The sequence below is a fragment of the Micromys minutus genome (genome assembly GCF_963924665.1).
Source record: "Micromys minutus genome assembly, chromosome: 33".
Lineage (NCBI taxonomy): Eukaryota > Metazoa > Chordata > Mammalia > Rodentia > Muridae > Micromys > Micromys minutus.
This window is the reverse complement of record NC_137968.1, coordinates 21,343,130-21,415,218: the sequence shown is the minus strand read 5'-3', so window position 1 is coordinate 21,415,218 and position 72,089 is coordinate 21,343,130. Positions and strand designations below refer to the sequence as shown.

Here is a 72,089-nt window from a genome sequence, read left to right as displayed (position 1 = left end):
GGTTTTCTAGACTGAGATCACCCAGGAATTCTAAGCATGGAGAACACTTAATTTCTGACCTATGAGTAAGAAGTACTTCCTGTTAACTAACATTCTAGATGTGAAGGGGGAAGAGAGTATTTAAACTAATTAGCTCCCTCTACTTTCTGAGGAGGGGGAGCCCAAAGGGGATTTGTCTCCATCCCTTGAGAATCTGCCACTGGAGTGGGGAGGCCAGGGGTGACATAGGAGGCTGTTAAGTGTTGAAAGAGGAATTTTGGGAAAAGTAGTTGGCAGTCTCTCCTGCTCCCTGCCCCTCCCCCCCTAGTGTGTGTGTGTGTGTGTGTGTGTGTGTGTGTGTGTGTGTGTTTTCGCACTCGAGCTTGCATGTGTAGCATGTGTGTTCAGGTTCTGATGCAAACATGTGCATTAGCACGTGTAGAGTCCAGTGATTAACATTAGGTGTTTTTCTCTCTTCTCACCATCTTATTGATTGAAACAGTCTCTGGCTAAACCTAGAGCTCATCAATTTGACAAGACTAGTTATTTAGCAAACTCCAGGGACCCTCCTGGGGCTAGAAATGCAAGTAGCATGCTGCTGTGCCTGGCTTTTTACACATACTAAAGATCTGGTCCCTTACTGACTGGGCCATCTCCCCAAACCCTGGATCCCCTTCTGTTCGGACAGGGAGAGCACATGTCAGATCCCCTGGGCGGGCTTTCCTGTGCTTTTGGAGTTTACCTGGCTTTAAAGAGGATACAGCAAAGCTCTGAACGTAGTCTCTAGAGAGAACTGTAGAATAGTAGAGACTGTAACAGTGAGTTGCAAATGTGACTGAATCACAATCCAGCCAGGCTGGTAGCAGAAGCCAAATTTGATTGATGATATATGTTTTGGCTTCCCTGTGCCAAGATTGTATAGAACCTAGAACATGGTTTATCTCTTTAGGTAAGAAACCTATCTCCCACTCTGTCCCCTTTGTGGTTAAAACTCTAGATATTCCATGGGAGAGCTGGGCACCTCAAAGCCCTCTGGAAAACCAACCACAGACAGGTTTATGTCAGAGGACTGGTGTTTTCATTATGGGACTCTGAGTCACTACATAATGCATTGTGTGCCTGCTGTGTGCCATCCGATTCTGCAATTAGTGTGCACCGTGTGAGGGGTGCACTGATAACGAAGGCAAGCTTTAATATCTCCCTAGGCAAAGAGGTTAGAACCAGAACAAAATGAAAGTGCAAACAGCACTTGAGTTCTGGGCAGGGAGAGCAAGCCATCAAACAAACAAATTAATAAAAGCATGGGAGACGCCATGGGCTAAGAAACGTGGCTCAGCCTGCAGAACTGATTGCGCTCCACACAGGATACGCATAGCACAGGCAGCAGTAACGTGGAACAGAATAGACTTGGGAGAAAGAGCAGAGAAATCTGAAGCAAGCTTCCATATTGCCTTATGCGTAAAATTATAACATGATTAAAGTAAACTTGACCTGCCAATAAGACTACTTTTATTTTGACAAAATTAAAGATACCGTGAAGTTTAAGTAAAAGTAACCTATACTTCCAGGCTGGGGAGATAGCCCAGTATATAGGAATGCTTGCTATGCAAACATGAGGACCTGATTTTCTGATTTTAAATCCCTAGTACCCATCACAAACGGCCAGGCACAGCCAGCATGTCTGTAACAGCTTCATGGAGAGGCATAAGACAGGTGGAACTTGCTGGCCAGCCAGTGTAGCCAAAACAGTGATCTTGAGCTCAGTGAGAGATGCTGCTTCATGACAATAGAGCAGAGAGTGATAGAGGAAGATATCTGAAAAGTCCTCCCTCTGTGTGGTCACTGGTGAGAGGCTACATATGCACAGGCATTCATACATCTCCCCCCCTCCCCACACACACATACACACACACACACACACACACACACACACACACTGTTTTTCATTAATACTAACTAATAGTAATGAGCTTGCTAAGGCAGAGCAGCTCCTCTGTGCAGACCTATGATGAAATCATGGTGTTTTATTAAGGCACTCCACCCTTTGTTCCCACTTCCCTGTCTCAATTTTTCCATCTTGCCTCCCCCCCCAACCTTGGCTGAGTTCTTGTGGTCCCTTTCATATGCCTTCACACTGTGTTCCACCCCAGGACATCCTTTCAAGATAGTTCCTAATGGTGTATTTCCAACCCCCAAATGACCTCTTCTGGGTCCCTGATCCTCCACTCTAAGATAAAGTATACTGAAACTCAGAGGTTAACAATGGTTAACTATGTTTTGCTGGGCACATACAAGCATCAAACTAAGAGTTCAGGTAGGAAATTTTCCTGCAAATATGAAAGAAGAAAGGTCTTTGGCTTCCCTCAAATCAAATCCAGTAGATCCTCATTCTATCTGCAAGGCTGGCACTGAGTGAATAAAACCCAGGGAAAACACAAGCCAAATTTAAGGTTGGCAGCAAGAGGAGAGAGCATCCCTTGCACAGCCTCTGTGCCTCCTGTACCCTGTCCTTGTTTTTCCTTCCTTTGCTGACACATAAATGCAGATATGGTTTTGGAAGGTGATTCCAGATAACTCAGGCTGTCAGGCTGCATTTGGCCTGACACATCACCAGACTGGGTGAGCCAACTAAGGAGCCTAGAGGGGGATTGGGTAAAGGAAGGCGATGACAACTGGAGCTTCTGGAGACAAAGACTTGGAAATCTAGACCCAGCAGGCTCAGAGTCCATCTGAAGGCCAAAGACACTGCTGACTGCCCTGTGGGAATCCCCAGCCTTTCCAAGTTGTCTTGGCAAGGTCCCATCATGACACTTATCTACAGGCATTCCATTGTTTATGGTACTCTTCCCAGCCAGGGTGCCTCACAGCTGCCCTGGGACAATGACTGCTACTGCCAATATTCCCATCACACAGATGAGTAAGCTAAGGCCCTAAAGTCTAGGTTGCTCAATGGTTAAAAGAGAACAGAGACTTCACTCTAAGTCAACTTGTTCAAGCCTCCTTTCATTCCTCTTCACCCCATGGCCAAATGACTGCCCAGGGTTCTCTAATTCCACTTAATTGATGTCCGCTCATGTTGACTACAACCATGCACCTGGTGTAGGGTTATGTCAAGGAAAATAGAGGACACTGCCTTACCCTGAAGTTACAAGCAGAGGAGATTCCAGAAGCAAGGTGGATAGCCTCTGGCCTCTGTGCTTTCACTCAGGACCATGAACCCCACCCTCCTCTACTCAACAAGCAGGTACCAAACACCTGCTAGGCCCTGTGTGCTGAGGTTTCGGGGGCAGCAACCTAGTTAAGGACCTTTGCCTTCACAAAGATGATGCTTTAAAGCAAGATGGATGTGAAAGAGTAAAATGAACGGGGGTGTGCTGAAACTAAGGCAGATGCAGATTAATCTCAGGTACCAGATCCTGGTCCTATAGATGTCAGGCTGGCCTCCGAAAGTCAGCCCACAACTTCCAAATCAATCCCAGGGGCCATCTCTTTCCTTATCAGATCATAAGTAAACAAGCCCCTTATCACAAAACCAAGAGAGACAACTCATGAGAAATCAGGCAAAGGGAGAACTGATTTGAGGCCTGAGGACAGTTATCACTAATAAGCCAGAGACCCATCTCTGAGCCTGAGAAAGGGCAGGTTCCAGTCATGCTGAAATGATGTGGGAAGGCAGCGTTATCGTCATGACTTCAGGGTCGAACTAGAGACTCTTGTAACTCGAAATTAAATTACACTCATTATCATGAGCAAGAATTCCAGCTTCCAGGACATCAATATGTTTGTTCACATGTGGCTTTTATATTTCAAAAGATGATACAGTCTGAAGCCAGCCCAGCCCTGCCCACAGAGATTGTTCTCTCTTTGAACCTGATGCTTTTGACATCTTCAGACAGTGCTTGTTTGGCAGTTAACCATGCACTGCCTGTGAACTGGAGTTGTTTCCCTGTGCTGTTTCTTATCTCTTCCAATGTGAACTTCTCAGGCTGTGATGATTCATCCAGCAGCTGGCTTACAGGAATCTCATCTTACCTTTGTACTGTCTTAACCTTGGACAGTAAGCTAGCATTCAGTTAGTCCACACTGAGTTGGGCATCTGTTATATTCTGGTCACTCCACAGACAGTGGAGAGGTGGCAGTCTTAGAGAGTGTACTCTTAAGGAATAAGTAGATATTGCCATCACCAAGATGAATCTATTTTGATAAATTAAGAGTAAAGGGAGAGAAAAACTCAATTCTGTAAGAATGTATCACTAGAAAACCCAGATTGGGTTGTAAAGAACCAAAGACGTCCCTAAGAACATGGTATCATAACCCAGATGAGAAGCTACAACAGTAAGAAATACAAAATCCATGGGCAGGAACAAACATGGATTGTTACTGATGTGCACTGTGCACTGTTTATTGACCTGCAACAATTGCCAAAGCAGAGAAAGCAAGGTGGACAGTGGTCCTTCAGAACTCTCCTTAAAGGCAGTGAGTGTGTGCAACCCAGGGCTACAAGATCAGCTCTGAACATTGGATGTGCTTTTCACCTGCAGGGTGGAGCATCCTTCCACAAACCCTAGGACTGGAGGTCACTGTACACCTGTGCGGTGTATGTGGTATATTAGATACCCTGGATCACTCACTCTTCATAGTTATGACCAAAATACCCAACAGAAATAACTAAAGGGGAGAAAAGTGTATTTTGCTCAGTATTGGAGCAGCAGGTCATGGTAACAGAAATGGTGTAATAAAGCAGAGCAGTTCAAGTTCCACTGTTCAGGAAGCAGAGAGAGAAGGTTCCAGCCCCCATGGCTAGCCTTCTCATTCCTTAGCTTTTGTGCGTGAAATGCCTCCCCCCAGGCCATTGGATGGTGTCACCCATGTTCAAGGTGGGTCTGCCCCCAATCCACGGTCTAATTAGATAAATCTTCAGAAAAGCTGGACAACAACACAAAAGGTTCCTCGGTGTCCTAGGTGGTTCTAAATTCAACCAACAGAAAAGATCAACCATTGTACTCAAGCACGTTATAAAGTGCACAAGTACGGAGAAAACCTCAAAGAGTTAAAGTAACAGTTAAACTGAAGATTTTCAAAGTCTTGCCTTGACAGATGCTGATAACACGTGAAGCTAAAGAACAGGTAAATGGTTTGTGGTTATACAATATTTTCTATTTTGTATATATTTGAAAATATCTCCAATAATAACACTTAAAAGTTATAATCATACAGTCATTAGCTAAGAACTCAAAGTATAAAATATTTAGGAATGCACTCAACCCTGAGCCAACACTGAAGCAAAAAGGAAGAAATACATGGGATGCTTCTGAGTTTCCCTCTTGCACAAAGAGCTGTACATTATATGAAGCAAGATGTACAGTCCAATATTCACTAAGAAATGCACTAACGTAAGATGGAAACCTCAAACCAAAGCAAGTTTTGTTAGGCAAGGCAAAGTCTTTTCTGTTAAAATTCCATGATGCAAGGTAGACATACCCAGAGGCACTGTAGTCAGCATTGTTAACCTTGTAAGCACTGGTCTGTGTCCTTCCCAAGTGTCTATTTTCCTTCCCTCTTTTAGCTAAGGCCTTGAATGAACAGACCAAGAATATACTTTCTAGCTGAGCATGCCCACGAATGTGCCCACCCCTAATGTGACTTCCTATATGAATATATATGGGCCTTTCCACAAAATCCCCATGTCTCCTCTGTTGGGAGAGGGTGTTGTCTTGAAACTGAGTCTAGGTTTTGCTTACATCTTGCAGGTGTTAAATCTTTCTCCACACCCTTGTATCTTGGTCATGCTTGCTTTGGCTTTGCACTCATCAAGATGCAAACTCAGTGTGTTGGGTTACAGTTTTCACTAATCTCACCGTGGGAAGCTTTCAATTTTGATCCCTGAGCCCCAGCAGAATCTAGAAGACAATAGTGTTCAACCAACCTGTCTAGCACCCACGATGCAGCCCACATCCAGGTGCTTTGGCCCTTTCCTCTACCAATAGCCCACACACTCACTAAGATAGGAGGTGCACCATGTGAGGGTGGACCACATACTGGGTTGGGGAGCTGCTGGCAAGGGGAATCTGGCTAGGGCCCAGACATACAATCATTTCCTGTTCCATCTCCAAGAAGATCCAGACCAGGATCCAAGCTCTCTCCTACCCAGCAGCCATTGTTAGCTGAGGTTCCCCACCTGCTGTTGGAAGGAGTAGCATTGTGCAAGCCTCACCCTAGCATTTTTGAAGGATGTAAACTATCACTGTTACCTTGGCCTAAAGACATTTAGCAGATTACTTTTCTCAGAGTTAGAAAAAACCTAGAGTCCCACAGAACACGATATTGAACAAATACTGGTTAACTCCCAGCACCAACATCACACAGGATGCTTTTCCCTGCCCCTAGCCCAACTAGGAAGAATGTGCTTCTAGAATGTAAAGTGATCTTGACCAATTATTAGAAATTTTTTTAATATAGGACTGGGGATGTAACTTACTAGTCAAAGACTTGCCTAACATGCATAAGGCCCTAGGCTCAGCCCCTAGCATCATAAAACACTAGTTAAAACTCTGATTTCTGGACAATTAATTATGTGTGTCTGACATTAAAAAAAGCATTGAATTTGCTGTCTAAGGTTAAGTTCTCAGTAAACATTAACTATAAAGTCATCTAAAAATCTTACTGAATGATAGGGTCTTCCATGCTACTAAGTACTGATGTCATGTACCTTTAATCTCACTCAGCACTGGGGAGGTGAAGGCAGAAAAAATGGAGGACTCAAAGCCTGCCTGGAACACACATATCTGATCCTCCCTCAAATAAGAACAAAAAGAAAAGGTTCTTATTGCTCTTTCTCTGAGTAAGATGCATAGGGAAGCCAGTCAATGTCTGGGATGAGGAGTTTCAAATGGCTAGAACTAGTCAAGGCTATCTCTCTAGGCTATGTAGAGTCCAGAGAGCCACAAGGTCAAGCCAGTTCAGAATGGCTATAGACCTGCAGCCTAAAAACAGACACCAGTGATAAGGGCAAGAGACGAGAGAGGTAAGGTTATACCACCAAGACCGTGGCATCCAGTGGGAAAGCTACTGTGGGCAGTAGAGAAGACAAGCAGATTCAGGACCATCATTGCACATAATAGAAATGCTCCCTCCTTCAAGGTAGAAAGGACTCAGCTGAGACTCTTCAAACTTCAGTGCCAGTCCTTTACTTTCTATAACCATCAGGATTGCTGCAGCTAAGAGATTGGCACAGAGCCAAATGATGGTGCCTGGAAGAAGATAGAAGTTGATTTCTTGCTCAAAATGTAGAGCTAGAAATTGCAAAGCTGGTCTTGGGCCTCTGTTCCTCCCAGTTCACACCTCTATCTCTAGCAGCATGTGCCTTCATTCTTGGTGGCCCAAGTGACATTCAGGTCCAGCAGCAGAATAGAAAAGATTCCCAGGAGCTTCCACGTGCCTGCTCCACTTACACTAAGGACACCTGAGCAGTGACATTTTAATGTCAGCCTCCTGTTACTGCTGAATGAATATCTACTACTTAGTAGCTTTAAACAGTGCTTAGGCTCATAGGCCCAGAGTTTCAGAGTGAAGGCTGCATCTCACTAGGTTAAAATCCAGGTGCAGCTCCTGTCTTGTCTATTCTAGCTTCCTAACTAAACTAAATCATCCACATGGTCTAGAATCACCTCTTTATTTTAAGGATAGCTGATTAACATCATTCATTTACTCTGAAACCTTTATTCCCTCTTGCCATGGGACCTAACATATCCACAAGTTCTTGGGGAGAGCTGAAAACCTGGGGGTATGGGAGCACTAACCTACCAACAACAAGCAACTAGAGTAGAAATTCCACTACTCTAGAAGAAGGGCAAAGGTCACAAGTCCATCCCAGAAATAGTGCCAACCAGGATTCTCCTGGATGGAGCTGCTGTTTCAGGTAACAGACATATGCCCCAAGCCAGACCAATCCTGTCATTTGTGCTACTTGGGTTAAAATTGTTATAGCCTCCCATTGTGGTTTGAATGTAAAATGTCCCCTGTGGGCTCACGTGTTCAAATACTTGGTCCCTACCTGGTGATGCTGTACTGGGAAGTGGTAGAATCTTTTGGCGACGGAGCCTTATTAGAGGGAGTGACTTACTAAAGGTAAGCTTCAAACTGGTGTGTAGCCTGGTTCTCCTTCTATACACTTTCTGCTTCCTGAATGTAGATAAAATGCCACCAACCATCTTATGTTTCTGTGACCATGACCTCTGCACAGTGGCTGACTGTGTCCCTTCAGACTATGAGCAGAATAAATTCTTCCTTCCCAAGTTGCTTTTTGTCAGATATTTGGCCACTGAAATCCTTTTTGGTTTTTTGGTTTTTTTTTGTTTTTTTTTTTTTTCTTTTCTAGGATCACCAGCTCTGAGGACAGAAATAATTGGGAAGCACCAGTGACTATCTTTGTCACATGGTAGTCTCCAGAATTGAAGCTAAAATGGAAAGAGTGACACAGGACCCAACTGAGCCTGTCACCCAGGTCCACCCTGGTCTTCACAAGGACTTGGGCTAATGAACTCTCTGCTCATTTGTTTCTCCTAAACCTGACTTTGATGAGCAGCCATGTGCCCCCACTGGCACCTTGAAGATGAACACAGGGGAAAGCCACTGCTCTGAGAGCCCTGGGGTATCTATGAAACCCCTTATCTAGAATACTGTGGTTCTAAATGAGTGGCTATGAAACCCCTTATCTAGAATACTGTGGTTCTAAATGAGTGGCTTGGACCTTTGAGCCCTTCCAGGTTTATAATCCCTGACAGACACTCACATGCCATCGGTTTTGCCTTCTTTGACCAGGATGGCCCAAAGGCATCCACAATGTCTTCAGGTCTATAACTTTCTATGAGAAATGCCTCAGTAACCAGAGAACACTTGCAACTGTCCCCTCCTCTTGTCTTTTTGCATCTGCTTGGGTCACTAACCAATTCCCTCCCAATCCCCTCACCTCTCCAGGTAACCACATGCTGCCAAATCTCTTGTAGGACATTAATAAGGTAGCAAAGGGAAAACAGACTTTGAGAGAGTAGTTTGCTTACTTTGAGCCTGCTAGAGCAAAGAGAAGCTATTTTCCTTCTCCCTAGCTCCATCCTAAAACATTGTTTCCTGGCCCAGCTCCCTCTTGTAATCCAGCAGAATCCTACCCTCAGTGAAATCAGTGTTGTAGAGTTTCCATTGTTTTGAAGAGTCACAATGACAAGGCAACTCTTGTGAAGGACAATTGGAGCTAGCTTACTGGTTGAGAGGTTCGGTCCATTATCATCAAGGCAGGAAAATGGCAGCATCCAGGCAGACATGGTGCTATAGGAGATGAGAGTTCTACATCTTGATCCAAAGACAGCCAGAAGACTGACTTCCAGGCAGTTACAAAGAGGGTCTCAAAGCCCACACACAGTGACACACTTCCTCCAAACAAGGCCACACCTCCTAATAGTGCCATTCCCTGGACCAAGCATATTCAAACCAATATATGAACCATTGAGGGAAAAAAAAGGCTAAGAAAAATAGTTATTACTTAGCCACCTGTCCAGGGTATTATGAGACTCAGTGTCCCATTTTGAAATTCCTTTTGGCAATTTATCTGGCCTAGGAAACAGCTGTGCATCTTTCTCCACAGATTTACCCATGTCCCTAAGGCCTCAGCACTCTCCTGAAGAATGGACCCTTTCTTCATGGAGAACTAGAGGACCTATAAGACTGAACTGGATCCTCGTAGCTTCAAGGAAACCAATACCTGGCTAAATATCTCATAAAATGAGAAAGTAGTCCCCATAATCTTGGCATAGTGATGGGAAGCAAATATAAAAACATGAATCACTGTCATCTCCATGATACTTCTCTGGCACTTGCTACCATGTCTCTTTTAACCCTAATTAAACTCTCATGGATGCTCTGCCTACCATACCTTTCAAAACAGCAATTGGCCAAAGTTTTGATTACAACAAGAAGGTATATACCCAAATCCAATCCGATCCCAACAAATGTAAAGAAATAGAATTCACCAGCAGCTCCTGCCAGTAGATGATTCACTGCAAGCATGTGATAGGTGTCCAGTCAAGAACTCCACCCTTGTCTATCTTTTATGTGACTTTATTCTGAACAAAAAAAAAAAAAAATCTCTTGTCACACAGAGTGTGGGATTGAATCTAGTTCTTACAGAGGGAGTGAGGTAGGGTTTAAATTCTGGCTCTGGAGATGGGCTGAGGAGGTAATTCAATCAGTAAAGTTGTTTTATAGGATGAGGAAATAAGTTAAATCCTTAGAACACTCACTAATGAATTAATTAAAGAAAGAAAGAAGAGGGAAGGAAAAAGGAAGGGGAGGAAAGGGAAGGAGGAAGAGAAGGAAAGGAAGGGAGCAGAGGGGCAGAAAAATAAAAAGGCAGGAAAAATATACTATAATCATAATCCTAGCATTAGGAAGGCAAGACAAGGCAGATCCTGGGGGTTTGCTGACCAGCCAGTCTAGCCTATATAGTGAGTTTCAGTCCAGTAAGGAACCTATCTGAAAAAAAGAAAAGATATCAACGTTGTTATCTTATATAGATTCCATAAACACAAATCCTCCCAAGCACACTTAATTTCTGGATTCCCATATAACTGGCTATGCATCTCTAGACAAGTCAAACATTACGGGTTATGTATTTGAGTTCAAAATTCATACTGAAAAGCAAAAGATAAGTAAGTATCAAGAGCTGGGGCCTTTAGGAGAAGATTACACCTTGAGGCTTCCCTCTCATGGATGGAGTTAGTACCTTTATTAGAGTGCTTCAGGGAGTAACTAACTCAGTTCCTACTTCCCCTTCCATGATGACACCACAACCTCAATCCATCATGTGAGCAGCAGAAGCATGCTCACCAGTCTCTGAAGCTGCCAGCCCTTGATCTTAGATTTCTCAGACTTTATAACTGTGAGAAATACATTACCTTTATTTATAAATTACCCATTCTAAAATATTTTGTTACAGCCATACAGACAGACTACGAATGTTAAGTAACCAAACAGAAACTTCATCTTCCCTTATGAAAAATAGGTAAGAATATCGGTAGGAGATGTAGTAGCTCATTCCTTTAATCCCACTACTCAAGGCAACAGGGACAAGTGGAATTTCTGTGAGTATGAAGCTAGTCTGGTCCACATAATGAGTTGTAGGCCAGCCAAGGCTACACAGTAAAGCTCTGTCTTTAAAAAAAAAATCTTTGTAATATAACTTGAGATCAGGGATGGTGATTCCCTTAGAAATGTCTTTATTCTTGAAAATAGATTTTGCTATTCTAGGTTTTTTTGTTATTCCAGATGAGTTTGCAAATTGCTCTTTCCAACTCCATGAAGAATTGAGTTGGAATTTTGATGGGGATTGCACTGAATCTGTAGATTGCTTTTGGCAAGATGGCCATTTTTACAATGTTGATCCTTCCAATCCATGAGCATGGGAGATCTTTCCATCTTCTGAGATCTTCTTCAATTTCCTTCTTCAGGGCCTTGAAGTTCTTGTCATACAGATCTTTCACTTGCTTGGTTTGGGTCACCCCAAGGTATTTTATAGTCATTGTGACTATTGTGAAGGGTGTCAATTCTCTAATTTCTTTCTCAGCCTGTTTATCCTTTAAGAAGAGGAAGGCAGTTGATTTGTTTGAGTTAATTTTATATCCAGAAACTTTGCTGAAGTTGTTTATTAGCTGTAAAAGTTTTCTGGTGGAATTTTTGGGGTCACTTAAGTATACTATCATATCATATGCAAATTGTGATATTTTGACTTCTTCTTTTCCAGTGTGAATCCCTTTGACTTCTTTTTGTTGTCTAATTGCAATTTAGACTTCCAGTACTATATTGAATAGGTAGAGGGAGAGTGAGCAGCCTTGTCTAGTCCCTGATTTTAATGGGATTGCTTCAAGTTCCTCTCCATTTAGTTTGATATGGACTACTGGTTTGCTGTATATTGCTTTTACTATGTTTAAGTATGAACCTTGATCTATCCAAGATTTTTATCATGAAGGGGTGTTGAATTTTGTCAAATGCTTTCTCAGCATCTAGTGAAATGATTATATGTTTTTTTTCCTTTGAGTTTGTTTATATGGTGGATTATGTTGATGGATTTCCATATATTGAACCATCCCTGCATCATTGGGATAGAGCTTACTTGATCATGGTGGATGATTGTTTTGATGTGTTCTTAAATTCAGTTTGCAAGAATTTTATTGAGTATTTTTGCATCGATGTTTCATAAAAAAATGGTCTGAAGTTCTCTTTTTTTGTAGAGTCTTTGTGTGGTTTAGGTATAAGTGTAATTGTGGTTTTGAAGAATGAGTTGGGTAGTGTTCCTTCTGTTTCTATTTTGTGGAATAGTTTGGAGAGTATAGGTATTAGGTCTTCTATAAAAGTCTGATAGAATTCTCCACTAAACCCATCTGGTCTTGGGCTCTTTTTTTTGGGGGGGGGGGGTTAGGCTTTGGTTGACTATTTTTATTGCTTTAGGGGTTGCAGGACTGTTTAGATGCTTTATCTGATTCTGATTTAACTTTGGTATCTGTCTAGAAATTTACCCATTTCCTCGAGATTTTCCAGTTTTGTTGGGTATAGGCTTTTGTAGTAGAATCTGATGATTTCTTGAATTTCCTCAGTTTCTGTTGTTATGTCTCCCCTTTCATTTCTGATCTTGTTAATCTGGGTACTCTCTCTGTGTCCTCTAGTTAGTCCAGCTAAGGGTTTATCAATCTTCATTTTCTCAAAAAAAAATAGTTCTTGGTTTTGTTGACTCTTTATATAATTCTTTTTGTCTCTATTTGTTTGATTTCTGCTCTGAGTTTGATTATTTCCTGCTGTCTACTCCTCTTGGGTGTATCTGCTTCTTTTTGTTCTAGAGCTTTAGGTCTACTGTCAAGCTGCTAGTGTATGATCTCTCCAGTTTCTTTTTGGAGGCACTCAGAGCTATGAGTTTTCCTCTTAGAACTGCTTTCATTGCATCCCATAAGTTTGGGTATGTTGTGCTGTCATTTTTGTCAAATTCTAAAAAGTCCCTAATTTTTTTCTTTATTTCTTCCTTGACCATGTTATCATTGAGCAGAGCATTGTTCAGCTTCCATGTGTTTGTGGGCTTTTTGTTGTTTTTACTGTTATTAAAGACAAGCCCTAGTCCATGGTGATCTGATAGAATGCATGGGAGTATTTCGATCTTCTTGTATCTGTTGAGGCCTGTTTTGTGACCAACTAAAGATGCTCTAACATATAACAAGGACACATGCTCCACCATGTTTATAGCAGCCTTATTTATAATAGCCAGAAGCTGGAAAGAACCCAGATGTCCTTCAACAGAGAAATGGATACAGAAAGTGTGGTACATTTACACAATGGAGTACTACTCAGCTATTAGATACAATGACTTCATGAAATTCCTAGGCAAATGGATGGACTGAGTGAGGTAACCCAGTCTCAAAAGAACACACATGGTATGCACTCACTAATAAGAGGATACTAGCCCCAGAAAGCTCTGAATACCCAAGAAACAATTCACAGACATTATGAAGCTCAAAAAGAAGGAAGTCCAAAATGGGGATGCCTTAGTCCTTCTTAGAAAGGAGAACAAAACACTCTCAGGAGTAAATGCAAGGAAGATAGAAAAAGGTCTACTTGAAGACCCTTCAGTGTCAATCACCACAACTAGGACCTCAAACAAGATACCACATGACAGGTATCTCAGGCTACATGTTCACAGGGATGACAGAGCCATAATGACCTAAAGCACTATTTCCAGAGAAAAAGAACAAGAAGCTTGGTAGGCGATATCTAGTAAAAGTTAGAAGGAAAGAAACATGATCAAAATATATTGTATTAAATTCTCAAAAAATAAATAGAAAACAAATTTTTAAAACTTCAAAATAGAACAGAACTACAGGATAAGAACATCTGGCCCAGCTGTTAGGAGCATGGGTTGCTTTATCAGAGGAGCTGAGTTCAGTTCCCAACATTCATGAGGTAGTTCACAACCATCTTAACTTCAGCTCCAGGAGATCAGATACCTTCTGGCCTCTACAGGCACTAGGCACACACACAGTAGTGCACTTATATACAGGCAAACACTCATATACATAAATTTAAAATAAATATTTTTTAAAGACAGTGAGATCTAATGTTTGGAAGAATTTCCAATAAGACCACTTGAAGTAGAAAAAAAAAGTTAATCACTTAATTAGCTTTTAATCAGTTAGATGGCAGGACTTAATTGAAGGTTCCTTTGAATGTCAGATTCAATGTAACAGCTAATATGCATGGTGCACACAATGCTCAGAGTTCTAGCCCAGGCTATTTATGAATTTTAGCTTAGTCCTCACTCAACCTGATGAAAAGAGTAAATATTATTATCCCTATTGCACAGTTGAAGAAATTTGGGAATAAAAAGACAGAGTATTTGCTCAGTTTATATTTAATATGCCTAATTATGCTACTTAATTATCCATGTGCTTGGGAGCCCAGGAGAGTGGGAACATTTGGACACTGGTCTAATCAAAGAATGCTTATCAGGATGATACCTCTCGTGTGGCACATCTCCTTTACCATGAGCACCAGGTGCATGGCAAGGGCAGGATTCCCTTAATGGCAAGATGAGGAAATGATGGAAGAGTTCACTCCTAGGACGTCCTGGACTCTGGCCAAGGCAAAATCAAGGGCTTCTCAATATGTCCCTCATTGGACCAAAGATGGTACATGGAAAGGTTGTGTCTTCATTTATTTTCCTGTTGCTGTGATAAGACACTCTGACAAAAGCAACTTAAGGGAGAAAGGGTTGATTTTTGGTTCACAGTTCCAGGATGTAGGCCATCATGCCAGGGAATTCAAGGCAGCAGGAGCCTGAAGCAGGTGGTCATACATGTTCCCTCCACGATCAGAAGACAGCAATTAATGCATGCTCCACTCTCCACTTACAAAGTCTAGGATTCCATGCTCAGGAAGTGATCCTGCCTTCCCCTATTAGTACAATAAGGACAATTTCTCACAGGCATGCTCAAGGGCCCAACTCCCAAATTATTCTAGATTTTCTCAGCTGAGAACTAACACTGGCCTCCCTAAGCCATAAAGCCATACCTGTTAACATCTGACCTATCAGGAAGACACCCTCCCTACTCCCTCTCCCCTCCACTCTTACCCCATGGCAGATCTCATAAACATAAACACACTGGTGGTAGAGACTTAGTGTTTTCTCTAGAGATTTCTGCTTTCGTTTGGCTGCTGTTTTTTAAAGCAATCAACTCTCACATTTAAAAGGGTACTGTGTTCTGGCAAAGTTCTTTAAGAAATTAATAAGCCTCGTGAGTTCATAATAACGTTTCATAGCCTTGACCCTGACTTTTGGATGTGGGAAGTAGATGGAAAGTAACAACAACTCCAGTGAACTGGACACCCAGTCAAACATCAAACAATTGTGATGCATTCAATATGGAGAGACCCTATTTCTACCACTACAGTCAATTTTTCTACCCATTCTCACTGCTCTAGAGAATTCCTCACTGTGAATCTGGGTTTTGACGTACTCACTTCAAATAGAGAAACCAACAAGAGCAGATACTCACTCTTCCTGCTTCCCTTGCAGCTAAGTCACAGCCAATCATATAGGCCCACAGTTTTCATCAGAAGCTAAGGATTCAAACTCTCAGAGTGAATGGGAGAGACAGCCTAGTAAGGACAGAAATCGAAGAAGCAGTAAAAACAAGTACATCCAAAGATAAGGACAGCCACAGTAAATGCTCTTCAAGGGATGTCAGCAATGTCATTGCTAGGCTGCTTTTCAGCATGATTTTAGCCTCGTCTAATCCACCAGTCTTCAGTTCTTCCTAGTTTATTTTCTGTTACTGTGATAAGCACGATACCAAAACCAACTCGAAAGGGAAGGCTTACAGGGTTGTGACCATTTCGAGACCCCCAGAAGACTACCAAGAAGCCAATTCCAATGCAATCAAACAAGGATTGTTTTAATTCAAACTCGAGCTCAGGCCACACCATCATCACTGATGCAACAGGACAGGAGGGTGAAGCCCTGAGCCTAGTTTCAAACAAGCATTTATATAGGCAAGCAAACAGCAAGGGGGTATCCATCTTGATACACATCTGACTGGGGGGATAGTATGGAATTTGTTGCCCTTTAAAATGATTGGCTGGTACTGGGAGCCAAACCCTAAACTTTTATAAATAAATACCTTTAGGTATAACTGTAACTTCTGCTTTCCTCTTGATTGGTGGTTGTTAGGGGGTGACCTGGAGACCAGAGCCAGGTTGTAGGCCTGGTGGTTAACTTGAATGCAACCTTAGGTCAGGTCCCCTAAGATGGACCCTGAACCCAAGACAGAGTTGGTCTGGTCTTTTAACTTTGTAGTTCATCATCCAGAAAACCTGAAACAGGAACTCAAGGGAGGAAACTAGACATGGGAACTGAACCAAAGGAACACTGCTTGCTTGCTTACTTGTTCCCTACTCTTGCTCAAATAGCTTCCTTATACAACCCAGCGCAACCTTCCAAGGGGATGGCACTGCCCATAGTCAGCTGGGCCCTCCTTTATCAATTAACAATCAGGCACTTGGCCCCAAAGACGTGCCACAGACCAATGTGATGAAGTCAATTCCTCAACTGAGATAGATTCCTTCTTCCCAGGTGTGTCAAGTTAACAACCAAAAATGTCCATCATTCCTTCTTTGTCTCAGTTCATCTTCTGAAATCTCAAGACATCCAGAGTTGACTTCCATTGTTCATATTTAGGAATCAACAGATAGGCAAATTACATGATTCACACAAGTTAATTTACTCAGATACTTTCTGTCTATACTGTGGTATCACCCCATCTTTCTTTTTTCTTTCTTTCTTTTGTTTGTTTTTTACTTAATAGACCTTCCCACTATTCTTGCCTCACTAGATCAATCCCAAAGAAGACTGATTGGCCTACTTAGGTCACACGTCTGCCTATGAACCAACCCATCATGACACTAAGAAGACTGGCTTGCTTGGCTACCTAGCAACCCCTGTGGCATGGGTGATAGGTACTGTGGGAAACAGTCCCACCAGCTCCACAGAAAGGGAGAAAATTCCCCTCAAGGAGAAAGAGGGAAGATGAGGTAGGCCTCATTTCAATCTGCCATAGTCTCTTTGATAGTGTCAGAAAGGCCTCATTAAAGATGGTTAAGGCTAGGGGGGATGGATCATCAGTTAAGACACTTGCCTCAGAGGACTAGAGTTCAGATACCCAGAACCCAGGGGAATGCCGGGTGGGCATGGTGGCTACAATCCTAACACTGGAAGGCAGAGACCTGGCAATGCTGTCTAGTGAGGTTAACCATATAGGAGGACACTACCTTGGTAAATAAAGTGGAAAGCAGTAGAGAAAGCTTCCCAACATCAATCTCAGGCCTAAGACCCAAGCATACAGAGTATATATATGCACACAGGTACACACACCTATAAACACATATACACATGCACACTACACACAGAGACTTTTTGTGAAAGAGTCAACATAAGGAACATGTAGAAATAGAAAGTACAGTACTGAGAAAGACTGCCATGATTAGTGTGAATCGAGGACAATCTCACATACAATACACACCACCACACATATATACCATCAGCTCTGAACCCCTGAGCTATGTCACTGTTATTCTAAGACCCAGAACTCCCAGGGTAGATCCTTTTTTGCTCTGGAGACCTAGGATACAGAAAACATCCTGCCCCTTGGTTTACCCTGCAGAGGCTCAGCCCTAAGAATAGTTCCTGTCCTGGGAGCAACTTCTTGAAGGCTCTCGGCTGTTGAGCATCACAAGCAGGATAAATAGCATTCCATGCCTCGTGTTTCAGCCTTGGTCTCATATAAAAAATTCCAAGCAGATATTTTAACAGCCCTTGCTTTCATCTAGGTAGAGCTGAGCCACAAGCTGATAAAATCTGCTTGGACTCATTGCTTGTATCTCGGAACACTCTGCACAGATTTGCTCTTTTCTTCATTGTTTGGGAGGGTGTTTTATTTTTTTGTTTTGTTTTGTTTTGTTTTGTTTTGTTTGTTTATTTAATGGCCAATTGGAAGAAGGGGAGGTTGCAAGTCTATGATACAGATAGATACATAGCTTTTGTGGGACTGGAAGAGAATGCAAAAAATATTCAGCTACTCATCTCAAAGATCAACCAGAAGGGCACACAGATGTTTTTGTTCCCAGAGGACCTAGTTCCTAAGGATCCATTTGAAACTAGTGAAAGTTCACAGACAGGGCTGGATCTGAGAACTCCAATAATGTTAACAGGACAAACTCTCACTTTCCAGTCTGGATGACCAGATGTCCTGGTCTGAAGACTGAGGGTGTGTGATTCAAGTTTCAGAATCAGTAGGATCCCAGGCAATGTGGGATAAACCTGTCTATGCCCCTAACTGTGCTGTTCTGCAAGCTAACTTCAGAATCCCTGGTCAACCCGACTACCAAAGACTGAACGTCATAACCATGGGCATTCCAAGTCTTGCCAGCAGGGTGCCCACACCTGGCTCTGACTGGCTGGATTTGGACCACATGCCATGAATGCTTCCCCATACCAAGACAATCAGTGGTAAGGTTATGCTCAACACCTTCACTAGCCTTCTGATTCCAATCTGGAATGTACCTCACAGGCTCACGTTGTGAGCACTTAGTCCCCAGGTTGTGGCACTATTTTAAGATGCGATGGAGCAGAATCAGGTCAGTAGGTGAAGACCTTTGATGTTTACAACCTGCCTCCTGGTTTCCAGCCTTCTCACTCTGGTCTGTGAAAATGTGAACAGCCACTGCCTCATATGCCCACCCCCACTGACTGAACCACTCCTCCATGATGGGCTGTAGTCCCCATGAAACTGTGAGCTAAACTAAATCTTTTCTCCCTCAGGCTGTTTCTGCCAGGTACTTTATCACGGTCACATGATAGTTACACCAGAGCACACACTCTTTTGCCATCTTATCGCTGTCATTTGATCCACATGTGACTCTGGGATGATATCATGATAACTTTAACATATATCTAACATTGCATATATGTAGCCATATATCAAAATGATACTACCTGCCCAGTAAGAAACTGTTCTAGAACCTAAATACAAGATCCAAATGATAGGGCTTGACAAAGGAACTTTGGGAAATACCCAGAAGGGGTGAGTTAACCAAGAAAAACTGTTGCTAAAAAAGGAGGGGGGAAATGGATGCCAGAATAGCCAGAAACAAACAACAGGTCTCTGCTTCAACACTCCATGCAGTCCTGCCCTGCTGACTGTGCATGTTACCTTGTGGGACAGTTGTGCAGGATACATGGGAAATGTGAGGAGTTGTTGCTTTCAGTGTGGCCGCATAGGAAAGGCAGGGACCATGAACCAGAACAAGTCATTTGCCTCTTTGGGCACAATGCCATTTTAGACTGTACCCTTTTGACCTCCAGTGTACCCCAGAAGGCTGACCCTGACAACATGCATGAGTGGCCTTATTGGACCTCCAACTCCTGGGTGGTTTGTTACCAGCAAAGGCACCAGCAAGAAGTCACCATGAAGAAGAATGATGGCCAGGTTACTTGCTTCCTTTCCTCTCAGTCATTAGAATATGGCTGCACCAGACCACAGCTCCTATCTGGAAACCCTCCTTATAAGAATCCCTCCTGCAGGATTTCTGAACTGCTCCCCCCCCCACTTGTCCTTTAGCCCAGATCCTAATCATTCACACGCACCCCTATCTCCTTCACACTGCCCATATTTTATCAGCATCCTGTGCCACACTGTACTCAGCTCCCATCTGAAGATGTCATCTGTTTTAGGCATTCTGATTAATATCCCAGCACGGAAACACTACACTAGAAACAAACAAAACTCTGCTTCTAAGAGCCTAAAAGGAAAGGGGATAACTACACTCAAGGCAGAGGGGTGTCCTTCATTTCAGGTGAAGCTCACTTTGTTCATCTGTGGTTCAGCCTCACCCACAGCTGCCAATGAGTGTGGTGTGCTATATGTGCTCAATAAACATGATTTCATGAACCAACAGTCTCTAGCTGCCTTTCTAAAAAGGAGAAAATAGAAGTTGATCTCCTGATATATACAAGCCCAGAAGCTAACAGATTTCTTTCCCTTAGGGCTCCTAATACAAGAATGTCCCACCCACAAGAATGGGTACATACTGGTTGCAACATGTCTCTTATGTTCTGAAGCCAAGCACCATAGAAGAGGCTTGCCTTGACCCCCAAGGGCATCCTGTCCCTGTCCGCAGCAAAGACATGATGTGACAGAAAGTCTTTGCAATGAGCCCTAACTTGTCTTCTCACTCAGCGACCCACTGTGTTCATAGTGCAGCCTCTCCCTCAGCCACACTGAAATCAGTGCCTTTCCCAAGACTCCAGAGAACAAGGCTCTTCTTCCATTGAGATGTTCCATGATTTCTATGATGGCTATTCTTGATTGTTAACTTGACCACATCTGGAATGAACTAAAACACAAATGGCTAGGCATACCTGTGAGTGACCTTTTCTTAATTAAATCACTTAAAATGGAAAGATCTACTTTAAATTTGGATCTCTGAGGTGGGAAACTACATCTTTAATCCAAATTTTCTGTGGTAAGAAGAGCTACCTTTAATCTGGTACATATCTTCTGGGGCAGCCTACATAAATGATATGGAAGAAGGAAACTTGCTCTTTCTTTGCTTGCTTGCTATGGCTAGCAAGTCCATTCCTTCACTAGCATTAGAGACTATTTCTTTAGAATTCTGGCACGTACTATAGATTGGCTAAGATATGCAACCTTGTGGACTGAAAAAAATTACTGGATTCTTGGGCCTTCCACTGGTAGACATCCATTGTTGGACTAGCTGAGCCTGTAAGCCACTCTAATAAGTCTCTAAGAAAGAAAGAAAGAAACAAACAAACAAAGAAAAAAACAAAGAAAGAAAGGTAGATAGATAGATAGACAGACAGACAGACAGACAGACAGACAGATAGACATCTGTCAGAATCACAGTTCATTCTCACTTCAACTCTATGAAGTAGCTCTTTCGATCCAAAATTGTCTAATTACAGAAGCAATGCACTGAGTATGTTAACTGAGGATCAATTTTGTTTCTGCTTTGATTATGTGGTTGAAGATTTTGGTTTAGTTTGGGTTTTTAGCTTGATCTTTGTTTTTTCCTCAACCTTACAGCTCTGGTCCCCCAACACTAACACGAAACAAACAAGCAACAAATATTTGTGAGACAAATGAATGCAAGTTAATCTTATTTTTACCCGCAAGAACCCTCAAAAGCAGAGAGTTGGTTGAGCTCACACATAATCACACTGCAAATTGGTGATGGGTTGAATTCACACATAGTTTGTTTGCACAATACCTTGGGTGTGCTTAGTAAGAGCCATGTATCATACATCTGCCACTCAGTGTTAGAGACTTTGTGTGGCCTCCATAAAAGCTTAGAGAAGTAGATAATGAATACTTGGCTTCTGTAGATCCTCCAAGATCACAATACAATGCCAGTCAACTAACTGAGAAAATGAAGGAAGCAGGTACTCTCTCCACATTGGCAGAAACCAATCTACTCATTTATAATGTAAACTTTTTATAACTGACCTGAGAGTAAAGTACATTTGGCTAAGTTTCTGAGCTAAATTAGACCTTTCAAACAGCTCCTTTCTTGTTCTATATTACTCTTAGGATGAATTTCTCCTGGAGATCTGCATGTAAACCAGATGTTTAAGTATCATAAGAACTCTTGATCTTTCAATATAGACCACTACACATCCAGTGGAGAGTGGAGACTGCTCTATTCAGTTAAAAACCAGCTGCCAAATTTAACATAACTTTACAATAATGCAAAATCAATGTTATCCTTTGATTTCCCAAGCTTGCTTTATTTAGCACAATCATTCCTCACTAGTTAGGTAAGGCAGCAGTCCCCAGTCAGCTATCCAATACAAGGTTTACTGTACTCAAGAATCAATATAAGGTGCTTATCACTTTATCATACAGTAGGATTTGTACTGGATGTCATGCCCAACTATCAGCTAATGTCATTCTGTTAAGCTTGTTTAGTTGGGATAAACAGAGCTATGGCATTAGGAAGACTAGATAGTTTACATGTAGTTTGACTTACTGAAATTTTCAACTTGGGATAATACTCTCAGAACGTAACCTCATAGAAACATCTGCAAAGTAATTCAAACAAGGCAAGCCTGCTCAGAAGCTGGCCTTGGGACCAAAACCAAAAAGTATAGCTTCCTTCTTCCCCATCCACTCCTTAGCACATCAAAAGGTTGGCGTTGTGACCTGGTAGAATAAGCCCTGTTCTAAGCCCAGTGATCTATGTATTTACTGAGTTATGGTTTTCCATAGACTTCATAACTGTATATAGAAGTTATAAGGATTAGGTCCTCCATATCTAGGATAGGTTTTATAGTCATAGTAGTAGCAGTAAACTAATTCTGATTAATGATGAAGTTCCATCACTACATTCAATACAGTAACCTCTTGGTGCGGTAGTACGAGTAGTTTAAAATAACCAGGGAACAATTTCAGCTTCAGGCTTAATAGAATGCCTGTGTTGCCTTATAAAAAGTAGGACCTAAAGTTGTGATGATGCGATCCCAAGATGCTAAAGTCAGCTTTTAGGTAGAATGGTTTGACAGAGAGGAGCTACTACACCTATCTCCAAATCCATGTGAAGTATGTAGAAGAAACACTGTATAGGACAGTAACCCATTATTTAAGGTATTTTATAGGTGCTCTTGGGAAATTCGTTATCTAGAATTCCTTAGATGATGTGTTGCATGGAAACCTAAGTTTTCTTGGTTCATTTAGAGGTGATAAAGCTCCTCTAGACTGCTCAACAGCAGGTATATGACCAATCCCAATTCTCACTTATAAAGAAGAAATTTCTTTCTAAGGCTCTATCTCCCTGCCTTGTTCTGTCTTTTTAAAGTCAATCCTTGATGGTTTTTATTTATTTATTCATTTTATTCATTTACTTATTTATTTATTTATTATCAGGTTCCCACCTCCAACTGATACATCCGCAATACAATCCTTAGGCCCAAGTTTTAGGGAACACCATAGAAGAGAGTGTGGAAAGAGAAACAAGATGTATGCTTTAAGATGGTGTCTTTTATAGGTGAAATACAGTTGCAGCCATGAAATCTCAAAAATGTGGCTGCCTAGGCAAGACATGAACAATGACAATCACATGTGACATGCCAACATGTATGGGAAAATCATCCCTGGATGAAGAGCTGCAGGCAATTAACAATTTCTGTGAGTTGAGAATTAGACTTCACCAATAATGAGCACATAGATTAGATAGATAGATAGATAGATAGATAGATAGATAGATAGATAGATAGATAGATATGAATAACACTAATTCTAAATGGACTCAGTGGGTTTTATTTATATATTAATTCACTTATATGTATAACAATAATAATTGAAGAAAAAGGAGCCATGAATTTGGGCCAGAGGGAGTGTAGGAATTGGAGGGAGGGAGGGAAGATATAAATTCAGTACATATATATAGATTGGGGAGGGAGTGGTGTCAGGGTCTCTCTACATAGCCCTAGCTGTCTTGGAGCTCATGTAGAACAGGATGGCTCCAAACTCACTAAGATCCATCTGCTTCTGCCTCCTGCTGAAAGGATTAAAAGTGTGTGTCACCACACCCAGCTATATATACAAATTTAAAAGACAGGAATGGAGAGAAGGGAGGAAAGAAAAGAAGGAGGGAAGAAGGAAGGAAGGGAGGGAAGGAGGTCCTTCAGAATGGGAGCCCAAGTAGAGTCCCCACTTCTCTAAGCAGGTCTGGGCAGTTCTCAAAGGAAATCTTTCAATAACATGTGTAAATTTCCCAAACTACAAGAAAACAAAGTTTGTCCTGTTCTTAGCCCTAACACCAAAAGTGAGTCTCACAAAGAACAGTCAAATTCTAGTCCTCAGCACAACATCCTACATCTATTTTTTCTTTCACTAAATAAACCAGAATCTTGAAATTGCTTTATATTGTTTACTTTTCAAAATATGTGACCATCCTAGCTACTTTCTGTTGCTGTGGTAAAATATCAGTTTGAGAAGAAAAGGGTTTATTTGGCCTATGTATCCAAATGAGAGCCCATCATGAAGGAAAATCAGGACAGGGGCTGATGCAGAGACCACAGAGGAGTTGCTTGCTGTTTTGCTCTCCATGGCTCACTCAGTTTGCTTTCTTATACAATCCATGACCACCTACTTGGGGGTGGCACTACCTATAGTAGACTGGATCTTTCCACATCAATCAAGAAAATACTGCCATAAACATACCCATAGGGAAGTCTGACAGAGGCAATTCCTCAGTTTAGGTTCCCTCTTCCCAGGTGGCTCTAGTGTGACATGTTGACAGAACCAATCAGCACATTTGCAAAAGTATCAGTTTGAGGATACATGTGGTGGTAGGACTCGTTCTAGATGTGTCAACAGGAACCTGAGATAGTTGGTCACAGCCAGGAAGCAAAAAAGAGATGAATATTGGTGGTCAACTCACTTTCTCCTTTCTATTCAATCCAGGACCTCTGCCCACCAGGGTGTCACCCACATTCAGGCTTAGCCTTTAGTTAAATATCTCAGGAAGCACCTCAGAGACACACCCGGATATGTCTCCTAGGTGATTCTAAATCTCGCATACACTCTCCTGGGTGCTTCCCTTTCCTCTTCCCTTCCACCTCATCGGTCCCTGCATCTCTCCATGCCTGTCTTTCAAACAGCCTCAGTGGCTACTCTGGTGCCCATCTTCCTAACTTGTCTCTTGCCTCCTACCATAAGCTGTTTCTGTCCATCCCTCCAGCCCCCAATGATCTTCCAATAGCCTACGTATTGGCTATCCCTACCCGTTGCTCTTCCAGGGCTTCACTGCTTCACATAAAACCCTGCCTTTCTGCCATGGCCCATGGAGCCTTCTGAAGTGCCCTACTAATTGTATCTCCATTGCCAGCCAAGCTCATCCCGTGTCTGACATCCTCTCCTTCACCAGGCCCATGCTTGGCTGTCCTCAATGCCTCTACCTAGAACACCTAGCCCATTCCTAATCTTGCCTCCAGTTGCTTGGCAATTGCAAGCCTGTTCTGCAGACCTAACTCAAGAGCAAATACTGCAAGTTTCCTCTGACTGTTCCAGGCTGGGTTAGTTGATTTGTCCCTAAATTAGTTACTTTTATGTCACTATGACAGAAACAACTCAAAGGAGGAAAATTTTGCAGGAGCTCATGGTTTTGGAATTCAGTCTATCACAGTGGGGACAGTTCATGGCAGTGTGAGAGTGTGACAGAATTTCCTCATGTGCCAGTAGACCGAAAAGCAGAGGGCATAGGTCAGAAATGAGGAGTGTGTATAATCCTCAAAGGCACATCCCTAAAACCCCACTTCTACCAGCCATTTCTTATCTCCAAAAGGCCCCACAGTCTTCAAACAGCACATGGTGGGGATTAAATAGAATCAGTCTATGGAGGGCATGACAAGTCCTCCTGGGTGTCTGACAACACCTAGACACTGCCCAGAGCACACTACTTTAGATACACAGACCTACACAGCCTCCGTGTGTTTGGGTTTCCTAAGAAGCTTTAGAACATTGCCAGGAACACGGCATTGCATAATGGACAATGAATGACACTCTATGACAAATTTTACTACCTGTAAAATGATGGAGACAAGAATTCAAGATTCTGCTTGGCTGGCAGAGTCTGAGGAGGAAGGGGTAGAGGATGCAAATTCTGCCCCAGCTCGTCAATAAAAACACAGTCAGAAGACAAAAAGAATCGAGCTTTCATAGAATGCCACTTTTAGCAAAGCAGGTGTTTAAAAGGCTAAATTATTTCTTAAATTACTATGGGTGGTAAAGGCTGGTTAAAAATAATATATCCCTTCAGGGACCTGATTTCTCAGGCTAAAGTCAGGGTGGAAAGGAAGATGAATGTTCCGTACTCCTTTGCAAACTGTATTTTCTTCTTTCTTAAGCAAATGCACTGTTATTTAAAAGAAACCTTGGGCTTGTTTTGTTCTTATGTTTACTGAATCACCTGAGGCAGGCAGTGAAATGGTTTCCAGTTTGCAACTGCTGAGCTTAATTTGGAGATGCAATTCTAAACACCCCAAATCGTATACCTGTGGGTCACTGGTATACAACAGGAAGCAAGGTGAGCCTATTGACTGAAAAACTATAGATACAACAGGCAGCAGATATGTACAAGATCATTACAACACATCCAGGGAAACTGGAGATAATGATGATTTGTTTCTTGGCAAAAAAAAAAAAATTGTAAAAAAAAAATCAGCCTTTTGACGGTATTGTCAAAGAGCCATACAATGTAACACATATGTATGTACAGACATGAACTGAGAACCACAAACAGGTCAAATGACTTCTCTGGGATTCCATAAACATGGAGCTGACTCACACAAGGAAACACATTTAACCTGACTCACTAAAGGCTCACCAAGGTCAGCCAGTCACAACAGATAGTGACGACAAAATTTTGTCAAAAATAAAAAGCAGGGCTGGGCATGCAGCTCAGTTGGTGGAGTGCTTGGCTGGCACTCATGAGCCCTGGGTTCAACTACTGACCCCACCCCAGGGCTGCTGTGAAATCACGTGCATCGAAATCACAGTGAGTCTGTATTCTGTGGACCTCAGCACTTCTTGGGACCAAAGCCTGTCTCTGGGCACTGCTCTGATTTTTAAGAACACTGTTAAGTCACTGTCACACCTATGACTCAGTTCTTCATCTGTAAGGTTGGGGGTAAAGTCAGAGAACTAGCAAAACTAGGTGAACATTCTGGGTATTAAGTAAACCACCTGCCACTGTCTATATAAACTTCATTGCAAGCTGTATTTGTGGTTGTGAAATCTCAGAACTACAACTTCTTGTCCAACAATTTCAAATACCATTCAGAAGATTACCACGTCTCAATTTAATCAGTACCACACACTGATTTTGTATCAGAAGCAGCGCATCTATAATAAACTTAATATCCAAAACAAACTCTACTTGAAAACATAGATGCAAGTGGGAAATGACGGTGTATACATGTAACCCAACACTTGAGTTGAAGCTGGAGGATCAGTTCTCAAAGCCAATCTTGACTACACAGAGATTTTTTTTTAAAGAATAGTCTGTACTACAAAAAACAGTGTCTCAAAAATAAGTTAAATAAATAAATAAGCAGAGGTTTTAAAGATTTATCTGATTTTTAGGTAAATGCGTATGTGTGGGTATGTACACATGAGTGCAGCCCCCCCCCCAAGCCAGAGGTATCAGATCCCTCTGCAGCTGGAGTCACAGGCAGTTGTGAGATACACAGAATGTGTGCTAGGGATGAAACTGTCCACTGCAAGAGCAGTCTTAGTCAATGTCCTATTTCTCTGCAGGGACACCATGACCATTACAACTCTTATAAAGAAACACATTTAATTGGGGCTGGCTTATAGGTTTAAACGCTTAGTCCATTTTCATCATGGTGGGAAGCATGGTGGAATGCAGGCAGACATGGTCCTACAGCGGTAGCTGGGAGTTCTACATCTGGATCAGCAGGTGGCAAGAAGAGAGAGGTGGCCTGGCTTGACCTTCTGAAACCTCAAAGCCCTTGTGACACACTTCCTCCAACAAGGCCACACCTACTCCAAGACCATATGTCCTAATCCTTTCAAATATGCCACCCCCTAAGAGCCAATGCGGGCCATGATCATTCAAACCACCACAAGCCGTGTGCACTCTTAACCACTGAGCCATTTCCCCAGCCTCCATAAAACCTAGTTTTAAAGGAAGGAGAACAAGTTACTAATAGAAGTTTGTCCTTCCCTTAGTGAGATGTTTCAGTCTTATCTATTTTAGGTTATACACAAGGTAACCCTGCCTCTGGTGGTGTCTTTTAGTCATCTTTGCTCCTGTAAGTAATTCTTCACCCATATTCCTGTGAATGAATAAGTCGCAATAGCATTAATTGGTTCATCCACATTCCTGTGAGTAATCCCAAATTAATTGGTTCTCAAAGAAAAAAAAAGTTAGCCTCCTCTCCAAGTCTTTTCTGGCTACCTATGAACTCAGCAGATAAAGGTGCTTACCACCAAGCCTGATGACATGAGTATGATTCCCCAGGTCCCAAATTATAGAGGGGAGAACCAGCTCTCACAAGTTGTCCTCTCGACCTCTATACTTGGGCCTTGGCATGATTAAACATATGTGTGTGTGTGTGTGTGTGTGTGTGTGTGTGTGTGTGTAGTGATATATATATATATAAAACTAAAGATGTTTAAAATAAAAATAATTTTCAACAAAAGAATGTGCAAGTGTTTTGTGAAAGAGTTATAACAAAAACATTCTTGACTTTTTCTCATAAACGGAGCCAGGCCCACACTCGAGGAATGCCAAGAGATCCTCATTAAAGTAATGAGGATATTTTCAGTGACATATGTCTGACTGACGCGAGTTTAGTTGGCGAGGCTTACAGCCGCCAAAGCCTCCAAAATAACTCATGCTGGCTGGCCCTGCTAAAATACATCCGAAGAAGTATTTCACACTGTTTAAGGATGCCCCGCCCTAGACCGATGGGCTATAAGGCCATATGCAAATTGTTGTAACATTAAACATACATTCCTGTGACATTACCAGCAGGTCAAGCTTAATACCCTGAGCTCATGTAGCTCCTCTCTGTAAAAGTCACTAACTTGAACAGATCCGGTGGTTTCTTGTCCCTGCCCCACCCAACCAGCAAGTTATTTTTAACTTACAGCATTGGCTGATAAGTATTTTTCATATTAAAAAAAAAAAAACTTTCAGAAACAGAGACCAAAAAAAATAATAATAAAGGCAAAATAGCATTGCAATTCAGTGAGAAATCACTCCACAAAAGCTTTGGGGGGAAATAAAAAACAGTAGTCTGGATCTGTTCTTTCTAGATCATAGGTTTAATCTAATCAAAGAGGCCTAGGCAGGACGGGGTTGGCAAAGTTCTCAGCACCTTTAGCACCGCTGTTCTTTTCACCAGTGCCTCCATAAGACAGCTTTGTTTGAAATGGGTAGCTATGGGGCCAAGGCTAGGACGGTATTCCAGCGTCCCTGATAAAATGGCCGCAGGTGGAAGCCATGAGAAGAGCAGCTTTCCAGGTCAGGCCAACATCTGTTGCCTTGTTAACTGGCCGCCAGCCCTGTGCTGTGCATCATGACGGTATTGTGGTAATGATACTAAGTCCTGGCAGGACTGTGCCTGGTGAGAGCTTCCAAGCATGCATCTGCCTCTGTCTTCGGCCTCACTGCAGCGTCCATAGCTCCGTTGTGGTGATTCTCAGCTGTGTGGCCAGAAGGCGGCTGCCAGTCACAGACTCTGCACAGTGTGGCCAGCATCTAATGTGACGTAGCCCAGCTGCAGCCAGACACAGCCCAGAAGCTTTCCATCTTCAAGAGCCCAGCATTGCAAGCTTTCCTACCTGAAACCTGTCTTTGAGGAAGGGGTCAGTTAGACTTTTGATAATAGAGGAACTCTAAAGCAGTGGAACTTCAAAGTCGTCTGACTGATTAGCATGATAGTCACTTTTTTTTTTAAAGAAAAAATGATCTTGAGGCTGGAGAGATAGTTCTGAGGTTAAGAACACAGCCTGATCTTTAGAAGACCTGAAATAAGTTCCCAGTCAGTACCACAACTTCATGTAACTCTAGTTTCAAGGGATACAACATGCTCTTTTTTTTTTTTTTTTTTTTTTTGGCCTCTTCCAGGAAATACACACACACACACACACACACACACACACACCATACAACCTCTCTCTATCTATCTATCAATCTATCTCACAAGCTAGAAATCTTTGTTTAAAGGATAAAGTTGAAAGAGTCAAGACAATGCAAGAGCCCAGCATTGCAAGCTTTCCTAACTGAAACCTGTCTTTGAGGAAGGGGTCAGTTAGGTCAAGACAAGTTCTTACCCAAAAAGGAAAAAAAGAATAAGAGAGAAAAAGAAAGGATGAAGGGAGGGAAGGAGAGAGAGGAGGGGGGAGGGAGAAAAGAAGTGAGGGAGGTGAAAAACTGACTCCTTTACTTTTGATTGAATTTTAGAAATTATTAAAAAAAAAACCCAAATCAGTTTCAGCCACCTGATTCTTGCTAACAGCTATCTATTGAGATGATGTTGCAGAACAAAGCCCAACAGCATTCTAAAACAAACACTCATTTCTTGCTAATATATGAAATAACAGGGATACCTGTTTTGTGGGTCACAACCAGGATATCTGGTGTCACTCAAGTAGTCCAATGACTACTGACTAGCCAGGGTATGGGTAGGTAGAAAACAGGAACATGCCCACAGGCAAGTGACCTCTGCCCTCAGCATATGTCCTAGTATTCCATTGGCCCAAGCAAGTCACATGGCAAATAACTCAAAAGGTACATAGTGCTCACCCAGATGCTGCCATGGCCTGTGTGGCTCTGGTTCTAGAAACATGAAAGGGATGATAAGAGAATGAAGAAAGGATATACAGGCATAGGCACATGAAATCTGGGGTTGGGTGGGCTGGGCCATCCGCTCCGATAGAGCTACATCAACAACAGAAGCAGCCCAGAGACTCAGCCTTTATTTTTTACACCTGAATCAAGGAAGCGAGTCAATTGTTTACAAGCTAGGAGCAGGTTTACCTAGTCTCAATGGAAGGTCTCTACAGGCAAGGAGTCTCAGGCTGCAATCATCACAGAGGAGGGAGATGTGGTTGGTAGTTCTTATACACACTGGTCGATCATTCATGACAATCATTCGTGGGCCATAGTGATATGTAACAACATTTTTCCTGGGGAGATGCTATGCAAGTCTATTCACCCTAGACAGAGAATTCATAACAGACTAAAGTACGGATACCACCAAAGTCTTGGTAAATCAACGAGTGTGGTCAGGGTTACTTACAGGAATATGGGTGAGGGTTTACTTACAGGAGCAGATATGCCTCGGAGACAGATGCATCACCAAGGCCAACCCCACCATGGGTGACAGACAGCTCACAAGATGGGAACCTGAAGCATACTGTACAACATATAGGCAGCTCAAGAGGTTGGAGAATGTCCTTTCCAAGTGACTCTGGTCTAAACCTTTTCCAGGCCAGTAAGTGGTTTGTGCTTTTTCTCCTGGCAGTTGGTCTGGTCTCAGAGTCTTTCTTACAGCTTGGCTTGGCTGACTATCTTCTTTGCAACTTGCCTTCTCTGAGGATGACTTTTGGCAATCTTTATTGTTTACTCTGGCAGGGAGGGGCCTAATGAATCTGGTCAGTTTTAGGAACTTCCTTAAGCTATTTTGAGTTGCTCACCTCCCTCCTTAAAAACCTTCCCTGCAGGAAGAAATGTTTCAATCTTGAAGGAAACTGTTATGTAACACATAAACAAACAAACAAAAAAGATTTTGCCAATTCCCTGAGCTGAACTTGGAGAAGGCTTTGCCTCTCCCAGGGGTTTAATGTACTTGGGCCCATGGCATATCTGTAAACATGTTGTACCGGCTGGTTTTGTATCAACTTGACACAAGCTGGAGTTAGTCACAGTGAAAGGAGCCTCGGTTAGGGAAATGCCTCCATGAAATCCAGCTGTAAGGCATTTTCTCAACTAGTGATCAGTGGGGGGAGGGGTCCAGACCATTGTGGGTGGTGCCATCCCTGGCCCAGCCCATTGTGAGTGGAGCCATCCCTGGCCCATCCCATTGTGGGTGGAGCCATCCCTGGCCCAGCCCATTGTGGGTGGTGCCATCCCTGGGCTGGTAGACCTGGGTTCTATAAGAAAGCAAGCTGAGCAAGCCATGGGAAGCAAGCCAGTAAGTGACATCCCTCCATGGCCTCTACATCAGCTCCTGCTTCCTGATCTGCTTGAGTTCCAGTCCTGACTTCCTCTGGTGATGAACAGCAATGTGGAAGTGTAAGCTGAATAAATCCTTTCCTTCCCAACTTGCTTCTTGGTCATGATGTTTGTGCAGGGACAGAAACCCTAAGACATGTGTCAAAATGTATACTCAGGATTTCATCTGCTCTTTCCACATTTACTCAAGGTTTCCTCTGCAAGTTGCCAGGTCAAAAGTGTAGATACAATTTCCTACTACATAGAGGGAAGAAAAGAAATGGCACTAATAACCCCAACTGCTATACTTTCTAAACAATCTGAAAGGCAGGCGTCTCTGCCCTCAGACAACGTAGTATTGAGTACCTGAAGCCTCTTGCTGTTCATCCAACAAAGTATAAGCTGCTTTAGCAAAATTAGATTTAAATCCTCTGCCTTCTGGACCTCTGTTTTTCTTCCTGGAAGTAGCCCCCTGCATCTTTAATAACTGCATCCCTTTATTGTGTTCTCTTGCAGATATCAGCTCTCCCCCAACAAAGTTCAGACCCAACGCTGCCTCATCTCTTAGCCTGGTTGGTGTTTAACATTTGTTTGGGATCTTCTGCAGGGCTTTTACAAGCCATTTTTATTATTGCTGCACTAATAAATTACTTATGGTGGGAAATCAAAACCAGAAAATCCTGGCTACTTGAAGACAGGCTTTATTAAAACCATTGCCTTCCCCCTTGCAACACAGAGCCCACAAGACACACTCAGTTCCTCTGCCTACTCGGCCTCAGTGAGCAGTGGAAGAGATACTGCCAGTGGCTACAGAGGCGGGGTGTGGAAAAAAAGAACTGGAAGCTATTTCTCCAGCATGAGGTTTTGTTTCTCTGTTACTGCCCAGTGCCATGGAGGTGCAGATGAATGTGACTTTCTAGGTCTGACTAGTGGTGGTGGGAGGCCAGAAGCCACACTCACGCAGTAGTCTCTTGTTCACACAAGAATTGGCTTTGGAGAGGCTGGTGTGATGATTTGGTAGGGAGACGTTATAAGACCCAAAAATTAACCAGCAGGCCCCACTGGCCCAAAGGCAAGGACTTGGTAACTACTTGAAATGCTGGGAGTTGTCGTCCTTGGAAAACAAAAAAGCCACATGGGAAAATATGAGGGCCTCAAAAGTCTCTGTAACATGTCTAGGAGCTGCTAAGCTGGAAATTCCAGAGAGAGGTTCTGACAAAAATTCATCCTGGTCAGTATTTAATTAAAGCTTGCCTCAAATTTGCCTCATCATGGTGGAATTGTTTTTTTTTTTTGTTTTTGTTTTTCTGTGCAAATCCGAATTAATAATGTCTCCGTGAGCACAGTTGCTTGATGGGCAGCCATGAGGACCTGAGTTCAGATCCGAAGCACCCACGTAAACAAAAACAAACAAACCTATTAAAGCACCTATACCTTACCCTAGTGCTAGGAGACAAAGCCCTAAAAATCCAAGGGTTCATCGGCCTGCCAGTATAACTAATAGATGAACTCCAGGTTCAATGAGTCCGTCTCAAAGATAGATTAAATAAGGCCAAAAGTGATCAAGGAAGACACCTGACATTGACCTCTGGCCTCCACATGCACACAAATGCACACACACATACTCAGAGGAGGGAGAGAGGATGATTATGAACGGCCAACTGAGACAGGCTGAGATGTCTCTAGAATAAAAGGGAGTTTATGTTCTGCATACCAGGGAGGATTGCTCTGAGTTGAGAAGCAGTCATAAGTCCCTAGTAATCATAGATTTAACCTCCTCTGAGGACCTGACAGCCTGCCACCTGAAAACCAGAATATCAGCCAGACAGGCCACCCCCTCGTGTTAGGAGAGTTAAGTTTAGCAGGCTCTCTTCCCTTTCTGAAGTGGACATGAAACCCAGGAAGACTTTATAGCTAGAAGCAAGAAGATACTAGGAATTGAACTGGGTAAAGGAAAAAAGAGGAGGGTTCCTGTAGTTCCACAAGATAAAAGCCCAGCCCTGGGGCACTAGAGCTTGTAAAGTGAGCGTAGCCAGACTCCTTTCTGACTCCGAAGCCCTGGAGGCTTTGTTCTGGCCCAGGCGCCTCGACGCCAGCGCTGCTTGCTCAGGGTCCCTCAGAATGGGAGCTAAGACTACCTCAGCTCTTTGCTTCAACCACTTGGGGTCTGGACGCCGCGAAGCCTCTTTTTTCCCCCTTTGCCACTGGGGGAGTCGAGCTTGGCAGCTAGCACATCAAATGACAGCTTTAAGGCGGAAGGGGTGGGGGCACTCCCTCCCCACTCCTGCTGCAGTGGGTCGCCTCTTTCACTTAGCACTCCCTGGCGCCTGGAGTTGGTACTGGCAGTGAGAGAGAGGTTCACAGACTGCGACCCTACCCAGCCCCTGACGCTCTGATCTCCCACAAGGCTGATATGCTTGCAAAGATCTGTCCTGCCCTTTCCAGACCCCTTGGAACTGACGGTTCCGAACTCTCTAAGTCGGCTTTCTTGCTGCACCTAACTTGCCCCGGACCCGTAGGGGGGACGTAGTGGGGCGTACAAGGCCGGGATTTTGGCTACGCCCGATGGGGGAGTAGTGCTGGTGCAGAGGTGCCAGGCCACGGAGGGTCAACGGGACCTCTGGCCTGACCACGCGGCTTCAAGTTTCCATGGGCACAAGGTTGTGCAATTGAGAGCAGAGCGAGAGCCGTGGGCGCCTCGGAAAACAAGGCGAGCCCATAAACAAAGCCACGTGGCCTCGGGGCGCAAGGGGGGCCGGGCTAAAAGCAGGCGGCTCTTCCGGCAACAAAGAGCCGGGGCAGCGGCCCGAGATAAATACTGCGCTCCGGCAGCCGCGCAGCATTCCCGGAGTCAGGACGCCACACGCGACCCTCCCCGGCGCCTGAACCCCGGAGAGTGCAACGACCCCCGCGCGCCTACCCAGGACCCGCAGCCCTCCACACTAGTTCCCCCACTCTTGTCCCGGCCGCCGCCTGCTTTCCCCAGCATCTTCCCAGCGCGGCGCATCCCCCTGGGCAAGCCGGGCCAGTTCCTGGCTGTCAGTCCGTCCGGTCTGTCGGTCGCGTCCGCGCTCGGTACCATGCCGTTCCTTGGTCAGGACTGGCGATCCCCGGGCCAGAGCTGGGTGAAGACTGCGGACGGCTGGAAGCGCTTCTTGGATGAGAAAAGTGGAGGCTTCGTGAGCGACCTTAGCAGGTGAGGACATTCGCCGACTTCCACAAAACAGATCTTAGCTGGGGGGGGGGGGGGGGGTCGAGGGGGGAGGTGTGCACCTCAGGGGCAGGTGAAGGAGGACCAGCAGATCTGGGCCAGAATAAAGAGGGGGCTTCCGGCTGAAGGAACAGTAGCGAGGTACTGGGATTTCTGCAAAGGTCCCCAGAACACGAGATGGGCAATTTAGCGTTTCCTCCTGATTAAGGTCAGTGTCACCCAGAAGAAAAGGTTCCATACAGAATCCGGGATCCGATCTGGCAATCGGGGATTATGTCCCTAAACACTTAAACACAGGCGCACAACTCACAGACTCTTTAGATCCGGAATCACAGTTACTGCTTTAAGCGGTCGGTCGCTAGCAACTTGGCTTGTTTGCCTTTCACTGTCCTGTGACAGAACCCAAAGAGTACAAGAGCATATTAGTCACAAGCCGGATGATGGGATTGGTCTTGGGCCCTGCCCTGAGTGCATAAAGGCTCTTCCCACGCACAGTCCACGGCTGAGTGGGCCTAGAGAAAAAGGGTAACGGGGGTGGGGGAAGGGACAGCCGATGGACCCCGGGACAACACGGGACAACAGCCCTCCTGGGCAGACTTGTGGAGCAGGTCCTTTGTGGTAACGCTTAGGGGCTGCGGAGGGAGCTTCAGGAGGACCAGGCACTTGCCGGAGCCCTTTCCAGTTTTTTTACCATGAGCACACTCCCATCCTTAGTGGGGCCTGCCAGCTACAGAAAGACCACCCAGACTTGAAGTTTCACCTGAGTTCCATCGTCTAGTGGAAAATCTGAGGTCGCAATAAGTGTACACTCATAAATTATGAGGTTGAGAATCAGTGCCCAACCTGGACAGCTGACTCTCTGAGACGCCTGAGGAACCGATAGAAATTTGTTTGGAGGGGCTGGTGCAGTTGAGGTCACCTTTAGATGCTTTCCCCTCCCACTTTCCTTTGGTTAAGACACCGCACATGCTCGCACGCGCGTACACACACTCACACACACACACCTGCATCCTTAAGCTGACTTCACTAGAGAATTTGGTGAGTGGACCGGGTCCCACTGAGTGAGATTTGCCAATGGTTGTTTGATAATTATCAAGAAACTGTGGTTGTATGAGCGGTGTGACCTCCAGTGTCTCCCATTTGTTTGTGATTTGTAATGCTTGAATTCCCTTTGTCTCTTAATGAGGTGAAACAAATCACTGTACTTGCGGCCTTCCAGGAAAGCAAATATATTTGACTTTGTGTTAGTTCCTTTGAGGAAATCCCAGGGGAGTTTAGAACACTATAAAGAAATCTTAGTCACAGAAAATCAGCTAAATTACCAATCATTGTCACCTGACTGTTTTCCAGCAAATGAAATGAACAGTTACACCTAATATTCTTTCCTCAACTATGTGAGAAGGGAGTACACCAGAAGCTTACTCCTAGGAACCATCTTAGGAGCCTGAATCTAGTATCCCAGCTCTTTGTTTCTGTATAAACAAAAAAAGCTTAACTTCTTTTCAGGGTGATGAAGCAGGGTCCAGCCCACTGTGTTTCAGCAGGCTGGGAACTAAAATGGAGACACCCCAGTTCATCTGAATGCTCACCCCATCCTATTCCAAAAGATCTGAAGATGAGTTAAACCTACCTCTGAGGCCCGGAGATAATGGACACCTTTAATCCCAGTACTTGGGAGGCAGAGACAGCTGGGTCTCTGAATTCAAGGCCAGATTGGTCTACAGAGTTGATTTTCATGACAGCCAGGGTTACATCGAGAAAACAAAACAAAACCCAGTCCTTTTGTCCCTTCCTGATCCCCTTTCTTTTCTTGCCTGTCACACCTGTGAGCTGAAACTGTCACTCACAGTCATGGTCTCAGCAGTGATCAATACAGTTACCACCTGCGGTCCTCTGCTGAGTCACAGTTGAGGAATGATTTGGTCATCTGCCTCTCAAGCAGAGCAGCTGACTGGTTTGTAGGGTATTTTTCCCCCCAGCAACCATAAACAATCACCTCCTTCCATAACAGAAGAGTCTGCCAACTTCTTAAAAGCAGTAGCCTTCTGAGTCTGGGTTTGTGATCTCAGATCTCTCTCTTTCCATCATGGGTTTCCTGTGATGTAAGGTTTGGGCCCAGTGCCTGGCCGCACAGGTGAGCTTGAATGTCCTCTGTTGTTCTAAGGAAACAAAAGGCATAGAAAAGGGGGTGAGTGACTGTAAACTGAACTACTGAGGCTTCTCTAATTCCAGGACCATCCTGAAAGTTGCCCAGCAAGAGTGAAGAATAAAGGCATCCTCTGGCAGGGTTATTGTTTAAAGTAAACCATAGCTTGTGTGCACAGTACACCTGTTATATAGACTCTGCTGGCCATTGTCTCTGTGGTCCAGGGCTCTGCCCTCCAACAGCCAAATGTTACAGAGTAGCCAATGCCTCCTGAGAAAATAGAAGGATTTAGATAAGTTTAAAGCTGACCCCTTAAAAAGTTGCAACTGAGTCCAGCTGTGCACACCTTTTATCCCAGCACAGAGGTGGAGATCAGCATGGTCTATAGAGCAAGACAGCCAGGGCTACACAGAGAAACCATCTCTGAAAACAAAACAAAAAGTGGAAACTATAAGATAAAGAAGGGGTGGCAAGTGTTAGGTTTGTGAGGCAGATTAGAATTTCAAGGAAGGAACACTCTATGAGCTGGAGCCATCCAAGAATGCTTCAAGGAAGTGGTGGTTGAGATGACCCACACTGCCTCCTCCCCAGCCACCCCTGCTCCACCCCAACTCCAGAATGAGTAATCTCAACTCTCTTCTCCAAGCCTGCACTTCTGTTAAAAGTCTATTCCAGTGTTACATACTGTGTGTGTGTTGCTAAGGCTGGCTCAGGAAGGAGGAAGTTGGCCTTGATACCTTGAATAAAAATAACATATTTTTACAAGCACTTATCCTGTGCAGGACAGTATTGTAATAAGCCTGTTTCCCCAAAGCAATCCAGGAAGTAGCCTTTTCAAGTTTAGCAATCTAGATATGACTTTTGAGCATCAAAATCTAACTTTACGTAATCAGGGCTATATAACTGCTTTGGGTCTAGAAATGGTTTTAAGTGTTTTTCTTAATTACAAATGAAATAAGAAATAAGGCTCACATTTCCCATTTTCTCCATTATCTGCTGCACAAATGCCCCTATTTGTTGTCTTTGAAAACTTTCCACTTCTACAGTTGCCTTATAGTATTTTGTATGTGTTTGATGGTGATGTGGGGGAGGGCTTTTTCCTTATTCTTGGCCTGTGCCTGTAAACATCAAAATTAGTAAGAAGTAGTTACAAAGTAACAACTTGAGGATTCATAAGAAGTAGTTACAAAGTAACAACTTGAGGATTCATAAGAAGTAGTTACAAAGTAACAATTCCTCAATTATTATTGCATTTGGTAAATGAAACCAACCCCTTGAAATGGTTTTGCTTATTTTAAAAACATTTTATATATGTGCCATGATTTGTAAATGGTGGTTGTTTTTCTTGTTAAATTTTTGAGTTGTAATTTTCCATTGATTTTGCATTTCCTGGAGCAAGACATAACTGAAGTCTCAAAATAGCCACTGAATATATTATTGCTTAAAAGAAAACATAAGTAGACAACACAAATAAATTTTGCAGCCTTGCTCCCAAGCCTCCAGAATTTAAACCCTGTGTTTAAAACTTTTCTACACTCTTCATCAAGAGAGCATCATCAGTGGTTTGCAATCCTTCTCGGATTGGCTTTTGAAATGAGTCACTCCAACTTAAAGCAGTTCCTTCTTGTATCCATGAAGAAAGCAAATGCTCAAATCCCCTTGAACACTTTTCATTAGAAAGTCACTATCTGTGCCTAATGCTGTTGCAGACCCATATATGTATGGCTCAAAATAAGATGGCTTTGTTTTGTGCTTCTCTACATATGGAATTTTTACCATAGTTTATAAGGCATACAAACTTCATCACCATGTAGTATGGTGATACAGGCTGTGTGTGTCTGTGCATATTTCTTTAAAAATAAGCCTTCCCGGGTATTTTTGTACACAAAATGTTCTATCTTTGTTTTCTGAAACTTTGGGACATCAGGGACCACTCAATTGACTTTCCATCTTTTCCTCTCTCTCAGCTTTGATTAAAATTCTTTAAGTCAGCCTCCGAGAATCAGAGTTCTACTGTTTTGTTTTGCCCCTTTTCTTCCTGCTGCCCTGAAGCAGATTGTCCCTGGTTAGTTACTTTGTACCCCACCCCTCACAGCCATGCAAGCAGACACACACACACACACACACACATACACACACACACACACACACACACACACACACACACACACACACACACACACGAGCCCAACCCAAAACACTCACCCTTGGCTCAGTTAAGTAATGGCCTCTGAGAGAGTTCATTTCTGCAACACCCAGTCTGAAACCTAAAAATACCCTGTTTCCCTGAATGAAAAAGAGAAGGCTAAAGACATTAGGGAACTCAATCAATGGTATTAGGTATGGCTGGGAGAAGGAAAATAAACTATTGACTGGTGGTTCATCAAGTTTCTCCCTGTAGATTCTAAAAGCAGCACAGGGTAGCTAGCTGTGATGTTAGCGTGTCAGGAAGACACTTAGGCAAGTCTTACTGAGACACCAGTCACAATGAAAGAACACTGGACACTGTTTCCGTCCCTCCTTTCCCATCTATCATTTACGAAAAGCAGTAACCTGAAAGGGGTATATATGCTTATTATATTCATCCCCACAAAAAAATACAAATCACATTTTAAAACCTGCAGAGAACATCAGAAAATTTAAGGTCTCTTAATACATTAGTGGACACACACACCACACACCTAATTTGTTCAGGTTGTTGTTATAAATCCTGCCCACCTCTTGGGGTTTAGGCAGGGAACCCGTTCTCCTGTTAAATTTTAGTATTTCCTCCCCATTATTTTTGTAGAAAGTATTCAGAGATTTTCCTTAAATCATGAGACTATCACCCTTATTCCCATGACACCTCAGCTTGCTAAGGGAAGTTGGTACCTGCCAAAGGTGGACTAGCCCCATCCTTCAGTGATCTACTGGATTAGTATATTTGAGGTCTTTTCAGCCCTTCTAAGCTTATGAATTAAAAATTTTCTGGTTTCTATTAGGAATCTTAACCCTCCAGCCTGAAACCTAAACACCTGTATGCAAAATACCTGCTTGAAAGGGAGTTCAGATGTTCATAGCTGTGATCATGTTTTAAAGACAGGACAGGATAACAGCTTGGTTATCCATTACATGGATGAATTGTATAATATGTGAATTATAGCTCGGTGAAACCATTTATAAAGAGTAGGGTGTGATAGCACACACCACAGTCCTAGCATTCTATACACCCAGTATTGGGGGCTGAGGCTGAGGACCACTATGTTCAAAACTAGCCTGTACTCCGTAGTAATTCAAGGCCATCCTGATACACATAGTGAGACCTGTCTCAAAAAGAGGGGAGAGATGGGATGTTGGAGATGATGGGAAAGAAGAATAAAGAGGAGAGCAAGAGGAAGGGTAGGACGGAGGGAGGATGGGTAGGGAAAAGAGAAGAAGAAGCCATGGCAGCTTGGTGTAGATGCTCTGTGTCTTGCAGAATGCAGGCATTGTGTGACACAGTGACACCAGCCATCGCCCTCCCCTGTTCAGCCCTTTTGTTTAAAGGGACATCGTAATGTCCTGCATCGCTCTTAGAGAGTATAGTACTCTGTATCAAATTATAATGGAAAGCCCTGTTAGGGAATTCAAAAGAAACACATGCCCCCATCCCAGCCTTCCACATGGAGGTGGTAGAATTTTTACTAATAGAAATCTGTCTGCCTGAAGTGCTGTTTGTTTTATTTTTATTTTTTGGTTTTTTTTTTTTAAAGATGATTTTATTGTTTTGTCTGGGAAGCATATATGTTGGTGTGTTTTGTAATCCAGTGAATTATTTATAGCTATTTACAGTTATAGTTGCTGCCCTCTTCTCTTCCATTTCAGTTACCGCAACAAGGATGTGTATAGTAAGGAGAATCTGTTCAACAGCCTGAACTATGATGTCGCAGCCAAGAAGAGAAAGAAGGACATACAGAACAGCAAAACCAAAACCCAGTGTGAGTCATTTGTCTTGAATATAAGAAGAAAGGTGTCTGGGGATGGAGCTCCCTTGGAAGAGTACCTGCCTAGGAAGCAAAAGTCCCAGGTTCAGATCCTTAGGACTGCATAAATTAGACATGGTGGCTCTGGCTTGGCCTCCTGGAGCAAATTCAAAGCCAGCCTAGAGCTGCCTCAAAAGAAAAGGAAAGGCTGTCTGATGATTCTTTCCTTCTTAAAAAAGATTCATTCATTTGTTCATTCATTCATTTATTTGTATATGTTCTCTCTGCATGTATGCCTGCTTGACAAAAGGCATCAGATCCCATTACAGATGGTTGTGAGCCACCATGTGGTTGCTGGGAATCGAACTCGGGACCTCTGCAAAAACAGTCAGCGATCTAAACCTCATCTCTTCAGCCTCGCTGTTTGATGGTTCTTATGAATGGTTCTTGAAAAACAAACTAGTAGCTCTCTTATTTGACAGCTAGCTGCTCTGATGCCTCTGACCTTACTGAGTGAGGTTTCTCAACTGTGCATTTCCCAGGCAAAATCAGCAATACTTTGCTGTTCAAAGGTCTCTGCCAGTTGAGTTTATCCCTGCTTGTCACTTGCATTTGACCTAGGACAGTTGAGTTTCCAGCTGTGTTTGGAGGCTTTGGAGGTAGAATTGGGAGACTGAGACTGTTACTCAGTGCTTGCCTCCCAGGCTGAGCTCAGGCCCGTCCTCAGTACTGAATGAGTTTAGGCGCTGTGGCTCTCCTCTCTCAGCTCTTGGAAGGTAGAAGTGGGGAGACAGAAGTTTAAAAAAAAAAAAGACAAAATAACAAAGGGGTTCAGGATTAGCTCAGTGGGCCCTGGGTTCAGGCCTCAGCTCCAGGAGGTTGGAGGGAGGGCAGACAAAATAACCGAAGTTTTAAAGTTGCTCAGGATCACATCAGCTACACACTGAGTCTAAGGCCAACCTAAAATACATGGACTCTGTCTCAAAATGTAAACCGATGGAAAAAGAAAATAGGTGTGTCACTCTTGGACAAATGACATTCACGAGATCTAGATACTTATGTGTTAACAGAGGTTCTGTTTAAAAACATGAATTATAAATTATTCTAATTTAATCCACTTGATCTGCATGTTACCTGTTCTGTATCTACTTTTTATGGCCTTGTATACATTTATGCTTGTCATTTAAAACAAAGGCACTGGAGTGTTAGATTATCTTTTTAATGTGGAGCTTTGAGAACACTGCATCTGATATCAAAGATTCAGATTGCTTCAGTTGAAGCAAATTATAGATCCAATATTTAGACCCCACAGAAATTGAGTATTTTTATTCTCTTAGATTGTTGGTGAAGTCTTTTTTTCTCCTTCTGTAGATTTCCATCAGGAAAAGTGGATCTATGTTCACAAAGGGAGTACTAAGGAGGTAAGCGGCACCACCCACTTACTAAAAAGCCCCATGCCTAGTCACCTTAGTAACCCCATGCTGTGCCTTCCTAAGAGAGAATTGGTAAACAACAGTCCTTTAATTCCAACAGAAGGTGTGAGGGTATCCACTTTCTGTCGGGGTGGGGAGGAGAGAGGAAAGAGCTCTCTTTGGATTTCAGCTTGGCTAGAGCTTAGCTTTGAGAGAACCAACCATTAAATTTAGCAGGTCTTTCCAGTACCTGCCCTTTGAGCTGTAGGTAGGTACAATACCTTCCTCAAGCTATCTTCTATGGCACGTGGTAAAACAAAAAGCAATTATGATAGAGAGATGGCATTCCTATTTCTCTCACGGACCATGGAAAACACCTTGTTTCTCTGACATCAGACCCAGAGAGGGTGGATCAGTGACAAACCCAAATCACCCAGAAACTTGGGACAGGATGAGATGATATGGCAGAACTCTGTCTTCCCAGTTCCCTGTACATCCACACTAAAAGCCCACAGCTCATTTTCTCTCTCACAAAGCAAAGGGTTACCAGTGACTGTGGTGTGTTGCTGCAGGGGAGGCTGGTAGAGCCCATCCTCTCTCCATGATGATTTAACAGACATGCTCACAACCCACATAGCCTGTACTCAGTTCTGACACACTGCGATTAGCACTTCCAGAGGGCCAGAGTGGCACTAGTCATGAAAGGGGGTATCCACAGGTTAGTCCCCAACAGAAGAAGATGTGAGCGGTACCACCCACTTTGTGTCTCCTGGGATTCAGATGCAGGAAGAAAGGCAAAACCTGGTTCTGTAAATGAGTAGCCAACTGGTTCAGTGGAGTCCTCTGGACTGTACTAGAGAATAGCCTGTGCCTGGCAGGAGTAACGTATGCTCTGCCCCACTCACATGCAGCGCCATGGATACTGTACTTTGGGGGAAGCTTTCAACAGATTGGACTTCTCGACTGCCATCCTGGATTCCAGAAGATTCAACTATGTAGTCAGGGTGAGTCTCAAGAGCCTACACTTATCCAAACTCTTGAATTGGATTCTTAACATTCATGTTGTCCTGGGTGGAGGAGAGAGAGATTGATTGACTGACTGACTGACTGATTGATTGATTTTCATGGCCCTAAGAGTTCTAAGAGTTTCAGGACAAGCAGAAAACAACTTTTCCCCAACCCCCAATACCTGAGGGTAGCTAGCTATGCTATTATCTCTGAGATGCACCCCCTCAGACATGCAGTGCCATAATTCCTCAGTGAATCTGTTCATAGGTAAGGCCACCCCAAGTGAAAATCCACTCCTGGTCCTCTCACACCTACCCCATCTAAGTAGCAGGCAGCAAGCAACACAAGTGAAGAAGAGCTTCTCGGGAAATAAACCCCAGATTAAACTTGTATGGGAACCTGATTGTTCTCACTCTCCTGTTGTGGTCATTTAGGCCACAAAATGGTTGAGCTCAAAGCCCCCATTGTGGTCCACTCATGCCTCCCACCTCATACTGAGTCTCCATCTACCTACATCTAATACCTTCTTTGTGGTCTATTGCTTTTGAAACTGTTAATGAAGTAGCACACATGAGTTTAACACGACTTTAAAGCTATTAAGTCTCATCTGGGTGATTGTTTTTCATGAACACATGCACACACACACACACACCATTGTACATTTTTTTTTACTGATAGTTCACCCTGGGAGGAAGCAGCTGTTTAGGTTTAGGGCTCTGGAGTGAAAGGGAATTTTCTCCTGTGGGGGTGGCTTGGTTTAGCTTTTGTTTTCTTTTTCTGGGTTGTGCAGCTTCTAAGTGTCCATAACACAGTCAGATGACTGAAGAGACTCAGCCAAAGGGATGACATTCAAGCCCCCTTGAGGCCTGGTTCATTCACCTGTCATCTGGGCAGATGCAGGCTGCCTGGACAGAGTGACCTGGCAAAAGCCCAGGCCTTCAAGCAGCAGATTGGAAGCCCTGGGCTGAGTTCATGACGTATGGGCAGTTCTGTTCACTCTCTGACTGAGCTATTCTTCAGTCCAAGAGGGATAAAAATAAGAGCCCTTCTTGGGCAAAATGTTCCTGTCATTCGGCATGACTCCACTGGTCTAGAGAGGTCATCTAGTCCTTGCAATGCCTGCAAACTAGTCTGGATGGTTGGAAATGGTCCCGGGAGATCTGGAAACTTCTGTTGCTAAGAATATGACTACTTTCCATCATCTGTGTTTAAAGGAGGCACTCGGATCTGATTTCGTGTTACAAATTGATCATCAGAATGATCTGGTTTGGGGTGGCTTTTCTTTTCTTCCCACCTACTTTTCTTTTCAGAAATAAAGCAGAGGGCCCAGATTATAACAGCCATCATTTTTCACCTCTGTTCTATTCAGTGTTCCTATGAATGGTGGGTGCTTATATAATTTCCATGTAAACAAATGGTATAGCCAGGCAACTGACTCACCTGATGTCACAGGACTATAGAAGGAACAAAATGTGGATATGAAAGCTGGGTGTTCTTAAGAGCTCATACATGTATCTGCCTCCCTGGGTTCTTTGTAAGCAGGGGCTTAAAGTAAATGTCCTGAAGTCAGGCCCCATTTGGTTTCCTCTTCCGTAAGAGGATTGTCCCCAGTTTCAAAGGGAAAGTGTCTAAATCCCAAGACACTTTTACATATAGGTGAACTCTGCAGATTACAGCCAGTCGTGCAGACTCAGCCACAAATATTTAATATTGCCTGCTTACCAAAACCACTCTTGAGCCCCATAAAAAGAGGGTTGGAGGTTGGAAACTCAGAACAGCAGCTGACTGGCCTCAGCATTGGCTGCACATTGTAATCACCTAGGCAGCTGGTAGGTGTGGGCACCCACCCCAAGAGCTTCTGAAGTAATTAATTGTAGGTTGTGTGCAGGTGTTAGCATCTTTTAAATATCCATCAGGGAAATCCCAGTGAGTTTTAGAGTCTGCAAACTAATTGAAGAATTTATTCAGGGCCCAAATGTTGTATTATGCATATGAACTTTTTAAAAACAGTATACACAGCATCAAACTGACTTCTGGGGGGTGTACTGTGGTCTGTGTGCCATGCATAATGGAAAGAGAGGGAGCCCCTCCCACTTTCCAGCTCCAAGTCCAAGCCATAAATAAATAAATTGCTTTGTCCCTCTAACCTATGATACTGTGTCAAAGCCTTTCTCTGAGACTGGGAAGTTACAGTGTGAAGATGAAGAGGAAGGGTGTGGGAAATGCTCTTTAAGTTTCAGTGATTGAAGTATGTGAAGCCATCTTTCATGATCGATTAAAATGATCTGGGTGTGCAGATGAGGGAGGTACAGTTAAGGATCGGCCTATTTGCAGTGGGACTAGTGAGGTGCTAAAAATAGCTGAATGTCTTTGGTTTTGGATTCTTACTCTTTCTGCAGTGTGTCTTGATAACTTACCAAAACACTCATTCCTCAGTGGATCCCTTAGTGTAGTTCTTTACTTGATGTGGCTGAATACACTGTAAGGTATAACTGTAATTGAATTTGGCCTTATATAATTAATAAGGTGTTAAATTATGCACAACCCAACAATCAGTGCATGCAGTTTTACTGGAGACTATGCTTGTCACAGTTGTCTATCGATCTTTCTGTGCTAAAGGGAAGTTGGATTCAGAGTTGAATTAGGGTCCAGTTAGAGTCCAGTTCTTGTGGCCTTGAAGTCTGGAACAAACAGTGTTTTTTAAGAATGTTTTGACCTCTACTGCATCTAGTTGGTGAGTTGGGAAATATGTACTACAGTTACCTGAGCTATCATCATAAGACAGAGTTTGAGGAGGTAGCCTGCTAAGTCTCAGGAAGTATGATCATTGGGAGCAGCTTATCCAAGAAGGACAAGCAGGAAGAAGTAAGTGTGGTTTGAACAAGTTTTGAGTAGCAATAAAACTCAAGGCACCTGGAGAAGGCAGGCAGGTCTCCTGCCTATCCCGAGCCTAGTGACTAGAATATCTGAGCATATGGGACCAGCAGAGGCTGCTGGCATGCCCAGTTTACACATGTGCCTGGGCAAACCTGTCATGCCCCTTGTAAAATGGGAGGGATGGTCATAGACACCCCACTCTCTCAAAGCTGTAGCTAGCATTAAATAAGATAATGTGTGAGGTATTCAAGCCTAAGAAGTAGGTGAGTGTTGGTGATGATTCATTGGTTAAATATGTCTAAGCCAGGAGCTGGACTTGAGGAGAGGCTCTGAGTGTGAGACTTCTTCATGTTATGTCATCTGGTAGCCAGGAGGGATCCACTGAAGAAAGTCAGGGAAGAGAGAATGTTGCAAAGGTTATGTTAGTGAATTATGGCAGCTTCTGACATTAAACCAGTTCTCAGCTATCTCTCTGCAGTCTATACATCTGCTTCTTTGACGAGGTCAGGCTGTTTAGTAGGCAGATGTACTAAACTCATCTTGAAGAGGAGAAAGCAAATGTCAGGGAATCGAGTGATTTGTACAAGTTTGCGTAGACATGGGAGATCCAACCCTGATCCTGTGTCCTGTGGTCCTATACTGGTGCCCTCCACCGTATGCTCAGATGGAGAAATTCAGAATGGAGTCTCCATTCTTTAATTTGGTGTGTGTGTGTGTGTGTGTGTGTGCGGTGTGTAATGCATACATGGAGGCCACAGGACAACTTCGGAGCATTGGTTCTCTACTTCCATCATGGGTTCCAGAATTGAGCTCAGGTCAGCCGCCTTATGTACAGCAAGCATGTTTACCTGTTGTACGTGCTCCCCTCTGTCTCTTCTATCACACACTGTCTGTATGCACATGGACACGTATTCATAGAAAAGGACCATGATGCCAAAATAAGTTTGGCCATCATTCTCCATTCTTCTATGGGATGGAAACCAGACCAGCCACCTGGCAACTATAGCTGCAATTATCAACCCAGGAAGTCCGTGCAGAACTTGAATACGCATTCCTGACTTGGGTAAACTGCCCCTGTGTGTGAGTAGAGGAAGGACAAAGAGAGCCTATCACCCTGTGCTGTTTATTCTCCGTGTCCCTCTGCAGCACAGAGCATCCTGAGCACAAGGCACATTCTTACTTTTTACCACACTACCACCCTAAGTCTATTTGAATATTTCTAGCAAGTTGCTGCATTCCCACAACCCCTCAAAAATGCATTTTCCAAAAAAACATGTTTCAGTTTAAGTCGATGGGTGGTTTGGCAAACAAAAGGCCAGATACGAGCCAATGGGTCAAATTTAAACCCAGTACTGAAATTAAGGGCATGCAGATGCCAAGCCTCAGTGGGCTGTGATATGCATAATAACCTGGCTCTTCAGGCAGGTTCCCTGGCCACAGTAACCTTGGATTAAATTGGTACTCTACGCACTTGGTGGCCTTCCTGAGATGGAGGGGCCTCAGCAATCAGGGCCTTAAAGATATTATTTGAATTCACATGTTTCCATATTTTTCTAACTGACTTTTCTTATCCCGTTTTGGAACTACTGGGTTAAAAAGATGGGTTTCTGTTTGCTTGCTGTTTTTTTGTTTTTGTGGGGACCCAGAATCTAAACACATAGTAATAAAGGTTTAGAAATATATTTTATATTGAAGTCCACCTTGGATTCTAGGCTGAGCCAATACTTACTACAGAATGAACAAGTGAACTGAACTTTTATGAGTTTAGTGCCCATCCAAGAAGGATGCTTACGAAGGAACTGATTCTATATGTGACCTAGAACTCAAAGCCTCCTGATTCTGTGAAACGTCGCCAATGACAAGGTTGGAAGAGTTGACATCATGCCCGTGCTGCCTTCTGTTCATGGCAAAATGCTTCAAGTGAATACTTTTGAAGCCCTAATTTGTACTGAACCCATGTAATTGTGGGCCTCAGCCCCTTGAGAATTTCATGGGACCTGGCCTCTGCTGCCAGGTGTTTTTTACAACTGCGTAAGCAATTGGACTTCTTGAAAGAAGCAGAACCTAAGATGCTTCCTTCAAGTTTGGCCAGGATTTCGCCAGATGGAGAGGCAGGCAGAAGGTTTTGCAGGAACAAACGGTGTGTGTAGAAACCTGGAGATGGGAAGGGCCAGAAGCAAAGGAAAGTGGTATAAACTGGAGGTGGGCATTCTAAAGTAAATGAGGCTATGCTGGAAGAATTGGAGAGGCTCCCTGTAAACAGCACAGTGAGGAAGACATGACTGCTCAGAGCTGCACAGCAGAAACCAGGGACCCTTTGTAAATTCTAAAGTAACTGAAATAGTTGAAAGGTGGAGAGACAAGTTTCTCTTGCTGAGAAGACAACTAATTTATATAAATTTGGCCCTCCTCGCCATCCTAACTCTCTTCGTTCAACAGCTGTTTCACTTGCAAATAATATTTACCCAATCTTGACACGCCTGGAGATTATTAATGTGGCTGAAATTTTTGTTCTTACAATCTGCCAGTGTTCAAGCTCAAAGTCAGGACAAAACTTTCCAGGTATGTGATCTGTGTTATCCATTGAATAAATAAGGATCTTGGAAGCACACAGTACTCAGTGCAGGCAGAGGTGCTGCCTAATGTAACTGAAGGCTTGTTATAAATGATGCCGTCTTCCAGTGGACACCCAATTTGGGCACTGAACACGGGAGGTATAGCACAGGCTTCCTTCCTCTACTTTTGATCCTGCTGGCAGATTTTCCATGCAAGGAACGGAGTTTCTCTTCCTAGGAGATGAAAGAGTGCAGACACAACTCTATCCCATTCTCTTATTGTTTGCTTGTTTGTCTTTAGACAGGGTATCTGTGTTAACCAGGCTGGTCTTAAACTCACAGAGATCCACCTGGTCTCCCTCACAAGTGCTGTGATTAAAGGAGTGTGCCATTACACCCAGCCAAGACACAAATATACTCTTATAAAGTCTTTTTGTTTTTGTTTTTCTGTGTTTTTTGTGTTTTTTTTTGAGACAGGGTTTCTCTGTGCACCCCTGGCTGTCCTGGAACTGGCTCTGTAGGCCAAGTTGGCCTCAAAACCCAGAGATCTACCTGCCTCTGCCTCCCAAGTACTGAGATTAAAGGCATGCACCACCATACCCAGCCAAAGCACAAATACAGTCTTATAGTCTTAACAGTATCCCTCAAGAGATAGAATATACATGGTTGAGCTCCATTTGGATTTGACCTTTTAAATTGACGGGAAGAAGAAGCTGCTATTTTTACCAATACTTCTGAAGGCTTAGTCGTCAGCATCTCTGTAGAGGTGGGGCTTGCTTGCCCTTCAGTATCTGAGATTTTTTTTTTCATGGTAGGTAACTTCCTCCTCAGCTCTCTGTGTATCACTCAGACACAGGATGACCTCTAGCCTGAAAGTCCATGCGATCTAGAATCATGTCATTTGACTATCATGAAAAACCTTATCCCAACCAGCAGGGCATCTGGGTCAACTCTTTCCAGATCCCTTCCAGAAATAATTTGACTCTCAGAAACAAATGTGTTTTTAAAAAATCAAGTACGTGTAGAGTGACTGGCGTGAAGTAGGCAGGGGTGAAATCGTAAACCTGGTTTCCTCTAGGGTTTTGGGGGAGCGCTTCTGATTGGATAGGCAGCAGGTGTGTAAAGCTCAGGAAAGCTGTGCATTGAGCAACGGTGAAGAGTCGGGAAAATTAGACGGGAGGGGAACAGGAGGGCTTGGTTTTCAAGTAAGATGTCAGGGGTGATTTCTCTGAGCTCCATCTGGGCAACAGTGGAACTAAGACCTGGGGGACGAGATGGAACCAAGCATGTAAATATGGAAGAGACAGAGACCCACAAATGGGGATGAACTTAACCTGTCCAAGGAATGCAGTTGGTCCGTATAGCCGAGACAGAATAAAATCAGGGTCCACTGTACAAAAAGACTGGAGAAGGGCAGAAAATAGGTCCAGGAGGGCCTTGTCAGTTGTGAAAAGAAGCTTGGGGATTTTTCCACATGCAGAGGGAAGGTGTCTGAAGATTTTGAGTAGGGAAGTGACATATATTTAAAAATATTCGTGCTAGGCTGGCAAGATGGCTCATCTGGTAAGACACTTGCTCCCAAGCCTGATGAATTCAGTTCCAGAGCCCACATATAGGTGAAAGTGGAGAACCAAACTTCCACACAGTGTTTCTTCCTGTCCACTCACATGTGATGGTATACACGCGCACACATACACACACACACACACACACACACACACACACACACACACACGTCTGTGTGTGTATATGTATGCTAATAAATTTAAGTGCTATACTAGGATAACTTGCAAAGGAAACCTGTTTTTCAATAAAGAACAATGGCGGGAAGGGAATTGCTTTCCCCTAGTGACTCTCCAAGCATCACATCAAACTGTAGATGACATACACTCTGATATAAACTGAGCTGATATATATATACTCTGAGATTTGCTTCACAGTTTTGCTTGCTGTTGTGGTAACAGCTTGCAACTAGACTTTTCTCCAGTCCATCAGCTCCAAAACTAGCATGAGCTGAGGCTGAAGGGCAGGATGTGGTTTGGGCATGTTGCGGCCAACTTCTCCCTCCAGTAGAAAAGCTTTATTTTTTCATTACACAGTGAGTCCTGCACCCAATGGCAGATCCACACACTGCCCACTCACAATGACATCATGGCACCCAGGGACAGCCTAGAGCTTGACTCTGTTCCCCTACACCTCTAACTCTCCTTCAACACAGCCACAAATTACTGGCACCTGAGCTAAAATTTGCTCAGCAGAAAACAGCTACTTCCAAACAAGACATTTTCCTCTACTCCCCTTTCCTTGTGGCTAAGGGCAAAGGATGTAGTTGGCTCAGTCGTCTTGGTAAACAAATTACTGGATACAGATCTACTCTCTGGGGCAAACAGCTCTCTTAGCAACAAAAATGATAGACAGATTCACCCCATCGTTAATATCACATGACACTATCTGCTGGTCCTTGGCAGTTGGGTTGCACTAGTGTAAGAGGGAGACTCCTTAGGTAACCTAAAACCATCACCTCTTCCTAAATGTGTACATAATATTTTCTGGACATCATTTCACCTCAGTGCGGGAGCCAATCACCAGTCAGCACAGTATTGTTGTAAAACTTCCAGATTCTTTCTGCAGATAATAACAAGTCGTGATGTTGATGCAGTTGTTAGAATAAAAATTTGGCCCTTACATGCCCAATTATTGATTATCTAAATACATATTCTCAGTTAGACATATCTGGACTCCTGCTGCTTAACAGCTCTGACCCTGAGTGTCTTCATTTGTGCAATGGGGAACTTAACCTCTTTGTTGTTGAAAACTGAGACCAAGTAGGTGAACTATGTTGCACCATCTCTGCATACAGTAAATATCCATCGTTTTTAGCAAAATATGACTGCATGGTTGAAGCATCTCTGCAAGTCATGACACATATCAACAGAGAGCTGTTAAATGCATCACAAATGTAATAATGATGTCAGAGGGATGTTGATGACATGTACATTTGAAATATAGTCTTTAAAGGAGCTATATTTTACCTTAGTCATTCCCTGTGTTCTGCCTGGCTATAATTTTACCTAGCTGTCTTTTCTGTGTTATGATAAAGAGCTGCAATAATGCTAAGTACATTTTTGATAACTGGTACTTTGTGAGGGCTTGATGATCTATTTGATCTTCACGACCATTCTTAAGGAAGTGGTATCATTATACAGAATTTATAGATAGAAAAAAAACTGAAGCCAGTAGTCTGACTCTAGGACCTTCACTTATAATCTCTATAGTATGTGTCCCAAGAGACCCCAGACCACATCTGGCCCTCCATTTATTTTTGTAAATAAAGTTTTGTTTATACACACAAGTGTGCACATTAATTTACATATTGTCTAGGGTTGTTTTTGTGCTACAACTGCACAGCTTTTTAGTATAAAAACTGTATGGCCCACAGTTACTATTTGGGAGCCAGATATGATAGTGCATTCCTTTAACCCTCCTAGCACTTGGGGAGGCAGAAGCATGTGAATCTCTGTGAGTTCAATGCCAGCCTGGTCTACAGTATGAGTTCCAAGACATCCAGCACTATTACGCAGAGAAACCCTGCCTCAAAAAAACCACAAAGATCTAAAAACCAGTTTTTATTTGGCCCTTTAGATGGTCTGCCTACTCCAGCTGTCAGCCTTAAACTTCCCTAAAATATTGGTGTTGGGGAGAAGAATAAATTTAGTAGTGATAGTAATACTTGATGTTTGGTACTCTCCACATAAGTTTTGTTTTTCTCTGTATCTCACTTGATTCTCATAACAATCCTAGAGGCAGTCTTTTGTTATTGCTGTCTAGGTTTGTTTTTCCTGTAAGGAGTCTTTTTACTGTTGTTTTGTGTCTCCTGTGGGCAGTCTTTTTATTGTTGTTTTGTGTCTCCTGTATGTAGGGAGTCTTTTTTATGGGCATTTAGAAACCCAACAACAAGAGATCAGACCTTGCCATTCCCTGTCATCTGCCTCAGAGCTACAACTGAGCAGACACAGAGGTGACACTTGCTAAATGAATGACAGTTATTTAAAGGTCACCCAGACAGAGAATCCGATTCTCCTGTTCCAGGGCCCCACAGCTGCCTAGCAATGAAAGCGGGACTTTCCCTGAAGAGAGGGTGAGCCGGAGAGGTTACGTGTCACCCTCCTGACACTTGCCAGTTTGTTGTTCTGCCCCCTCCCTCCTCAGGTAATGAAGATAAGCTTAGCCCAAAGAGCTCTTTGCTTTCCCTAAACACAGAGCTGGTGAGGTTTCTTAGGTGCAGTCAGGACCTGCTGCAGAGGCTTTTTTATTTTTTATTTTCCTTGTGATTGGTGCCCTTTTAGATGAGGTTAAGACTGACTCTGGGAAGCTGGTGGTCACATGGCTCATGTTTTGGATGCATTTCTGGCTGATTGAAGGCTGCCCCCTGCCTCACCTCCTACTCAAGGATGAGTCACACCACTCAGCCGCCTGCCCTGCAGGAGCAGGCTCCAGACTTCCAGGCTTTCATTTTCTTTCATCTTGGTTTATGCTCGTCATGTGAGGCTCTGGGCATTAATAAACCATCAGCCTGGCCTTCTAGAGCCTGCCTTTGCTCAGGGAGAAAATGAAGGGTTTGTGTTCTTTTCCACTGTCACTGATTGGTGGCAGAACTGACCCAGGGGGGAGCACAGAGCCCAGCGGTCACTATGCATGGACAGAGCCTCCCCCACCCCACCCCACAACCCAGGATGCCTTGCCTGTCAGCATCAGTCCTGTCAGCTCCTGACTTCTAAGTTTAGGTCTCCAGCACTAAGCACAACACTGCAGTGTTTCCTCCTCCTCCTCCTCCTCCTCCTCCTCCTCCTCCTCCTCCTCCTCCTCCTCCTCCTCCTCCTTCTCCTCCTCCTCCTCCTCCTCCTCCTCCTCCTCCTCCTCCTCCTTCTCCTCCTCCTCCTCCTCCTCCTCCTCCTCCCCTTGCACATATGAAAGATACCACATCTCCATGAAGGCATGCAAGGTTCAGAATTTTTTGTTTCCAATTTAAAGTAAAATTATACTTAAGGAACTAGGTCTGTCTGTGTTTGACAAGGGTCCAAAGGACTCCATAAGGATGAATGTTTAAATAAGGGCCTGGGACACAGAGGTACTCTGAACCACCTAGTGCTGTGCTTCTCAGCCTTCCTAATGCTGTGTGCGGCCCTTTAAAACATCTTCTCATGTTGTGTTAACCCTGAACCCATAGAATTATTTTTTTTTTTTTTGCTACTTCCTAACTGTATTTTTGTAATGTTAATATTTTGGGAGATAGAGGTTTGTCAAAGGATCATGGCACATGGATTGAGAACTATTGGTGTAGGGCACGGATCCAAACCAGTCCCCTGCAACCCTGCTTTTATATTCAGTTCTCATACAGTTTTGTTTCTGTAGTACAGAATTTTAGATTCTTCTTTGTTTCTTCCCTCTTCTGCCTCGATTCCAGCATTCAATATGTTATATATAGATATATTTTTTAACCAATATAGTATTATAATTTCTTTTCTTTTTGTTTGGGAATAATAGGAGTAGTAGAAATTAACATAGGCCCTTGACAAACAAACCAACATACCTAGCATCACATCAGGTCCTTTGGTGGGGGTTCTGTGTATACTCTCTCATTGACAGCTCAAAACCTCAAAGACCCTGAATATTATTCATAAAGATGAAAGACCTAGATAGCAAAATACATTTAGTGACATGCTCATAATCAAAAAGCTAAGAATGCATCAAACTCTCTTGTAGGGGCTAGAGAGATGGCTCAGCCAATAAGAGCACTTGCTGCTCTTCCAGAGGACCCAGGTTCAGTTTGAGCACCCATATGGTGGCTCACATCTGCCTGTAACTCCAGTTCTGGGTCCTCTTTTGGCCTCCATTAGCACAAGGTACACAGATGGTTTACTTACATACATAAAGTCTTTGAAAAGATCATATCAAAGATGATGGATACTAGGGTTCTCCTTTGAGCCTCTGGGAAGAGATAGGTAGATACACTATACACCCTGTTTCTCTTCCTTAGCATCTTTCTCTTTTGAAAAAGAGGGGTACATGCAACAAAGGAGTCTAATAATCAAACAAGTATATTGAACATGAAAGCAGGCACTGTCTAAAAAAGAATCACCTCTTCCTTGGGACAGGCACATGGTTACCAAACATGAACTTTACTGTGCCCTGCGAGCATTGGGTGCCAGTGGACGAAGGTTCAAGTCAGAGCAAGAACAGATCCCCCTGGGAGTGATTATGCAGAGCTCTGGTGTTCACAGGTCATGAGAGGTTCTGTTCCCTTTGGAATAACGTCAGCTCTTCTTTCCAAAGTGGGCCAAATAGAATGGATCAGCCCTGGCTGAAGCCCAAACCCTTTATATATAAAAGAAAAAAAGCAATTAAATATTCAGCCTGACTCCTGGTTTTGAATTACCCCCCCCCCCATTTGTCTTTCATTCTGAGCATCTGCTTTTTATTGCCTGGTGGCCTTGCCTGCTCCCCACCTCCACCCCCCATCAGTCTGTATCTGCATGTCATGTGACTCAAAAGTGAAGATTAGAGGAAAAAAATATCTCTGTAGTCTAAGCCTGGCAACTTCTATTTTTATCCACAGCTGTTGGAACTGATAGCAAAGTCACAGCTCACATCCCTGAGTGGCATCGCCCAGAAGAACTTTATGAACATTTTGGAAAAAGTAGTGCTGAAAGGTGAGCTCCCCAACCCTCTCTCCACCCTTTGTCTACGTGTGGGAATAGGCAGGTGGATTTTCTCATCAAGTGGTTTAAAGGAATAGGAGCCAATTGAAGTGAATTTTGTCAGCTGAACTTCAGGAGCTCCAGCTTCCAGTCCAGAAAGTCGGTGCCCCCCATACCCTTGGCAGAGACAAGAACTCCCTTGTCGTTTCTTCAGGACCATGTTTGCCCTGCTTCGAGTTTGACTGGCTTCTCAATGAGGACATGAATCCCACCCTTCGCTGTGGAGTTTCTATCTTCCTAGGAAATGGAGCTGTGTGCAAAGCAGGCATAAACTGTTTGAACTAGAGGGGACCTTAAGACCTCTGGCTCAACTGAGTCATTCACACACAGGGGAACTGAAGCGTATGAGAAACGATTGACTAGAGAAGTGACAGACAGGATTAGAACCCAACCTTCTGAACCCCAACACTGCAGTCTTCTACTGCTCTAAAAAGATGTCATCTGCTGAACAAAAAAACACCACTTTCTGATCAGGTGGACACCTGGCACTGGTAGAGAAATCGAAACAGAAAAGAGTTCTTTAGAAACCCAGGAGAAGAGAACAAAGAGGGACCCAGATGATGGAAACTCTACCCATTAGCTAAGTACAGAACAAACACTGGTGAGAAAGAAAGACAGAGGCAGTGCCCGTAATAGGAGCCCATAATGAAGAAGAAAAGCCCACTTGTAACATGCCTGGCTTCAATAACATGACTTTGATTTTTATTTTTTTCCACTCAAGTCCTCGAAGACCAGCAAAACATAAGACTCATACGGGAACTTCTCCAGACCCTCTACACATCCTTATGCACACTGGTCCAGAGAGTCGGCAAGTCTGTGCTGGTGGGCAACATTAACATGTGGGTGTATCGAATGGAGACCATTTTGCACTGGCAGCAGCAGCTGAACAGCATCCAGATCAGCAGGGTAAGTGCAAGCCCCAGCCACCTGCCACTTAGACACTGAGCAGAAGTCCAGGACATAAAGTCTACTCTGGTGATGCAGGAGCAAGTCACTTCTGATTTGATGCCTCTCCTGGAGGGTGGTATGAGGGGCATCCTGATGAAGGGGAGTGGGAAGAAGAACTTGGCTAAAGCAGATGGAAGGAATGTGAAGGATAACAGCCAACTGAAGCATTCTGCTGGGGGCAGGGTGCTGGCCGTCCTGCTGAAGTCTTCAGTATGGCTTGGGGTAGCTCTCATCTTGTCAAAAAGAATGAGCTGTTTGTGGATTGGGGTTGCTGTCGTCAATACAATAGTACTCAGAAGACGGGCTTGGAGAACTGGTACCACCAGCCTTTTAAAATTTCAGTTCCATTTATTGGTAGTGATACAAGGGATGCCTTTGAATCAAGCTTGAATGTACATGTAAGAAAATACTGAGCAAGATTCACTCAGAGCCTGTAGATTATTGGCATATGACCACATATATCAGAACTTTGTTTTGGCTTTCCAAGTTAAAAATGCTTTGTTGGCTCCCATTGTCTTAATGGTGAGCAGGAAGACAGACACACAAGCCTGTGACTGCTCCTGGTGTAATCTCAGTCTCGCCAATGAACAGGCACACTCAGGAGTCTCACAGAACACTTAGCTTACTTATCTAATCACACCCTGGGCTGGTTAAGTGGCTTCCGGGACCCATACAGTTTGGAACTGTAGCATGTATCAGGTGAGTGTGACATGCAGAAATCCCTATAACCTGCTGTAAATAATTATCTTGCCATGTGATAGTTCCAAAAAAAGCATTCCCTCTTTACAACTCATGGTTTTTCTGTGCTTTGGCTTCTTAAATTCTGAAGCACAGGGAATAATAGAAACCTCTACATGGCCTCCTAGGAGTCACTTAGGCTACAAACCCACATTTGTACACACCCACATACAGGCACTCAAGTGCATGTGCCTGCAAATGCATGCAAAGAGCAAAGCCCAAATGTAGGTCACCTTTCAGAAATTATCCCCACTATTGTATTGTTTTAAGAAAATTAAGCATGTATTATGAACAATATAATGTAATAATTTATCCCAGTCACTCCAAATTATAGGCATAGCTATACATTTAAGACCAGAGTTCATCTCTCACAGAAAACTCAAGTAGACCTGCTACATGATTTCTAGCATTCTCTACAGTCTACACTGAATACTTCCTGTCTTATTCCCCAAAGAATCTTTCCAGTCATGGATAGAAATGAACAAGGCCCATTTGTTCCAATGACCTCTGCCTTCTAGCAACCTTGGAGCATCATTTTGGTAGCCATGCTTGCCCTGAGCTCTGCTCTCTCTGGCCTCCTCAGATGAGTGTGTCGCCTACGCTGATCTCCCATTCCTTGCACTTCTGTGACCTTTCTTCCTCCTTCATTGATCCCACAAACCCTTTGAAAAGCAGCCATAATTACTATTACCCCACATTGGCTGGCATGGAAGTGGGAACCAGAGGATTCCAGTAACCTTCCCAGCCTTTAAGCTAAGAGCTGAAGTCAGAAGCTTGGACTGTTTATTCCTAAAATGGCAAAGTGTGCTTAGCACCAGTGGCTTCCAAACTTTTTCCCATCTAGTTTTCTTCCATGTATTTATCCACTGATCCAGCTTAGTTAAATTAAAAAAAAAAAAAAAAAAACCCCTTTAACCCAATGAAATCTTCTACAGAAGAGATCCAACACTAAAGTGTATCTCGTCCAACTCTACATCCCCACCAACATCTGCTTTAGGTGCTCTAGCAGAACCCCACATTTCTCTGTGCACTACCTCAGGGCCCCTTGGCTCCTAGCCTTCCTAGTCCATCCCATCTCTTAAATCCCCTATCATTTGAGCTGAACCGCTCTGACTAGATAAAATGATCTTGTGCACATACACATCTGGCTTTACCCACTGCTTTATAATTTTCAAGGAAAGACACTGTCATCTCCTGCTCTGTACCTGGCAGAGGCCGGCAGTCAAGTTTAGGCGAATGTTTATTTGAAGAGGCAACTCCACACCCCTGCCTGCTAAAGTTTATGTTCAGGGTTCAGAGGGACAGGTTTAGAGAATATCATCCTAGATTCTGGATGACAAGGATAAGTTAGCAACTGCAAGATTTAAACATAGTATTCTGTTCCCACAAGCTTCGCTGTCCTCATTTAAAAAGTAGAGGCTGAGATGCCCATCTCTGAGATTTAACATAAGCATGAGTTTGCATAAATTAGTCTACAGACAACAGCTGGAACAGGGCCTGCTATGTGGTAAGCATTATTATAGATGTATTAGGTATCTGTACGTGCACTCACACACACACACACACACACACACACACACACACACACACTGTAAATCCTTCCCATGTGATAATTAACTTATCTGGTAATCAATTGTAATTAAGATAAATGACTGAAGTTCACTAGACACTGTGCTGAGTGTGTTTGTACATTATCTGATCTCTTCTGCCCAGCCACACTTCAAGATACTCATTCCCTTGTTTTGCAAGTGAGAAAAATCAACCTCAGTATCCACAGAAGATAGATTCAGATTCACCCTGAGGATGCTCTGGTGTCTTGCGTACACTGGCTAGTAACTGTGCAGTAGCCACACATCCTCTGCACTGCATACAGTGGTTAGTAACTGTGCAGTAGCCCACACATCCTCTGCACTGCATGCAGTGGTTAGTAACTGTGCAGTAGCCCACACATCCTCTGCACTGCATGCAGTGGTTAGTAACTGTGCAGTAACCTATACATCCTCTGCACTGCATACAGTGGTTAGTAACTGTGCAGTAGCCCACACATCCTCTGCACTGCATGCAGTGGTTAGTAACTGTGCAGTAGCCCACACATCCTCTGCACTGCATGCAGTGGTTAGTAACTGTGCAGTAACCTATACATCCTCTGCACTGCATACAGTGGTTAGTAACTGTGCAGTAGCCCACACATCCTCTGCACTGCATGCAGTGGTTAGTAACTGTGCAGTAGCCCACACATCCTCTGCACTGCATGCAGTGGCTAGTAACTGCAGGAGCCCACACATCCTCTGCACTGCATACAGTGGTTAGTAACTGTGCAGTAACCTATACATCCTCTGCACTGCATGCAGTGGTTAGTAACTGTGCAGTAGCCCACACATCCTCTGCACTGCATGCAGTGGTTAGTAACTGTGCAGTAGCCCACACATCCTCTGCACTGCATGCAGTGGTTAGTAACTGTGCAGTAACCTATACATCCTCTGTACTGCATACAGTGGTTAGTAACTGTGCAGTAGCCCACACATCCTCTGCACTGCATGCAGTGGTTAGTAACTGTGCAGTAGCCCACACATCCTCTGCACTGCATGCAGTGGCTAGTAACTGCAGGAGCCCACACATCCTCTGCACTGCATACAGTGGTTAGTAACTGTGCAGTAACCTATACATCCTCTGCACTGCATGCAGTGGTTAGTAACTGTGCAGTAGCCCACACATCCTCTGCACTGCATGCAGTGGTTAGTAACTGTGCAGTAGCCCACACATCCTCTGCACTGCATGCAGTGGTTAGTAACTGTGCAGTAACCCACACATCCTCTGCACTGCATGCAGTGGTTAGTAACTGTGCAGTAGCCCACACATCCTCTGCACTGCTCATCATCTCTTGTCAATTTTAAAACCTTGTAGGATGCCATGGACATAGGGCACGAAGACAAAAAAAAAAAGAGCCTTACACACAGTCAGTAAAGACACATCTTCTGAGTATTTTTCATCTGTGGCTTATTGAATTCAAAGACGTGGAAACCAAGAACATGGAGGGCAGAGTGTAATTGTTTTGGGGCCTCTACACAGGAGGTCTGGCATCAGACTCCAGGCCACTCAGGAAGCTACACTTTTAAATACCAGTCCTTTCTATACTCTGTCCTCCCCTGAACCCACCAGGGGACTCTGAGCTATATTGTTCTTAGGGCAGCTTAAGGGGCTTGGTGGCTCGGGCCTGTCATCTCAGCACACTAGGGAAGAGTGGAGTCAGGAGAATGGGAGTTCAATGTCATCTTCAACCTCCTAACAAATCTGAAAGCAGCCTGGGCTGTGAGGTCCTGTGGGTAGGGAAGGAGAGAGGCAGGGAGAAAGAGAAAATGAGAACATTCTATTTCAGTCTGGACTGTTTTTATATTTGTCAGAAAGAGAAGTGTGTTAATCCATGAAAATATTCAAGTGCCTTTCATAGTAAATGCTTCCTCTTTGCCCTAGTCCTGCCACTGCTGTCCCAGCATATAACCTTGTTTGCCTCAGAAATCTTCTCATCTAATTCTTTCAAGCCGACTTTTATTGGCAGACATAATTTATATAATAAGGAATGAAGGACAAAATTAAGAGCACTGGTTTGTAGGAAAAATAAGATATAATTATAGTGCTGTGGGCAAAGCAATGTTTTGGAAAATGGGAGCTGGGGTAGACACAAATGGATTTTAGCCAAATGCTTGACTGGGGCTGCAAGAATGACGTATTTTTCCTTTTATATGTTTATATTCAAAAGGAGGAAGGCATGCAAGCAGTTAACCATTTATCAGGAATAGGGCTTGGCATGAGGTCTGGGCAAGGGTTTTGGAAAAGTTCAGGTTTGAAAATTTGACAGAGCAAACTCTGCCAAGCAAGTGTGCCTTTAATGGGAGTTAATGTAATAATTGGCCTGGGAGTTTTAACCAAAAAAGTAGAGGCTTTGAAGTGCTGGAAACAAAAAGAAAATCCCATGGCAGTTTTATTAGCTCATATGACCAACAGCAGATGATAAACGACAGATAGGTGGAGGGCTTTCTGCAGTCACACCAAGTCCTGAATGTTGCAAACAATTGAAAGTTCAGCCCAACAGCCTGGGTATAAGAGAGCAGTAAAAACTGTCAGGTCACAGACACTTCTGAAGAAACAGGAGGCCTGAGTCCACTGCAGGTCCAAGATCAGTGGAGCTAGAGGGATTGTGGACAGTATTCTAAATACAGGTTTTGGGGAAACTAAGACCCAGGCTCTTCAGAATGCTTTTGGATCTGCTCTTTGCCCATGTGACATTCCTCCCATGTGACATTCCTCCCATGTGACATCCCTCCCATGGCACATCCAGTCTTCTCACAACCCCTTTAAGTCCCTCTGTGGCCCATCTTCCCACAAGTACCTGTCCTGCCTGCCAAGGGACTCAGATGATTGCCAAAACTAACCAACATTGGGAATTGCAGAGAGGCTGGTACCAAGAAAACCCTGGATTCTCCCATGTGATCGGGCTCTGCTCGGCTTCCTACAGTTTCTCCCCCAGAAATTTGATAAGAAAAATAATCCCTATTCCCAGAGCATTTTCCCCTCTGCAGATCGCCACCTGACCACAGGAAATGCCACACACCACATGCCCCACGAGCTCTATGTGCTGAACTAGTCTCCAAAGTTTCCAAGCTACACCTGCCTTCAGGGCTGTGGGTCTAGGTGAGGTATCTTGAGATCATTAAAATTTAAAATAAGAAATTGTATATAGGCTTGGGGGTATAGTGGAGGCTCCTTCAGAAGCTCATGGTCTATTGCAAGTGAACATTGTATGTAGATGAGCTAGTTTTAAAACATTCCCTGCAGGGGCTGGAGAGCTCTCTCACAGTTGCTTTTGCAAAAGACCTGGGTTCAATTCCCAGTGTGTACGCACAGATATAAACACAAACATAGAGAAACATGCATACATATAAACTCAAACAGAAATATGCACAAAGCCACACACATGCATACAAGCACATACATGTATTCCTATAAACACACATACACACACAAACACATGCACAAACACGGGGTCTCTGTGTTATCCTTTTTTTGTCTTGTTTAACTATTTGGACTTAATCCGTTGCACTAATATTTTTATTGACTGCTTATGATGTGAGAAACACCAAGACACAATAGGAAACAAAGCACAATCCTTGCTGTTCGAAGGACCTTAGATTCTGAAAGGGATACTCAACTCTCCGTGTTTCTTGAGGTAAAGGTTGTGCAGAAGAGAGAGCTGCAGACAGCCACTGAGGAACTTGTAGCAGTTCTAGGAAGGTGCAGTGAAGGAGACATCTGGGAAATACATAAGCAGAAATGGTCGCCAGAGGAAACGGTTGCTTTTTTTGTTTTGTTTTATTTTGCTTTCTTTGTTGTTTGGTTTTTTGAGACATGGTCTCTCTATGTTGTAACTCCCTATATAAATACCAAGGCATTCTGGGAGCAAGTTGCCTAGAAAATGGCTCTTCTCTGCTTATCACTCACCCTTCTCTCTGCAGCCTGCCTTCAAAGGCCTCACGATCACCGACTTACCCGTGTGCTTACAACTGAACATCATGCAGAGGCTGAGCGACGGGCGGGACCTGGTCAGCCTGGGCCAGGCAGCTCCAGACCTACATGTGCTCAGTGAAGACCGGCTACTGTGGAAGAGACTCTGCCAGTACCACTTCTCAGAGCGGCAGGTCAGTGAAGCCTAGTGGCCTGTCCCTTTGTGTTCCCTACCCTGCCCTATCCTTTTCCTGCATGGCCCGTACCCAACAATAAAATTATTTTCATTGCTCTAAACAACTATAATTTTGCTACTATTATAAACCATAATATAAACATGTATGTTTTCTGATGGTCTAGGAGACCTCTGTGAAACATATTTGACAGCCTGTGGGGGTCAGGACCCACAGGTTGAGAACAATTGGTCTGAGCTGTTTCTAGGTCGATATATTCAAGCATTTTTATAAACATTACTTCTTTTATCCACCCACCAAGAAAGGGTAGATACTGTCATGCCCACTTCTAACAGGTGAGGAGACCAAGGCCACAAATGACCTATATATTCAAATTATGAAGTGACTCTTAGAATGCAACAACTGGCCCTACATTTGAACTGGGCCTGTGAACACCCTATAAACATGTTCCTTATGCTGCCTCGGGGTTGTTTCTCCAATTCTTCATACATGTGCATTCATTCAGCAGGTGCTTTTCACTGTCCACTGACACTTCTATGTAAAATAAAGCCACCGTGCTAAATGTCTTCATAGAAATAATCATTCAGGTCTACAGCAAAGAAAACATTGAGTTGGCTAATGGGCATGACCTAAGCTTTGAAGGAACAGCCAGAAGCACCATAAAAACAGACATGAGGAAAGAAACCATAGCTGCCTGTTTGTTTGGAGAGCTGGGTCCACAGTCCTGTGAGTGGGAAGAGCTAAGGAAGTGTGGCTTCTTGACAGTTTTCTTTCCTGGGCATGATAAGGGGAAAGAGTGAGAGCTGATCGTTTCAGAACCAGAAAGCCCCAAACTATCATCTTGGTGAAGCCTGAAATCTCTTTTCTCCATATCATTTTTAGATCCGCAAGCGATTGATCTTGTCTGACAAAGGGCAGCTGGATTGGAAGAAGATGTATTTTAAGCTTGTCCGATGTTACCCGAGAAGAGAGCAGTATGGGGTCACCCTGCAGCTTTGCAAACACTGCCACATTCTCTCCTGGAAGGTATGCATTTGTACCGGCTAGTGTTCTATCGACTTGACACAAGCCAAAGTCATTTTGGAAGAGGGACCCTCAATTTAGGAAATGTCCCCACCAAATTGGCTGGTGGGCAAGTTCGTGTGGCAGTTTCTTGATTGGCAATTGATGTAGAAGGACCCAGCTGACTGTGGGCAGTGCCACTCCTGGGCTGGTGGTCCTAGGTGCTATAGCAAAGTAGGCTGGACAAGCTATGGGGAGCAAGCCAGTAAGCAGTGAGCTCTCCTTCCTGGCCTCTGCTTCAGTCCCTGTCTCTAGGTTCCTGCCTTGAGTTCCTGCCCTGGTTTCCCTAAGCTAGACCCTAAGAGGCAACAGTGTCAGCAACATGAGGCTGGCTGTTTTTTCCTATCTCAGCCCCTAACGTATGAGGAGAGTAAAACTCATTCAGCACTTGGACAGGGAAGAAAACTCAAAGACTTTTATTTCCTCTACCCCGTATATTGATTTGTCTCTGAGCCACATTCACCATCTGTCTTTGTTTGCACAGGTACTTACATAGGCAAGCACTAATTCTTTAGCTTCACAGTGCTGCAGAATTCTATGGGGGGACAATCTCTGAATGTGCTCTGTTTGCATATACACATGTCTGTACAGGTGTACCTGTGCAAATATGAGCACATTCGTGTTGAGGCCAGAGATCACAGTCCCCTGTTTTTCTCAATAGCTCTCCACATTTTAATGTTTTAATTTTTTTCTTTGAGTGAACCTGGAGCTTACCGGTTTGACTAGACTGCTTGACTAGTTTGACTAGTTGACAGTTTGACTAAACCAATATACTCCAGAGATCCACCTATCTTGACCCTACCCCTCTCTCCCAGTGCTCAGTCTTCAAGATGCATGCCCTCCACCATGTCCAGCTTTTGTGTGGGTACCAGGAATCCAAACTCAGGTCCTTGTGGTCACACACCAGTCACCTGACCCACTAACTGCTTTCCCCAGGCCCTTAATTCAGTGACATTCTTTTGTTTTAAGATGTATTGGTATTTTTAATCACATACATGCATACATGTTTACATGTGGTTATCTGCATATGAGATCGGCGCCTACAGTGCTGGAAAAGGATGTCATGTACCTTGGAGCCAGTTACAGGTGACTGTGAGCCACTTGGCCCAGATACAAGACCCAAACTTTAAAGATTTACTTATTTTATGTATATGAATACACTGTAGCTGTCTTCAGACACACCAGAAGAGGGCATGGATCCCATTACAGATGGTTGTGAGCCTCCATGTGGTTGCTGGGAATTGAACTCAGGACCTCTGGAAGAGAAGTCAGTGCTCTTAACCACTGAGCTATCTTTCCAGCCCCTGCAGTGGCATTCTTGACAGAGAATTGTTAAAGATTGGGCAGTGTTTTACAGCACCAGTGAGCTGCCACTGAGAACTCAGATCTAACCATGATGCTCTTTCTAGGGTACTGACCACCCGTGCACAGCCAACAACCCAGAGAGCTGCTCCGTCTCCCTTTCACCCCAAGACTTTATTAACTTGTTCAAGTTCTGAATAATGCCAGCACACTTCAGAAGGCCCCTGATTGGATGGCTGGGAGTCTGGACACTTCATTTGTAAATAGTGTACATTATAAGCATTGGCTTGAAACTGCTGGGATACGTCACTGAGAAGACATTGGTGGGAAGAGATGCAGTTGCCAATGGAAACTTAGAAATGTGAATTCTCATAAGAACTGGTACAGAAAAGCAGAAATACTGTAAATAGACTTTTTTTCCCTAACAATTTGCAAGCAAGGCGATATGAGCAAGAACTCATGCCAACCATAGACATGGAGTCCTCAAGTTCCCTAGGAAGAAAAAGGAAAACTCAAAAGACAAAATGGAACACTGTCTGTTTACAATGTGAAAGTGTTGTTAAGACAAAATAAGGAAGAAGAAGAAATGCTACAATTAAGAAATCCTTGGGCTTTGGGTTTGGATTCAGGGTTTGTTTTGAACAGGCAAAGAAGTATATCCACCTGAAATCTGCACGGGCATAAATCCTAATCCTATGAAGATGCCACACAATGGTCTACCTCTGAAAGCATAGTATACTCTCCGGCAACATACATTATCTAGCAGGCAATGTGTGTTTCATGTAAGTTCTATACTCTGTAAAGTGATCTAAGATAGGAAGGCTGTTAGAAAAAGAAAAAAAAAAAAAACACCTCTCTTGGTTCTGACTTCCTATTCCCCCAATTCCTCTCAGTACCTGTGTCTTTTTTCCTTTCATGTTGTAGCTCCTGTAAGGAACCAGGAGGCCAGCTAAGATAACGGCAGAAGTCATGAAGAGAGAATTAGGCACCTGTGCATGCTTAGCACTTTCGATTTAACTCTCTTTTTCTAGCCTAACTTCTGGGCTTATCTGGGCTTCCTTGGGTATCTTCATGGATAAGTGAATGTTTGAGACCTTAGTGGAGCCCAAGAACTGAGGCTTGAGAGACACATTTTTCATACTAGCCAGTTAAACATTCTGCCTGCTGCTGCTTCCACTCAACAGGGCACTGTCTGTTCTTTAGGTCCAACACCAAACTTGAGTCATCCTGAACTGGGACTTTTCACAGGCATAATTCAAAAGAAAGCCTGGAGTTGCAACCAGACAGATGTGCTCATCTTAAGCTTGTTTCAGGATTAAGTTAGAACAAAGAGGGTTCAAAGAGGATCCCAGGGGTTCTTGTGAGGCAGAGACATGAACACTGTGGAAGAAAGGAGATCTCAGGGCTTAAGGAATTAATTCCTGGGGTGGGGAAATGTTTTTATTTTTTACTTTTTATAGAGTGTTGCTTTTCTACAGTGTACATATATTTGCAATTGTATTTGCTTTTTTTTAAGTCTCCAAATAAAATTGCCAGTATGCATGCCCTTGCAAATAAGCAGAAATAGGAATTTGTTCCATGTAATGTTAAGGTGTGATGTGACCTGAAGCATTGATGCTTGCGGAGGTCCTAGAAAGAAAGGAAAGATGGCTGAGCAGGAACAGGAAGAAGGCAAGGGGCAGTCAACACCTCCTCCTTCGGTAGTAAAGCACCCTCGGGTCAGTATTGTACAGGCAATGACATCTGCAGGATCTTACACCTGTGCTTACACCAGAAGTTCTCCAAATTCTCTTTTTTCAGCACCATCTCCTGGTAGGGAAATTGAATTGAATTTAAAGTTTGTAATGAAAAAAGGGATGTGTAAAAGAACAGGATTTCTTTTATATAGAAAAGTTAAAAGTCTAAAGTTAAACCTTGGAGATTACAAAGATAAGAGTTTCCTGTTTGTTTGTTTGTTTGTTTGTTTTATTCTTCTCCCCAGAATCAGTTTTATACTAAGAATGTAGGGTATAGATGGTAGGCCCGGGGTTGGGGGTGGAGAGGAAGGAAGGAAGGCAGGCCAGCCATAGTGATTCTGAGTTAGTGTTGAGGTTAGTGGATCGTGGCCTTTCACATGTCCTCAGCCTGTTACAACTGCTCTGTTGTGCTTTTCACAGATGGGAAGTTGGGGCCTTGAGGTTTATAGGCTCATCAACTCTGCTAGCTTTGAACTTCCAGCATAAAACTGGCTAGCCAATCTCGTGGATGGGGAGCAGTACACAAAGTCATATAGCATACATACATCCCAGGCAACAACCTGCATTTATATAAAATGACCCTTACCCCAAGTAGTGAGGTCATAGCTCTCTGAAATACTTAGTAGGTGCCTGCAGATTCTCCATGACCTGTGGTGTCATTGGATATAGTATGTGACAGAACTGAAGAACTTTTTGAAGGATGAAAAAAAAGAAAGGAACATGTATTGGTCACTGTCATTGGTTGGTAGAAATCAGGAAGGATATGGAAGGTAGAGAGGGAATGGGAGAGGAGTAAAAATGATGTATCTTTGATGCTGAATTGGGGGTGGCAGAGAGTAGGGCAAGCAAGATACCCATATTAGGTCATGGCCAGAGCCTCATATTCAAGTACTGAGAGTTAAAAAGAAAAGCTCTTATGACATTAATAGTCTATAGAATTCCTCTTGGCAAACCCACACAGAACTCCCAGACATAAAACACAAAACCTAAGAATCCCTGGCAGAGAACTGCTGGTACAAAAGCAAGCTGGTGTGGCTGTAGAAATTGCTGAGAGAAATAACACTGTTTCTCTGTACCTGACTTTCCCTCCTTTGCATGTTGAAATGCAGAACTAGGGTTATGCCCATTTTGAAGTGATTCGGATATCAGCCCAAGCAAACCAAGGGAAATGGTCACTGGTAACTTTATTTAAGAGAAATCAGCTGAGAGTCTCCAAATGAGAACCATTCCTTATACATACACATATGTATATGTTTGTATATATGCAACCTTACACATATATATAAGGCATATATACACACACATATATACGTATATTATATATAATATATATATATATGTAAGAGCTTCAAGCGGGTATCTTAGTTGAGTGGGAGGGAAAAGGTGACAGGAAGGAACAGACATTACCAGGTAGGATCTCCAGCCCACCAGCTGAGACAGTTAGTGACAGTTTCTGGTTAGTGATGATCAATTTCAGATGACAGTGGCTTTCAGGAGACACTTTTAAGGGACAAAGTTTCCGCCACAAACGTTTTCAACAGACAAGCTGATACAACTGACCATGAAGCCAGCTGATGGGTAGCCTCACAAACTGTTCCTCATGAGGCATTTGCTATGACACAGGGCTCCTTAGTTCTGCTGTTTTATATGGAAGGAAAAAAAGGCTGGGAATTTGATTTGTCTAAGCAATTGATATGATTCACAGAGATAAATCATCACAGTCGATGGTTAGCAGTGATGGTTCTCAGCATTCAGCACATTGTTTATTGTAAACATGCACCTGGGTTTATATTTTTCTGCCTGGCTGTAGGGCAATAACATCTTGCTGTGCAGACACTAAATTTTATGTGTGAATTTTTGACTGTAATTTTATGTGTGCATTTTTTTTAACTAAACTCTATCATTTTCTATGTTGACATCTGTTGTTGGTTTGGTTTGGTTAGGTTTTTAATCTGCTTCCAACTATCTGAGTCTGTGAACCATCTCTCCTGACTGGATGCTGGCTTGAAACCTGTTAGTGCTTAAACGGACTCAGAAACAACCCTGGACCTCTGGACAAACACAGGGGTGTTACTCTTTTATATATCATGGGCCCTCTGTGGCTTCAGCAAACAAGGTCATGATTCCTCTAAATTCTGTTTTCTGTTAACGTTTTCTTCTCAGCTCTGCTAAAACAGAGAGAGAGAGACAGAGAACCAAATGAAGGAAACTTCTATCCCAGACATTAGACCAAAAAGGGTTATAGGGTTGTTAGAGAGTATGGGCTCTGACATTTCTGCCTTTGAAGATGAGGGCACCTTTCCAGAATTGGAGGTGCAGGGGCTTCCTCTGTACTCCCTGTGAGGTCAGCAACAAGGTTGAACAGAAACCTGAAGCTTCCTGATGCCAGAGCTCTTGAGTCCACCTCCCACCCAAGCACCTTGTGGACATGTGTAAATTCATGTGTAATTCTTCCCAAGATCCTCACTGTGGGAAGCATGGGAGATGGTCCCATGATGGGCATGTGCCACAAAATCTTCCAAAGGTTTTATGTCTGATTCTTACTGGAGAAATTAGAGTCCTTTTTCATTTCCATACCCTCTCATTCTGCCATGAGTTGTTCTGAGCACCACCTGCTCACTAGAAAGTAACCAGCATGCCTGTAATCTTTGCAGAGGCAGGACTTCTAGCCTGGGCTACATATCAAGGCCTTGTTTCAAAAACAAAGCGAATAGCATGTTTCAGTGTGTTCATCTTCCCCTTGGGTACTTACATAATTCCCTTACAAGAATAAAAATGGGCTTGGGGTTGGGGCTCAGTCAATAGAGTACCTTCTGTGCAAGTTCGAGAACCTGAATTCAGATTCCAGTATCCATGTAAAAGCCAGGCATGAAGTTAAGTGCAAGGGGAGTTCTTTGGCCAGCCAGCCTAAAGAATGAAGTGGTACCCAGGCTCATCAAGAGATCCTGTCTCTAAAAATAAAAATGGACAGAGATCTAGGGGTACACCCAACCTCTGCCCCAACCTCCAAATGCATATCATGTGCACAGAAATCCCCAGGCACACTCAAATGCACCCGTGTAAATGCACATGCACACACACACATACACAAGAATAGATGACCCAGAAGTGTTAACCCAGGTCCGGCTGGTACCCAAGCAGGTCTTCTCCCCTGAGATTAAAAGGTACATTTAAACCACCCATCCTCTTACCAGTAAGCCCCACTATAAGATTCAATGAGGTTCATTCTGTTCAACCTTGTTTGCAATAAGCAGAATTTATCCTGTAAGGCAAGGGATGGTGATAGCCATGATTTTTGTCACCTGGACCTTTTTCCAAGTGTCCTTGAATTCTGCAAGCGAACCTTCTTGAGAAAACTCTCCAAGCTTAATCTCTCTCCATTTGGCTACATATAATGGATGGCCACATCCAAACCCCAAATTTCTGGATGTGTCATATACTTCGACATTACAGGATATGACTCTGTCTTTGAGTATAGACATGTTTATTAACTATGCACAAGGCTGTTTAACACATGGCTCCAAACCCTGCTTCATACTTGGGAGTGTTTGGAACCATCTTTATTCTACCAAATGCCGATCACACTGGCTAAAGAGAGTATATTATAGTCCATGTCTAAGCTTAGAAGCTTTAAATGTATGTTTTAAAGAAATGTATTAGAGTGGGTTGAACATTCTAACTAAATATGTAAGGTTGGGCAGATTACATGCAAAGATGATTGTTTAATAATGAGTAATCTGAATCCTGTATAACTTATTTGCACACCTTTCTTGCATGGTGAACTGACACTTTTATAGTTGTTTGTATAAGACAGTGGCATATTTTTGTAAACATTTTTGACACTGAATTGCAATAAATGTTTTTCCTACAACACACCCTGGCACATTTTTGATGTGAGTCAATTTAACTCAGCTTTGTGTTTGTTGTAATGAATGTGTTTATCTTTTGTCTTTGAGACTTATGTTCCTGCTCCCTGAAATTTGTTAACAATGATTGCAAAAGTTCCTGGGAATACATAGAAAACTAAGCTTGCGGTTGAATAGCAGCCAGAGTCTGAATTACACCGTTCTGTTTGAACTGGGTATTTCTGTGTATTGAATATATTATAGAATTATTGGGATAAAATAGATTTTGAAGTCATTATCACTTATTTACCAATGAACCCTTACAGAATCCTTACTGTTTGCTAGATTTGTGCAAAGCACTGAGAACAGGATGGTGAACATGACAGAAATGGTCTTGGTGGATTTCAGATTCTGACTAGAGAGACACGCGCGCACACGCGCGCACACACACACACACACACACACACACACACACACACACACACACGTAAGAAAAGACAACAAGCAAATAGAAACAGCTTGCTAGGAGTATAATGAAGGGTACAGCGATGTTTGAGGCAGGCTGAACAGGGGCTTCAGTGAGATGTGTCAGTCACACAGCCTCAGAAGGAGGACAGTCAAATGTTTCAGAGAGCAAGAGGTTTGCACCACAGACACAGCTCTTATGTTAGTGTGGTCTGAGATAGCTTTACCCTCTGTTGTGGTCTCTAAGATGTTGTTATTAAAATTTCAATGCAAAAAAAAAAAAAAAAAAAAAAAAAAAAACAGTTCTCACCTCAAAGGAGAGGACAAACAGTTTATTCTGGACCAGATTTAGTGACCATGGTCCAGGAACACAGATTTAATTGACTCCAAATACCATGCTCCAGCACTGCTGCAGTCTCATGATGTTTTTATAGTCTCACTAGCAAAGAAAGCCATGAATCAACATGTTTTTCAAACACATTAAAATAAGGTAGGTGGCTTACAGCAAAGTGGGGGAAATCTCTGTTCTAGGCTTCACATGCTGTCTGACAGTGTTCTTAGTTTG

General features: G+C 43.4%; 1 protein-coding gene across 1 annotated transcript; it reads left to right on the top strand.

Moving 5' to 3' along the window:
- Positions 1-34,639: 34,639 nt before the first annotated feature.
- On the top strand, positions 34,640-71,089 carry FBXO32 (F-box protein 32). Its single transcript, XM_080909448.1, has 9 exons — positions 34,640-35,023; positions 41,028-41,140; positions 42,497-42,546; positions 43,449-43,541; positions 55,594-55,687; positions 56,457-56,641; positions 62,932-63,114; positions 63,997-64,140; positions 65,586-71,089. The coding sequence occupies exons 1-9, from the start codon at positions 34,908-34,910 to the stop codon at positions 65,673-65,675; spliced, it is 1,068 nt and encodes a 355-aa protein (XP_080765574.1). The 5' UTR covers positions 34,640-34,907; the 3' UTR covers positions 65,676-71,089.
- The last annotated feature ends 1,000 nt before the right edge of the window (positions 71,090-72,089 follow it).

Bases quoted from the DNA above. Each gene is read 5' to 3' on its own strand.
- FBXO32 (XM_080909448.1), top strand. From the start codon at position 34,908: ATGCCGTTCCTTGGTCAGGACTGGCGATCCCCGGGCCAGAGCTGGGTG. The intron at 35,024-41,027 runs GTGAGGACATTC...CTTCCATTTCAG, and splicing joins TTCGTGAGCGACCTTAGCAG to TTACCGCAACAAGGATGTGT. The intron at 63,115-63,996 runs GTCAGTGAAGCC...TATCATTTTTAG, and splicing joins ACCACTTCTCAGAGCGGCAG to ATCCGCAAGCGATTGATCTT.